Raw genomic sequence first — 62,106 nt, 5'->3', positions numbered from 1 at the left:
AGAAAGAATAAGATTTTGATCTGCCACGTAAGGAAAAAGAAATAAAAATAAAGAAATTTAAAAGAGGGAAGTCATAAATACATCTGTTTACATGCGCACGAGCATAGAGACAAGCGCTTTATTATTGCCGCTGTCAGTTCCGTATTCCCAAAGCGCTGTATTAATTACTCCAGGTGGCGTTTTGTCCTTTGCATCCAACGGTGGGTTGTTGATCTAACGGATAGGGTTCTTCTTCGAGATTTGGACGGGATGAATTACACCCTTTCATCTGTCCCCGTATATAAACCCCTAGAGGAGGTTATTTTTCTTTACTTTATGCATCCTCAGAATACCCAGAGAGCTCTTTCATTCAAAACCTTTCAAGCTTCCTCGGATTTCTGTGTTCTTTGCTTCCAGGATCCACCAAGAGTCCATTTTGAGTCCAGGGAATATACTCTAATCTTGTTTGTGTAAGTTTCGGCACCTCTTGATCCTTTATTTTCTTCTCGGCTAACATTTTCTACCCTCAAAACCCATTTCCTGTCCACTGCTTCAGTCGTTCTCTAAGAATGGGCAAATTCCAACATCTCGTCGATAGTCCGGCGTTGATAGAGGAATTTAAGCAAAATTACGGTATTCCGCGGGGGTAAATCTGAGATATTGCCCTTCGGAGCGGATACTAACGGCCCGAAGAGAGGGAGAGGTCGTAATCCCAATGATAGCCTTCATTGAAGGGGGAATGACCCTCCCAATGGGTTCCATTACTTTAAACTACCTTCGCAACCACAGGCTCTCTCCTAAGCAGTGCGCGCCCAACACCTTTAGGATACTAGGAGCCATTGATGCCTTGAACGAACAGTTAGGACTAGGGCTGACCTGGCATGACTTGGCATATATGTATGAATGTCATAGCCAAAAAAGGGCACGATACTACCTTAAATCCCGATCCGACATCGTTAGATTGTTCTCCTGCCTTCCCAAATCAAATAAAGGGATGAAAGACGACTATTTAATCGTCTCAGGCGCATGGCATGACGGTTTACACTGTCCGACCGAGCCAGGAGAGCCAGGTGTGACTTCTTAGACTTAGGATTTCTAACCATAGTCTTAGGATCTTCATTCTCCATAACCTGTTTTTTTATGTCATCATATTTCAATCTTCTGACCAGATCTGTTTATTTGTTTGTTTTACAGATAAGGCACATACTGCTCCTCGACTCAGCCTTATCAATGCCCTCGCCCTCAATTACCTACTACGCTCGGAGATATTCGTAAGTGAAGACGGACAGCTCCGGTCCATCCCACTCATACTCGGCTACACGCCCAAGAAAGCAGACATCCAGCCGGCTGGCAACGCCATTACACAGGGTGATCACCATCTGCGGCGAATAGACGTCGCTCGGCGACACTTCTTAGCGCCATACGACCTTGAGCCTGTTCCACACCCCAACCCCCAGGGCATTCCTTTGCTAATCCGACCAGTTCAACAAGTTCCTCTAGAAACCGGTGGCCGTAGGAGAAAGGGTCGGCTCTTCATCCACTTCGTTAGAGGAACAGATTGACAAATTTAAATTTGAAGGGGACGCTTTAGGGGCGGTACAGGTAATACCCTCTTCAAATTTCGAGGAGGAGGCCGACAGGCAATCCTGCGTCTGCCAACCACTTCTGCTGACTACAGCCCCTGAGGACTCTTCCGAAGAAGAAGAGATGTCTGATTTAAAGCTTCTTCTGAAGAAAATGGGTAATAAGGCTGAGTCCAAGGGGACGGGGACTTCTCGGCCAGTGGTGAACTTACCTCCACCCCCACCCCCACCTCAGGTCTCTGATCCGGCCCTAAAACTGATTCCGGATCTAAAGAAAAAGAGGCCTCTCGAGCCCGAGGAGCGGGAGGTGGTGGTACCACCAAAGACCACCAAGCAGCAGAAGGTGATAAAGGACCATCGCAACAAGAGGGCCTCTTCCGTGGAGAGTAAGGAGGAGCCTCCAGTGGCCATCGTGCGCCAAGGGCAACGCACGTGGTCTCCCAGGCTGGAATTGGATGGTGTTCCTTTTTCCTGGGAGACCTCTGTTAGGAATTATGACGGGGGCAGAGCTGGGCTGATAGCTAAAGCTTTGGAGCAACCACTGCTCCTCCCCCGAGATATAGAGTCATACAGGCACTTCAGCCAGTATAATCTTATCATGTCCTTGAAGAGGGACCTGGCCATAGTAAGCTGGCTTACTCGGATCTTCAGTTGGAATATTAATCTCCTATACTTTATGCTAACTCTATTACTTTATTTGTTCAGATTACACAGCAAGTCTTCGTGGCCGAGGAGTGGAGTCGAAAAGCCTACGTTGAAACCCAAGCGAAGGCCCACTCTAGGTCCGAGGCTGAAAAGGCACTGGGCAGCCTAAAGGAGGAGGGCTTTCAAATCTCGGATCAGCTAAAAGGGGTGACCTGGGAAAGGGATAGCCTCAATGCGGGTCTGAGAAATGCTGAGACCCAAGCCGAAGCCCAACGCAAGCTGCTGAATGAGACTCAGAACAATTTGGCATCTGAGAAATCACTTGTGAAGGAACTTCGCGCCGAACTCCAAAAGGCCAAGGAGGCTACCAAGTAGGCTCGGAAGGACGCTCAGCTGGCCAAGGAGGCGACCAAGGCCGAAAAGAAAGCGGCCTACCAACTGGGAGTGGAGACGACTAAAAAGGGTTTTACTGAGCAATTTGCTTAAGTCACTCGGGACTACTACGACATGACATGGGGCAAGGCGCTGGATGCTGCTGGAGTGTCTGCTGACTCGGAGCTGAGGCTACCTAAGAGCATTTATTATGACCCAGACATCTGAGAGCTTTCAGAGGTTGATCCCCCTCCTCCAACACAACTTCAGAGGTCTCAGAGCAGCCTTTGGTCGGTGAAGCTCCCCCAATCATCCTTGAGCCTCCCAAGGATTCCAGCCAGCCAAGTGATTAGAGCACCCCCGCTGAGCCACCTAAGGAAAATGGCGAGGTTTTGGAAGAAAAGAAAACATCCTCGGAGCCCAAGGACCAAGTCCCAGCAGAAACTTAGACTTTAGTTGTTGTTGTTGTTGTTGTTTTTTTTTTTTTTTTTTTTTTTTTTTTTACTCTTGTTCTCCCTTTATGAAGGGGATTGTAAACTATCTTATTTTGATCAATGAAGTAATTTCTCTTTTACTTTTGGTGTACTTATTGCATACCATATGGTTTTCCTTTGCTACCAGTAACTTCACTTTGTAATTATGGTAATGTAGGCAAACATAATTACTCTATCTTGCTAATAATATATGTAAGTAAAATTGATTCCGAAGAAGACAATACATAAAGGTTACTGTTAAGGGATGATCGTAACAAGTATTATAAGAGTTGGACAGATCCTTTTGCATGTATACCAGGAATGTTAGCATAGGTCAGAGTTGATATTAAACACAGTTAATAATGCCAGGCAGGATTTATTCTAAAAATAACCTTCAATATTAATAACAGCACAAAAGTATTAACTAACTAAAAATCACCTGGTCCGAGGATCATAAGCATGATTAGGTTTGAGTTTAAATACTTAGGGAGAATAACCAAGGGGTGTTAACTAATCCGAATCATCTGGTCTGAAGACTACAGGCATGATTGGATTTAAGCTTAAACACTTAGAGAACAAATAAGGAGTGTTAACTAACCCAAATCATCTGATCCGAGGACTACAAGCATGATTGGATTTAAGCTTAAACACTTAGAGAACAAATAAGGAGTGTTAACTAACCCAAATCATCTGGTCTGAGGACTACAGGCATGATTGGATTTAAGTTTAAACACTTAGAGAACATATAAGGAGTGTTAACTAACCCCAATCATCTGGTCCGAGGACTACAGACATGATTAGATTTAAGTTTAAACACTAAGAGAACAAATAAGGAGTGTTAACTAACCCAAATCATCTGGTCCGAGGACTACAGGCATGATTAAATATAAGTTTAAACACTTAGAGAACAAATAAAGAGTGTTAACTAACCCAAATCATCTGGTCCGAGGATTACAGGCATGATTGGATTTAAGTTTAAACACTTAGAGAACAAATAAAGAGTGTTAACTAACCCAAATCATCTGGTCCGAGGACTACAGGCATGATTGGATTTAAGTTTAAACACTTAGAGAACAAATAAGGAGTGTTAACTAACCCAAATCATCTGGTCCGAGGACTACAGGCATGATTGGATTTAAGTTTAAACACTTAGAGAACAAATAAAGAGTGTTAACTAACCCAAATCATCTGGTCCAAGGACTACAGGCATGATTGGATTTAAGTTTAAACACTTATAGAACAAATAAGGATGACAAGTTATCACAGTGAACAAAGAAATGATTCAATTAATAATAGTACCTTTTGAGGTTATTTACATTCCAAGGGCATGGTATTACATGACTATCCAAGTCCTCTAGGAAATATGCCCCAATGCCAGCCCTTGAAGTAATGCGATATGGTCCCTCTCAGTTTGGTCCTAATTTCCCCCAGGCTGGGTTTTTTACAATGCCAACGACTTTTCTGAGTACCAAATCACCAGGTTCTAAGGGTCTTAGCTTTACGTTGGCATCATAGCCCTGCCTAAGTTTCTGCTGGTAATGCGCCAGCCGAACCATTACATTTTCTCTTCTTTCTTCGATCAAATCTAGGCCTGATTCTAGGAGCTCATCATTGCTGGTCAGACTGAATGAGCTAGTTTTTAAAGTTGGGAACCCCGTTTCCAAAGGAATGACAGCTTCAGCTCCATAAGTCATCGAAAAAGGAGTTTCTCCAGTAGATCTGCGAGGCGTAGTTCTGTAAGCCCAAAGCACGTGTGGCAACTCTTCAACCCACATGCCCTTCGCATCATCCAATCTCTTCTTTAATCCATTAACTATGACTTTATTAACTGCCTCAGCTTGCCCATTCCCCTGAGGATAGGAAGGGGTAGAGTATCTATTCGTGATTCCCAGCTCGCTACAATAACTCCGAAATGCATTACTGTCGAACTGTAAGCCGTTGTCCGAGATGAGAGTATGAGGAACTCCAAAATGGGTAACAATATTCTTCCATACAAATCTTTGTACATTTACATCTCAGATATTGGCCTAAGGCTCAGCTTCGACCCATTTCGTGAAATAGTCCGTGCCGATCAAAAGGTACTTCCTGTTTCCTGCAGCCTTTGGGAATGGACCCACTATATCCAAACCCCACTATGCAAACGGCCACGGACAAGATAGTGGGTTGAGGACTCCACCTAGTTGGTGTATGTTTGGCGCGAATCGCTGACATTGATCGCACTTCTTTACATAGTTATGGGCTTCTTTTTGCATGTTCGGCCACCAATACCCTTGAGTAAGGGCTCTGTGGGCCAACGACCTACCTCCAGTGTGACTCCCACAAATTCCTTCATGCAACTCTTCTAGTAGCGACTCAGCCATCTCTAGATGAATGCATAATAGTTATGGTCCTGAGTAGGATCGTTTGTACAATTTTCGGTCTTCGAATAGCCAAAATCTGATAGCCTTCTTTCGAATTTTGTCAGCCTCTCCTCGCTCTTCCGGCAAAGTGTCATCTTTCAAGAATTTGATTATAGGGTCCATCCAGCAGAGACTATCTCAGATCTGGTGGACTCGGACTGCATCCCCTCCTGTCCCAATAGGCTCATGGAAATCCTCAACAAGGATAACTCTCGGCAAGTCTTGCTCCGAAAAGGTGGCTAATGTGGCCAAAGAATCTGCATGCGCATTACTGCTTCTAGGAACATGTAGCAAGCTGAAAAATTCGAATTCTGCCTGCAGACGTTTGACTCGATTCAAGTATCCTTGCATTCTTTCATCCTTCGCTTCAAACTCCCCCTGTACTTGGCCCACAACTAATCTTGAGTCCGAGAACAACTCCACGGCCTTTTCTCCCATTCTTCGAACCATAGACATTCCCATAAATAGGGCTTCATACTCTGCCTCATTATTGGTCGCACCGAAATCCAGCCTTAATAACTTTTCAATGACGATTCCTTTTGGAGATATCAAGACTAGCACTACTCCAGAACCTTTTTGGTTCGCAGCGCTGTCTACATACACTTCCCAACGGGCAGGATCTTGTTGAGAAATCATGCCAACCGATTTTCCATCCATGTCTCTCTTTGTCGTTACTTCTTCTAAGCTGGGCTTCGTGAACTCGGCCACTAAGTCCGCAAGGATCTGCCCTTTAACTGAAATGTGAGGCATATACTTGATATCAAAGGCTCCCAAAATAGTGCCCCACTTGGCTATCCTCCCCGTGTAGTCGGCACTTCAGAGTACTGTCTTAAGTGGGAGTTGCGTGAGCACAACGACAGTATGTGCTTGGAAGTAGTGGGGCAATTTTCGTATTCCAAAGACTACTGCCAAAATAGCTTTTTCCAATGGCAAGTATCTAATCTCGGCCTCATGTAGAGACTTACTTACACAGTAAACCGGCCTTTGTATACCTTAATCCACTCTTATCAACACTAAACTTACAGTATGGGGGACCACTGTGATATACGCAAATAAGACCTCATCTGGTTCAGGGCTAGACATAATTGGTGGCCGAGCCAAGTAGTCTTTAAGTTGTTGGAAAGCTGAGGCACAGTCTTCAGTCCATTCAAATCCCTTCCACTTGTTGATCAGCGAGAAGAAGGGTTTACACCTATCCGCGGACCTGGAGATGAATCGGTTCAAAGCAGCTGCCATCCCTGTTAACTTCTGAACCTCTTTCGAATTTCGATGAGGCTTCAGATTTTGAATAGCCTTAATCTGATCGGGATTGACCTCAATTCCCCTGTGCGTTACCATGTAACCCAAAAAATTTGCTGATCCCACACCAAATGAGCACTTTGAGGCGTTCAAGCGCAACTTATATCTCCTCAGGGTTTCAAAAACATTATCAAGGTCCTTCACATGCTCAGAAATAATCTTGCTTTTTACCACCATGTCGTCTATATAGACCTCAGTACTTTTGCCCAATTGTGATTCAAACACCTTGGTCATCATCCGCTGATAAGTAGAACTTGCGTTTTTCAGACCGAATGGCATCACTTTATAATGGTAATTACTAATGGGGGTAACAAAAGCGGTTTTCTCTTGGTCATCTGAGGCTAACGGTATCTGATGGTAACCTTGGAAAGCATCCAAGAAACTCATCCGAGGATGGCCGACAGTAGCATCTACTAATTGGTCAATCTTCGGCATAAGGAAAGGATCCTTAGGACAAGCCTTATTCAAGTCCGTAAAGTCACAAACTCGCCACTTTCTGCTCTTCTTCTTTACCACCACAGTATTTGCCAACCACTCAGGGTAAAAAACTTCTTTAATAGCCCCAGCTTGTTTGAGCTTCATCACCTCCTTTGACTACATCCGCATGCTCTTTGGATGGCCATCGAGGAGGCTGCTTCTTGGGTACACTCAGTGGGTTAACCCTCAAATGATGGCAAATGAACTCCAGGTCCACTCTTGGGGCTCCATAAGCACTCCAGGCGAATACGACAATATTTCTTTTAAGGAAATCAATTAGCTCTTCCTTCTCTGGTTGAGGTATCTGAGACCCGATCTGAAAGTACCTTTCAGGATTGGTCCCAATTAAAACCTGCACTAGGTCCTTGCATTTAGCACCTTTATCAAGACCTTCGACAAGTGATAACCGACCCCTTAACTGCTATAGGTCTCCCTCCGCCCTGGCTGAGGATTCAGTCTCAGGCTCGTGTCATATGGCAGCCACCAAACATTGCCTAGTCGAGGATTGATCTCCGCGGATTTCACAAACGCGCCCTTCAGATGGGTATTTGACTTTTTGATGTAGAGTGGAGGAAACAGCCTCTAGCGTGTGTAACCATGGTCTGGCTACAATTGTCATATAAGGGGAATAAACATCTACAACAATGAAGTTCACTTCAACTACTTCTGAGCCAGTCTGTACGGGCAGCTGTATCTGTCCTTTCGGGGTGACCGTCCTTCCCTCGAAACTGACCAGGGGAGAACAGTATGGAGTTAAGTCATCAAGTTTGAGGTTCAGCCCCTTGAAGAGGTCAGGATACATAATCTCCACCGCGCTACCCTGGTCCACCATTACCCTCTTCACATCATATCCCCCGATCCTGAGTGTGACTACCAAAGCATCGTCGTGAGGTTGAATGGTTCCAGCTTTATCTTCGTCCAAAAAGCCTAAAACGGGCGGTACAGCCTGTCTAGAGCTCCTCGGATCTCGGCCTATATCCCCTGATGGTATCTGAGCTACTGACATAACCTTGGACGGCCAGGACCCTGTTCTTCCTAGCGCTGCGAAAATGACGTTAATAGTACCTAATGGAGGTTTCGTAGAATCCCTCTTCTCGGACTCAAATTTTACTTGACCTCCTCGACCACTGGAATGGTGCAAAAGATGCCTCAACCTGCCTTCAAGGACCAACTGGTCCAAATGATTCCACAAACTTCTGTAGTCTTCAGTGGCATGCCCATGGTCTTGATGGTATTGATAATAGAGATTGTGATTGTGCCTCTCAGGGTTTCCTACCATTTTACTCGACCACCTAAAGAATGATTCATTCTTGATCTTTTCCAGGACTTGATGAACTAGCTCCTTGAACACTGTATTGACTGCTTGAGCATTTGCTGAGCCCGACTGCCCAGCGAAATCTCTCCTCGGCTTATTGTTGTTGTAACGATCTGACTTGAAGTCCTTCTTGTCTTGGGGGATAACCTTATCCTTACCCTTCCCTTGCTGCTGATCTTCTTCAACATTTTTATATTTTTCAATACGGTCCATAAGTTGACGCATGTTAGTGACAGGTTTGCCAGACAAGGATGTCCTTAAACCATGATCAGTGGGGAGACCCAGCTTAAACGTGTCTAGGGCCATTGCATCAAAGTTGCCCTCTATATCGTTAAACATCTTCCAATATCTATCCGAATACGCCTTAAGGGACTCACCTTCACGCATGTTCAAGGATAGCAGGGAAGACAAGGGCCTGGCCACCCTTCGGCACGTGACGAAACGTGAACCAAAAGCTTAAGTGAGCTCTTGGTAGGAATTGATGGAGTCTGCTTTCAGGTTGTCAAACCACCTCATGGCCACGGGTCCAAGACTAGAAAGGAATACCTTGCACATCAGAGCTTCATCTCTGGAATAGACAGCCATCCTTTGGTTAAAATGGCTCACATGTTCTACAGGGTCAGTTTTACCATTGTAAATAGTAAAGGTTGGCTGGTTAAAACGCCGAGGAAGTTTCGATCCTTCAATCCTACGCGTGAAAGGTGACCTGGAGATTTGATTCAAAGCCTTACTCATAGCATCATTTCCCACCCCTCCATGTGATGGCCTTTGAGGTTGCTTATTGCGAGGATGTTCATCCTCATATGAAAAAGATTCACTGATTGGAGTTCAAGACCTTTGTTCATAAGTGATGTCTTATTCGTCACCTGAGTCGTCATCAGAGTGCGAGGCATCACGTTTTCTTTTCGCATGGCGCAGCTCCCTTCTTAACCTTTCAATTTCTATCTGCATGCTATTTTTCTCTGCATGAGAAACATGACTTCCGCCACGAGATTGAGTTCGTTCAGTGTGTGTAGTATGCACGCTACCTTCACGGTCTTGTCTCCGCTCCAAATTGAGAAAAGGGTCTATATGTTGGGACGCCCCAGATTCTGCCGGTTGTTGCCCTGGTTCAGCCATGATCAACTGCTGCTGCTTCCCCCTACACTCAAGCTCTTCCCACAGACGACGCCAATTGTAGGGTTAGGATTTGTGGCCCAAGCCCAAAACAATGAATTTGTAGAGTATGGGTGAAAGAGTTAGGTTATGTATGGGATCAACAACAATGAATCACAACCTTCAAGCACAAGCCAATATGAATTTACACGTAAGGAATGGATATCCGAAGAGCTATATTATTGATTATCTGATGAACACAAATCTTAGGGTTACAGTCAAGTTCTTCCTCTCTCCCCATTTTTTCCTCCCCTTTACATTAGGAGCTTCTTCCCTTTATATAGCCTCCCTTCTCCTTATCTCCATCGTCCACTTGTACCTCATCCGTGAGCCTATTTGAGTATATGTCATGTCAAGCATCTCCTTTTGCTCTGTGTGAGTGGAGGTAGGTGAGGATACACTGTTCAGGGGTCTTCTCCACATAAATGTGGCCAGAAAAATTGCTACAGAGCATTAAATACGGTGGTAGCAGCTTTCCCTTTAGATATTTCTTCATCCTTATCGTCTCCCAATGTACTCAGAGCTTATCTTGATCAAGAGGAGTCCTCAGAAGATCATCTTGACCTTTTATATGTTTAATTGATCTGTACTATTTGCAGCAGAGGAATATAACCTCTTCGGACAGAAGATGACCTCTTCGGACTGTAATCACTCTTCCCTCTAAGGGTCCCACTTCCAAATGGGCCTTGCACTTACCATCTCCTTCTTCTCGATCGCACAGTAGCTCTCCTATGGGCTCTCGGCCCACTATGTTGGATTGGACCCTTTTCCCCCCACAACTATCTAAACAAATTTATATTATCAAAAAACGTTAATAAGTTATATAAAACATTATGAAAATTTTTGTATCTCTTATATCATATTTTATTTTATTTTATCTAAAACCAAGTCCAATAAAATTGACTGTTTGGATGGATTATGCAAACGTCACTCGCAAATGTAGTTGGAAATGAACCTCCAAAAACGTCTTTTTTACTGTTATTTGTCTTTCAAAATATCTTCTTGCGTCTAATTTCCAATGGCGTGGGGTTCGCTCGCAGATAGTCCTTATAAACTAATAAAAGAGGTCAGTCTCATAAGAAAATATTTTTCTCTTTTAATCTTTAGCTCCTATTCCATTCTTATCTTTAGCTACTATTCCACTCTTATCTGATAAATTCAATAGAATTTCAAACTATGGCAACTGCTCTATAATGGGTAAACACATCTTAAAAGGATTGTGGCAATGCTAAAGTCCATAATTTATCTATACCATGGAATAATGGCAAGAAATAGAGAATTTACAATTTACAATTAGAAGGTTAGGTCACTTGGTAACAGATTTTTCCAACCTACTTAAAGAATATTTTGTGTGATTGAGACAAGTAAATAAACAATAGGAATTTTCCATTAAAGCAAAAGACAATTTTACCAGAAAATTCTTGCCAATAACAAAAGAGAAACATGACTCACACTATATGTATTGAAACTTATCTATTGTATTCGTTCTTCTTTATAAAGTGAATTACATTTTTATACACCAAAAGAAAAATGAATGAAAACAAGCTAGTAAATAAAAACTAAAGAAAAAAATAATTAAGTTATACATAGGTGTCATGATCGAAGAAAAGATATAATGAAAGAAAAAAATAATAGCCATCCTCACATTTTATATAAAGTAACTTTTATTTTTTGTCATGTGACATAGACGGGCACATTGCTTTTAGCAAAGGTCTACGAAACTTCTCGCATGCCTTTCTTATCCGTCATTAAGATTGTAAGGATGAAAATACGTTAGCTCCAAATCAGATTCTCATTCAAAGAGCCGTGCCGTATTCACCAGAATCTAAATACCACTTGGAGAGCGATAATACACAAATACAACAAAACCCATGCCAAAAGATTGGTTCCAATGTCAAGAAAGAATATCTCCTACCACACATCACCATTATGAGACGTGTAGTCTATATGCCTCCAAACAAGTCTATAAGGGAAACATATGGTAAACATATGGGGTTGTATGCCAACTGCAAATGGCACTTCACCTATGAGCATTTGTCACCCTTTTATGTAAATGATAGACTAACCCATTTTGCAATGAGACTTATAGTAAGAAAGCTACAATTTAAATAGTAGAAACCAACAATATCCTTCAATCATTAACATAATTATACACCACCTCCATTGGAATGGGACTAAAACCCTTCTTTTAAGAGAATCACCAATAGTGGGAACTCAACCTTGGATTGATTTAATCTAAAGAGGTTTAAAGGGTAACAACAAGTTATTGATACGTGGTTAGTAAGAGCACTAATTTTGTGTCTCATTCAAGATGGATTAGTGCAGATTGTTACGATGTAATTGAGGATGAGTGTTACACTCTTAATGAAGTTCATAAAGAATAAATGTCTGTGTAACAAGGACATAAGAAGGAACTTCACCTTTGTGTACATAGGAGTGGTGCCGCTTCTAGCAAGAGTAAAAGGGTTTTCTCTTGTAAATGTTCACTAAACCGGAAAGAGCACAAGGCCATAATAGTGCTAACAACAGTGGATTTCTAAATGTGTTGTGGATGTTCTCATATGTGTGTTGTTTCCGATTTTAATACATAAGAGTTTTGGTTTAAGCACCAAGCCACCATTAACTCTGTTGATTTCTTGAGCAATTACACTAAAAGGAGGTTTAAGTTGAAAGACACCTTCCATTATGCATGATAGGATATCAATCAAGTGAGAAATATATTATTTCAACCTAGTGGGAGATTGTTATATATATATATATATGTGTGTATATACAAGGATAGGTTCTAATAATGATAGTTGAGTTTAGAGAATATGGTTTCATAAAATGAAAATTCAAGTTCTAGAATTTTCTAAGTAAAAAATTTGAAATCTGAATTTTCTGGAATTTTCTAGAATTTTCTAGTGACTATTGAGAAAGATTGAAGAGGTTTCAATCTCTGTTAATTGTTTTATGAAAAAGTAACTAACTCTCCACATGTGACTTTTCATAAAACATAACGAGGTTTCATGAAATAACTAACTCTTCATGTGACTTTTCATGAAACATAATGAGGTTTCATGAAATAACTAACTCTCCATATGTGTCTTTTCATGAAACATAGTCCTATGGGTATAAATAGAGGTTTATGTTCTCTTGAAAAACTGACTTCACAAAATCAAAAGTTGGAGAGAAACACAAGAAATTCTGTGGTCATTCTCCAGAATTGCTATCTATAGAATCCAACATCTTGGTTGTATCATAGAGACAAATTTGAAATAACCCTTTAGCAACAAAAGTGTGGGGGGCAAATATTGTCTAAGGAAAACAATATAGTGCCTCCAAGTTATCTATTTTCTTTTTGTCTTTTTTGTTTATCTTGTTCTTCCATTATTACTTTGTGTAATATTCCCAACAGCAATGCCACAAAAACAACCTTGAAAAACAATATAATATATTTCATAATTTTTTTTAAGCTAAAATACAAAACTCATCTTCTAAGTTTTACTTTTTTTATTTCAACCCTCTAAATTTGAGTTTTGTCATTTCAATTTTCTAAATTTCATTTATTTCCAATTAAGTCATCTGTTAGTATTCCGTTAGTTGCTGCCGCCCATTTACCAAAATGACATCGTTTTGAATTTTTATTTTTTTATTTCTTAATTTCAAAAAAGCTTTAAAACGTTTAATAAAAAAAAAAAAAAACTAAATTACTCAAGGGAACGACGTCGTTCCATAGCCACTAAATAACAAAAATAATCCCCACCCCCATTGACAGAAACAAAACTACTCAGGAGAAGAGACGCAAGTGTCAAATACAACTTTTTAGGAGGGAGAAACCGAGATCAGCACTGCTGGGCATGTTTCACGGCCAGGTTACAAGGCTCAAATTCAAATCACTCCTTTTCTGTAATTTTCCCATGTCTGCAGGTCCAAATTGCACTTTGGAATGTTATTGATTTTTAGATTACCTTTTAAATCTTTTATATGCAAAGTTTAGAATTTCCTTGGAAAACCTTTTAAGATTTGAAATAGAATTGCTGTTTAATGGGACAAGGAAATCGTTGCTCAACTGTACCGAGTTTGATGTCTCAACTCTGTTGCTCTATATCTATGTTTGTTTATTTGTTTTTATGGGACAAGGAAATCGTTGAGAGATTCTTCATGCGTGATTAATGGGAACATTTTGGTTTTGGCCGTACGCGTCTGTTTTAGAATCCAAAGAAGCAAAACTGTTCAAAACCCATAGAATTTCTCAGATATCGGTGGGGTGGGGATTATTTTTGTTATTCAGTGGGTTAGGGACCGACGTTGTTCCCTTGAGTAATTTAAATAGTTTCTGTTTTTTTGTTTTTTTATTAACGTTTTTCAGTTTTTTTGAAATTAAGAAATAATAATTAAAAAATTCAAAACGATGCTGTTTTGGTAAAATGGACTGCAGCGAATAATAGAAAACTAACGAAAGACTTAATTGGGAATGAATGAAACTTATAGGACTGAAATGACAAAACCTAAACTTAAAGGACTGAAATGAAAAAGAGTGAAACTTAGAAGGTAAGTTTTGCATTTTAAACTTTTTTTTATTATTATTTACAAAAATAATAACTTGTGATTGGTTGGAACACAGCCTATCTATACTGTCATTTTCACTCCACTTATCATAATTTGTCAACTTGGTAAGGTATGAAAATATATATAAAATAAGTTGTGTACTAACATTTATTATTATTTTTTTTAAAGTGTTATTCTCTAAAAGAGCCTAAATCTAGAAATGACAAAGTTTAGCTACAAAATTGGTTGTAGTTTAGGGCTATAAATTCAGTCAATAAAATAAATATTACAATATATTTTGAAAATCTAACCGTTGAATTGTATGTTCTTTACGTCCTTAATACACATGTTAAATTTTGTGTTAATCAGATATCATTTACTATATGATCTATAAGCTTATATTTTGCGCATAATTTTAAATTACAAAAACTTGCAATTTAAAAAATTTATTGATGACATAGCTATTGATTTTTAATTTTCTTGAAATTTTGCAAGCATGGAGGATATAAGAAGAAGATGTAATCCAACAGTAGATTTGTTAAAATTCACCTCCAATAAAAAGATATTAAATAAGTTTGTAACCTAAGATTACAACTAATTTTGTAGCTAAACTTTGTCCATCTAGAAATCTTGTAAATATTTGGAACAAAGAGGTTGCATTCTTTTGTCATGAAAAATAATTTTAAGGAAAAAGGGAAAAAGAAATCGAAAGTAGATTCTAACATGAGGGTAAAGTGGTAGCTACAAACATGGGGCATAAGGAGTATCCGAGTAAGCCTACAGCTCAATCCAATGAATTTCTTAAGCTCAACCATGTTTATTTTCAAGCCTAGCAAATAAAGCCATTATTTGCCTAACAATTCAAAAGATATTTGAAGTCATTTTCTCCAAGAAATCAAAGAGTGTTTAATGTTGGTTTCCTAGGAAACATTCATCCATTATGTTTTATTTCTCTTGACATCGGAGTGTCCCAAGTTCCAATCAGAGTATCCCAAGATCTAGCAAGCTCAATCTGATGTCAGTATGGCCCAAAAAGCTTTCCTTGAAGATCAAAATAACAACCCATTATTTTGAATTTTTTTTTTTATTATTAATAAAGTCAAATAATCTTTATTTAGTATCTCCTAGAATGAATCAAACTTTATATTTTATTTTTCCTAGGCAGACAAATACTTTATTGTGATTCTAAGTTCCTAAGAGTTATATCTAACTTTGGTCAAGTTAAGTGAATATATGTATTATTATTTTCATTTTCCTTATGCTTGGGGGGCTATTCCAAGCTCTATTTAAGCCTTTGACTGAATCAAATAAAATCTAGTGTGTATTTTCAAAATTAAAAACCTTGTGTTTTTCAATAGATGAATTTCTTCTAAATTATCTCTTATCCCCTAGGTGGATTCCTTTGGGTAGCAAGTATCAGTTTTCGTATCTCTTGGGTGGTGTTAATCTGCATCTCATAAAGTGGTGAGCCCAAAATAGTTTTCTATCCTTAGCTAAATTCCTTTGGGTGGTGTTATTTGTATCCTTTTGGGTTTACTTTGATGGTAAGCTCATCTATCATTTAAATTATTGAGTGTTTTCTTATCCCATAAAACCAAAAAATATAAAATATATTCATCTAGGCTATTTCCATTTATCATATCAGTGAAGTTTGGGTTGTCCCTTACAAATTCGGTAGTAGATTCTTTGGATGAATCCAAAGTGACAGAGGTTATTGTGAGCAGTGCATAATAAAAACTGTATTGATAATAATTCCATGTAAAAATGATAGTATCACAGTCACAAATGACTACCTAAACAAATTTATATTGTCAAAAAACCTTAATAAGTTACATAAAACATTATGAAAATTTTTGTATCTCCTATATCACTTTATTTTATTTTATTTAATCTAAAGCCAAGTCCAATATGAAACTAAAATTGACTGTTTGGATGGATCATGCATATGTCACTTGCAAAGGTAGTTAATTGGAAATGAACCTACGAAAATGTCTTTTTCACTGTTGTCTTTCAAAATATCTTCTTGCCTCTAATTTCCAGTGGCGTGGCCGCGTGGGATTCACTCACAGATAGTCCTTTTAAACTAATAAAAGAGGTCAATCTCATAAGAGAATATTTTTCTCTTCTGATCTTTAGCTACTAACCCGTTCTTATTCGGATAGATTTAATAGAATTTCAATATATGGCAACTACTCATAATTACTTTTTATTACTAAATCAAAATATTAATTAATTTTTTGTGTAGGCGAAGTTCAAATCACAAATTTCCTATTTAACAATAAAATGCCAATTTTTTTTTCTTTTGGAGGTCAAGGCAACTAAGTTTTTTTTTTTTTAATTTTATTTTAATTCTACTAGTATAACATTGATGGCGAGGTTCGTTGATTTATCTAAAAGGATTGTGACAATGCCAAAGTCCATAATTTATCTATTCCATGAAATAATGGCAAGAAATAGAGAATTTACAATTTACAATTAGAAGGTTAGGTCACTTAGTAACAGATTTTTCCAATCTACTTAAAGAATATTTTGTGTGATTGAAACAAGTAAATAAACAATAGGAATTTTCCATTAAAGCAAAAGACAATTTAACCAGAAAATTCTTGCCAATAACAAAAGAGAAAGATGACTCACACTATATGGATTGAAACTTATCTATTGTATTCGTTATTCTTTAGAAAGAGATTTACATTTTTAATTTTTTATATAGCAAAAGAAAAATGAACGAAAACAAGCTAGTAAATAAAAAATAAAGAAAAAAATAATCAAGTTATACATAGGTGTCATGATCGAAGATTGAAATAAGGGGAAAAAAAAAATAATAGCCATCCTCGCATTTTATATAAAGTAACTTTTATTTTTTGTCACGTGACATAGACGGGCACATTGCTTTTAGCAAAGGTCTACGAAACTTCTCGCATGCCTTTCTTATCCCTCATTAAGATTGTAAGGATGAAAATACGTTAGCTCCAAATCAGATTCTCATTCAAAGAGCCGTGCCGTATTCACCAAAATCTAAATACCACTTGGAGAGCGATAATACACAAATACAACAAAACCCATGCCAAAAGATTGGTTCCAATGTCAAGAAAGAATATCTCCTACCACACATCACCATTATGAGACGTGTAGTCTATATGCCTCCAAACAAGTCTATAAGGGAAACATATGGTAAACATATGGGGTAGTATGCCAACTGCAAATGGCACTTCACCTATGAGCATTTGTCACCCTTGTATGTAAATGATAAGACTAACCCATTTTGCAATGAGACTTATAGTAAGAAAGCTACAATTTAAATAGTAGAAAACAACAATATCCTTCAACCATTAACATAATTATACACCTCCTCCTCAATGATATGTTATCAAAGAGGACAAATTTAAAACATAAGCATTATAAAAGGTCTTGCTATAAGTAGCAGTAAAATACAAATCTAGCAAAACACACATCAAGTTAATCCATCAAACTTATATTGGTGTACTCTTCGTAGGTAAAAAATCACAAGCCAAGCTTATATTTTTTGATATGGAGTTCGTAGGTAAAATCCCAAGCCAAGCTTATATTTGTCTTCAACTCTTGAGAGACTGAGCTTGAAGAAGACCCTCTCGGATCTGTGAAGCAACATCTCTGACTGCTCCTGGGCCATGTGGGATGAACACAGACGAGGACTTTGAGGATGCCCCGATCTCCTTCATTGTGTCAAAGTACTGGGTAACCAGCACCATGTCCATGACATCCTTGGCAGTTGTTCCAGGCACATTCTCAGAGAAGGCAAGTACACTGTCCCTCAGCCCATCAACAATGGCCTGGCGCTGGCGAGCTATTCCAAGCCCTGACAAGTACTTTGATTCTGCTTCTCCCTCAGCTTTCTTGATCTGCAAGATTTTGTCTGCCTCTGCCTTGTCATTTGCTGCCACCCTCATTCTAGCAGCTGTTGTAACAATAGTAAAATGCATTACACAAGGATTAAGCCACTACCATAATTAAACACGAGGATCTATAACCAAAAAAAAAAAAAAAGAGAGAGAATTCCAAATTATTTGGAATCCAAGAGTATTTTATCATGGGTAACACTTAATTATAATTCCTTGAGTATTGTACTTTAGGTTTCGCAATTTAACACTTTTCTTTGGAGAAAGATGACAACTTTGTGCTGCATTAGTCAATACATTCACATAGTTGTATTTAATTGGGAAATTTAAGGTACAATACCTAAGGAACTCAATCTAAGTTTTCTCCTTTTATCATTAAAAAGCAACTTAACAATTTTTCAAAATACTATACATGATCAAATTATAAAGCAAACTACCTTAAGTCAAGGGTGTTTTCAGTGATAAAAACAAGCTTCAAAGGTGATATAAAGTAATAATGGAAAGAAAAAAAAAATGCAAGCAAACGTGCCAGTGCGAAAATGCACCTGTCATACATATCCAGGCTTGTAATCGTGGAAAACAAAAAAGTCCAAGAAAGGACATGTATAGAAATACAATAATTTTTATCCTTTATAGTGGTGCAACTAATTGAAACATATGTTACCTGCATTTATCTCGTTCATTGCTCTTTTCACATGGGGATCAGGCTCAATATCCACAATTAGTGTTTGGACGATTTCATACCCATAAGTGGACATGGCCTGTAAAGTATAAAAGAAAGCTGTTGTGAGTTCTGAAAACATCTTAGCCACAACAATCCAATCCCTCTTTTTTAAGAATAGAAGATTAACTTACCTTTTCCAGCTCGTCTTCCACAGATTTTGCTATGTCATTCTTCTGCTCAAAGACAGCATCCAAGTTCAATTTCGGCACACTTGCCCTGATAACTGAAGAAATGAAACATATTAGCTGTGCAAGTGAAAATGAAAGTACTGAAGCACTAGAGAGAGTCTTACAGACCATCAAACACATAGGATTGGATCTGCTCCCTGGTATTGGTGAGCCTATAGAAAGCATCAGATGCTTTGTCAGCCACAGCACGATATTGAACAGATGCAACCACAGTGACAAAGACATTGTCCTGAAAAGTAAACATTATTGGCCAACTGATCACAATGAACTAGATTAAATTACTCAAAATTAAAATAATTTACATATTATATGTCCCCTTTTCTAGAAGTCACAAACTTTTTTTGAAAATGAAGAATAAGATGAGAGAGAGACATCAACTAAATTCAAATCTAAATTGTAAAGACAAAATAGTTCCGAATTTGGACAAAACTATTACTTCCCATTTTGTATTTTTCAATTTCACAGTCCCTTATAGAAGATGAAACTTAGATTTGATCAAAGGCTATAAAGAACAAAATATACAACTGACAATGGGATTCAAATCGAATCATTTAGGAAATTGAAAGTAAAGATGATGAACACCTTCGTTTTTGTTTCACATCGAACATCAAGTTGTTGCACACGCAATGAGAGTCCACCAGCCACCTGGTATCCAAGACACCAAGGCAGGCAGTGACACCCTGGCTCCAGCACATCATCAAACTTTCCAAAATGTTCCCTGATAATCACATTTGACTGGTCCACCTGAAGACAACCGAATGCTTGACCCATACTTAAATTCTGCAAGTAAGATTAATGAAAAAAGTTAAAATTCATAAATAAAAAGAGCACTAATCCAATCTCACACTCTTTGACCATAGAAGTGATCAACAAAACTTTTCTAACTTTCTGAGATGTCGAAAACCTAATCTTATCTCAAATTTACTTAAGTCTTAGCTTCAGATGAAATTTTTAGTTATACTCTTTCTTCAAATTAGATAAGGAATGCATAGTCTGTTGGCTATCAAAACAATGGGTACAAAGAAACTAATCTAATTCCAACAACTAGATGATAACTTTAACAATGGGTACAAAGAAATTTTTATTTATACTTTTCCTCTTTTTTTCTTTTTTTTAAAGCACCCTTCAAGCTTTAGCCTCTGATTGATTGAAGGAAAGAGAAAAGGAAGCAACCAAAACGTGAAACATAAGCAACCGATATCTAATTGGCTTTACAAAGTTTACTATTCTCAATAATTGAATACAAAACAACAACGCATATTATTAAAGTCAAAATTTTCTTTTCTTATCTTATCTTTTCTATTCCACCGTTTTCTGAGCAACCAAACAGTGAGTGTACTAACATTTACAAAATAAAATCATAACTTTATTTCTTAAAAAGCAAAGAAAAACTTCACTCACTCTCAGTATCTTAACACAACAATAACTCTAAAGAGACTTTTAAAATTTTCATTCTCTGAAAACAAATAGCAAAAGTTCACATAAGACCTTGGTTCAGCTGTCATTTCTTTTCCTCTGCTTTCTCAGCAACCAAATAACAGATTCACCCCAAAAAAATAAAAAATAAAAAATAAATTGAACTACTTCAGTTTAGTTTCTGGTTAAATACACCTATTTCCTCGCATTTTAAACCAAAAATTTCATTATTCAAACCCTAAAACTTTGTTTGGTTCAGAAGAAAGTGTAGGAAAATAATAATAAATAAACAAATCAAAGCCTATCAAAACCTCAAGCATACATAATAATAACAACTTCCTATTCAAAAAATACAAAACACAAACAACAAAAGAGGAAACTCCTACTCAATTTCCTTTATTTTTCTCTTCCTCTTCTTTTCTCACTAAACCAAACAGAAACCAATACCGCATACTCATAATAGCAAAATAATAATAATAGAAGCGAAATTTAAGAACAGGTGCAAAAAATGAAGTGACTATTCTGAGTTTTCTCTAAGATTATCCTATAATTTTCTCAGCAACCAAACACGAAAATGAAACTAAATTGAAGAGAAGTCAAGTGTCAACGAAAAACACGAAAACGAAAAAGGAAAATCACAGAGAGAGATAACCAAAATAAATTTAAAAAGTAACAGAGTAATGAAATTTGAAAACAAAAATTTCCCAAATATTTTCTCAGCAACCAAACGCGAAAATGAAATAGAATTGAAGAGAGAGACATATATATACCTTGCAGAGAATACAGGAAAGCAGCGAAAATAGGAAAGGAAAATGAAGATGACACAGAGATATAGATATTCACAAGAGCTGTGAATTTTGATGTGTCACGCTTAATTTATTACGATTCCCAATTCTGGATATATAAATAGGAGCAGAGCTCACACACAGAGACAGAGACAGAGAGAGAATTAACGGTTCTCTGTTTTCTTCTCTCGTTTTCGTTCGTTTAATCACTCGGGGGGTCACACTATTTTGGGTTAATATTTGTTTCCGTAGGGACCACCACTTTGAAGTGGTAATTTCTTTTGTTAATTTGTTTTGTTTTTGGTTTTTCACTACTGGTAATAGACTATTAGTTACACGCCGTGTGTACGGGATACAAGCATCGTGAAACACGATTTCATTACATTATTATTATAACTGAAATCGTGTTTTTACTTTTGTAACTTATAATTTCAAGTAAACTTAAGTCAGTATGTAACAATAATTAGCTTGTTTTCTTTTTATTTTTGGGTTCTTATGGCTATTGTTTACGCGTAAATTAATTTTAGTGATTCTTAGTTAAAGTTCTTACATTCCTGAAAATAGCTTGGAATTTTTTTTTTTTTTTTTTGGGTTGTATAGCTTGGTAAAGAAAACTAAATGAATTTTTTTTGTTTTCTTAGGTGAAAATCAAAATAACAATGTTTTTAATTTGACATATTAGCCTTCTAAATTATGGTTCCTTTACAATACTTTGTAAGTTATGGTATGACATACGGTTATGATGATGTTCTTCATAAAAATTTTATGCTATAAAGTACTATTACTTTTTTTTAATCGTATATGTATTGAGTTTTCTCTAAATTAATTTGAATTTTTTTTCGTGAACTGATTTAAAGGAATATTCTTCAACTTATTATATCAAATCATTTTTTAGGTGTATTTTAAATTATTAACTATTTCATCTTTTAATTAAAAGAAATGTTACGTCCACAACATTTTCACAATAAATTCTAGATAATAAGTTGTGCTATTATTTGTGGGCAAGAAAGTAATTTAAATAGTGGATTCAAATTAAAAAACTTGTAACAACCTACCACCTAAGATTTGTTTTGAATATGTTGTGAAAATATTATGAACATAACACTTTTCTTTAATTTATGTAAATTACCATATATAAGGTCATTAAAAGCACGAATATGAACAATAATTTGAATTACTATATAATGGATTAAAAGGGTTTTTTTTTTTTTTCTTTTTTCAAATCAGTTTTCTAAAAATTATGTGATTAAGATATTTGGGTTTTTTCCTCTTTTAAGGAAAATATTTGGATAAGTGGAGGATGCATATATTTGATACATTATATAATCATTACTTTTGAAGATGCTTATTTGTGTTTGTGTTTGTGAGTGTCCATGTTAACAAGTGTGTTCAAACTTCATTGAGCATTTGATTATTATCTTGGTTGTACATAGTCTCCTATCCTAATTCCCAAGGCTTGGCTAAATTTGGTACTACTTGGTGGTATCCTAACTATAATGATAAAAAATAAGGGTTGCTTCTGGACCAAGAAAAATGAATGATTTTTTTAAAGAATGAGCTGTGCACATTTTCAACTTTAAATAATGACAATAATTTTGATTGAATATATGAAATTTATACCATAATCTCTATAACTTTTCTTTGTAATTTGTATCCTTATGGCTGTTTGCACATCAATCAAACTTAACAGAAGATGCAATACTGTGGTTAATGATAGATGTTATTGTTGGGAAGTGCTCATCGCTGCTTATGGGTTGTGATGGTTTGTTGAAAGATATATTTATGTATGGGTATATTTGTGGATCCAACCTTCACAAATTCATTTCAAATAGTGCCCGATCCATCATCCATCCAATCCAGTTTGGGGGGAGCGTTGAAGATATATTTATGGATGGTTTATTATATATGTAGGGTCCAGTTAATAGGTGTCCTTAGGGCAATTGTTAATAGACTAATATAGAAAAATTTTAATACCGCTTTTATAAGAAATATAAAAAACTGTCAAAAAGTCAAATTCATTTTTTTTTCCCATAAAAAATTTTTTTTAAAACATTCTTTAAACTAATATTCTTATGACATTGGTTAACTTTTTCCTTATAATATACTCTATTGGGATTCTTTGTATCATGCTTGATCATATAGTAAAGACATATAGCTTCCAAGGACTCCATCTATGAACATAGGTTATTAAGTCAAATCATGTAATTCTTTTTTTTGGTTAGAAGGCTAGATATATTAACAACAAAAGAACTTACAAACTGGCCACAAAAGCCAAAGTAGTGGCTACCTGCCTATAACAGTATAGCCCATTCACATCAAATATAAGAAGTCTATCTAATTCAATGGAGGGGGAAACTTCAAAAATAACAAAATCCTCCCTCATACAGCAACCTTTCTTGGCCAAAAGATCAACACACCTGTTCACTTCTCTATACACATGAGCTACCCGAACCTATGTGAATCTTGCTATACTTCCAAACATCCAATACCCAATTGAATAGCAAGGTTTAAACCATCTCTCAGTGCCCATAATTCGCCATCGCACTTGTCATGTGCCTAATAGACCTTGAATACCCCCTAATCCATCTCCCTTCACTGTCTCGAATCAACCCTCCACCGCCTGCCTTACCTGGGTTCCCCAATAAAGCTCCATCAGTGTTGAGCTTGAGCCAACCCAAAAGAGGGTTGGACCATTTAATAGGAATAGCAATCTTGGGAGTTACTTGCTTAACCTTGTTGACTCAAAAATGAAATTTCTTATCTTGACTTAAGCACACCTTATCAAGTGTTGGATTTGGAACAGAATTTTCAAACACAATAAAGTTTCTATTTTTCCACAAGGACCAAACAGTATAAAGGAATAACGTGCACCTAGGAATGAATCCTTTATGCAACACTACACTCAAACAGTTGGTCTTTAACCAAGCCTTAAGACCATTAGTAAAGGAAGCAACGTGCGTTGGAGGAACCTCCAATTTTCACCACAAATCATGAGCATAAACACAATCACGAAGTATATGAATAATGGACTCATTCTATTCTCTACATATTGGGTAGAACTTATCACAATTGATACCCCTACCCGCTAACACTTCCTTAACTGGGATGCTACCATGTAAACACAGCCAAAGAAAATTTATAATTTTTGGTAGAATGTCCAATTTCCAAATCCACTGCCCATTGAACTGTGTGACATTTCTTCACTTTGATTTGCAAGTTTGTAAGCTGAATTTGTAGTGAATTCTCCATTCTTGAAGAATTTCCACATCATCATGTCTCTCCCACTCCCATGCATTTGGATTGGAATTGCCTTAATTTTTTCTTTGATGGCCTGTGGTAAGTCGAAAGAAATAAGATCCCACTTCCACTTATGACAACAACACAAGTCCGAGACCCTCAAATTTAGCTCCTCCTGCCTAATAGGACATTCAATCATACCATGTAATGAATCACCATTAATCCAATTGTCCATCCATACACTCACCCTGGATCCATTACCAATCCCCCAAGCAATCCCTTTTCTAAAGGTAGGGAAACCCAAACTGATGGCTTTCCAATTAGGGGAAGAGGAAAGTTTTTCAGGATCTCTTGACCTTACGTTTGAGTTAGCACAATATTTTTTTAGTATAACCTTTTTCCACAAAGCATCCTGTTCATGATACATCCTCCAATTCAGCTTAGATAACAAAGCTATATTTTTAGCCTTCATCTTTGGACTTGACTATTTTATTCCAACCTATCATGTGCATCTTCCTTCTCATGTACTTTTTTCCTTCTTGCTTCCAACTTTTTCTTAGTCTTTACAATTCTTTGTTTATTTTCTTCTTTAATTATTTCAACCGTATGAATGGCATTTGGTTAGAGGAATCACCCTCTTACTACTGCTTTAGCAGCTAATCTACACTAACTTTGACTATCTGAATAAATTTTCTAAATTTTTCTTTAAAAAATACATATAAATATTTATAGAAAATTTTTAGAAGAGCTTGTTTAACTTTTATGTTACTAGAATGAGTAATGCTAGAGATACAAACCTTTTTACAAAATATTTTATAAATTGCTGATGTAGTGAGTGATTATTGGTAAATGAAAAAAGTGATGTTAATAGTGGGTCTAGATGAAAACTAATAAGAAGTTGGTCATATCAATGGTTTGTAAAAATGTTGTAAAATAGTTTGTAATTGAAGCATTACTCTACAAAAATATAACAGGTACTCAGACCATGGATGGCAATTTTGTCTTGCGCCGCTTGACCCGCCCCTCCCCGCTTCGCCTTGCATGGGTTTTTCCCACCCCGTAAAGGTGGTGGGGTGGGGATGGAAATGGGTTTATACTTTTTAGCTCCACCCCACCCCGTATTGATAAAAGTTATAATTGTAAATTTTTCATACCCTAAAATCCTATTATTTAAATAAACATATCAATATTAGCTTATTTTATTCTACCCAACATGACTCTCTACCTCTATTTTGCTATGTGTAATACTATGAGATTTTTGTTTTTGTTGTAATATTATCTTGTTAAACACTTGGATAATATTATTCAATTTTTTGATTTAATGGGATATATTTAGATGCAATTTCAAGTATATTTTTATTAATGAAACAAGTTTTAGTGGATCAAAGTCTTAAATGATATGACATAGTATACATTTTTATATCAATGAAAGCTACATCTTAAACATAGAATGATCCATGTGTAAAATGAAACAAAAATATCTTAGAAGTGGAGGGTGATGATGACAAGAATTCATAGTAAAGTCCTTCCACCATTTTCACTTTGAGTAGAAAGATGGACAATCACCATTAATTGGAACCCACATATAATGTGTCCAATGAACAAGTATGTACTACATGTTGTGACATTGGCTGGAGGGTGATTCAAAATTATGTCAGAAATATTTGTGTTCTCAATATCATGTGAGAAAAATATATTTGTTATGAAAGAGGAGAATCTGGCACTCTTATCTTTTGTAAAGATCAAGGGTCAAGACACCAAAATTAAATAGCTGTGATTAGGGGAGTTCACGGTGCGGTGCGGTGCGGTTTTAGGCCATTTTTAGCACCGCATTTTGCGGTGCGGTTTAACTAAAACCATAACTGCACCGCATCTTATTTTTGCGGTTACTTGTGTGGTGCAGTGTGGTGCGGTGCGGTGCGGTTTAAAGTTTAGCTAAAATCATAACCGTACCACACCTCTTTTTTGCGGTTACATATGCGGTGCGGTGTATAAGATGCGGTTTGAATGATGAAGTTTGTATATTTTTCAAATTTTAGGCTTTTTCTACCCAGCCCAAAACTAATTTTTCCCTTTGTTTTGGTCCAAGTTTTAAACTATTGAGCTAGTTTTTCTTTATTTTGGGCAGGCTTTTCTAATCAACACTTGCTAGGATTATCAAACTATTTTTTTTTTTTTTTAACTAGGGTTGTTAAACTATTAATAATATATTTAATATTAAAAATATTTAATATTCAACACTTGCTAGGATTATCAAACTATTTTTTTTTTTTTTAACTAGGGTTGTTAAACTATTAATAATATATTTAATATTAAAAATATTTAATATTAAAAATAATTAAATATACTAATATATAGAGAATGTGCGGTGCGGTGCGGTTTGTGCGGTTTTCTTATTATAAAACCGCAAACTGCACTACACCATGCGGTGTGGTGCGGTGCGGTTATGTTATTTTGCGGGCAATTTTGGTGCGGTTTTTACGGTTTGTGCGGTTTATGCGGTTTGGTTAAACACCCCTAGCTGTGATGGATACATATCAATGCCCATCTCCTGTTCATCAAAAAAAAAAATCCATCTCCTGCTGAAGTGTCAATAAATATGAGCCATACATGCCATAGTTTTATCTTTTAAGATTGGCATGATGCAGGAGAAAGAAATTATTTAGTATCCGTCTTACATAATCTATTTATAAACTAATAGGTAAAATTTAGAGAAAATTCAATTAGATTTTACAATTGAAGTCTAATTTTGCGTTATGTGTTCTAAATTATTTATTTTTAAAGAGAGTTTTATTTCTTAATTTTAGAGTCAAATGTGGGACAACATCATAAATATTCATCCAAGTGTGTTATTGCATACAAAAACCAAAAAATATAAAATTAATAAACATAAAAATAAATAAAATGGACAATTTACATTTTCTACCTAATAATATTCTTACAAAACTTTTTAAAGAGTTAAAAAAAAAATGATGAATATCAATAATATTTAAATTATATATATATATATAAGAATTATACTATGCATCTTAATGTATATCTTTTAAATATATCTATGCATATGCATGGGGTTACAAGCTAGTTGTTACATAATTGTGGGTGATGGCTTGATGCATTTGAGAGTCTAAAGCGAAAGCTGAATTGAGAATTAAAGCATTTTATATATTTAAATATAACTTTTTTTAAAAAAATTTAATTTCACTTAAACTATATTATCTTGTTTCAAATGTAAAATTAATAATTAAGTAATTAACATGAACCACAGTAGAATATCTTTTGAGAAAGTCTATAGACTTTAAAAAAATTTGACAAAACTTTTCACACCTATTGATGTGACAGATTAATAGTGGTAAGTAAAAAAATGATGTTAGTGGTGGACCTAAATAAGAACTAGTAAAAGTTTGCCAACTAAACTGTTGTGAAAAATATTGTGAAATTTTTTGTGTTGTATTTTTTTGTTTTTTTTGGGAGTGCTATATTCACAACATTTGCAAAACAAATCTGAGATGTTAAGTTGTTACTAATTCTAATTTGAACCCAATACTTAAATTACTTTTTTGACAACCAATAACAATTTGTAACAACCTACCATTTAGGATTTATGATAAAAAAAAATTGTGAAAGATATTGTAGATATAACATTTTTTTTATAATATATATATATATATATATATATATATATTATATGGCTAATATTTGAGCTTCATTAATACTATTACAATGAAAGAAATAACTCTATTGATTAAAATTAGAAAGCTGTTTTTTACTTGGAGTCTTAAACCCTATGTGGGTTTTAATAATTAAATTTATGATAACACCTATCATTCAAGCGAGATAAGGTGTTCTAGGAATATTGAATAAATTTCTCGGCGTGAGTGACGGACTGACGGTGACTTATAGTGACTAAAGTCACTAAACTCAAGCTAACACACTACGGAAAAGTCCCTTAAGTCCTATGCAAACTAAGCTAGTCTTCTGGATTTTTCATGCTTCGCAGCCCCAATGCTTCCTAAATATTATCTCAAACTAAGTTTGTAGACTATTTGACACCATATAAGTTCCACTTCAAACACCATCATTAGAATTGAGATTAGAAAGACATGGAAAATAACTAGTGCAGGCCATGGCATAACATATCCCCCACTATGTCACTGTGAAATGTTGATTTCCAAAAGAGTTACTATGTGGGGATAAACCCATCAGAAAGAAAAAGTCTTTTGTTGGTCAGTGCTTAAATCATGGTGATTGTGATACAAAACAAACTACCTCAAAATGGATAGAGTGGGTAGCCTGCTGGTGCGCCATTATTGTTGTGATGCTACTAAAATATTCACAAATGATTTTGGCATTTATATTTAGATATAATTGAAAGTCACGCACCAAGAAATTTCCTAGAACGTGACCTCCCAACAACAAAATAGTGAAAATACAAGACAAAAATGGAAATTTTGCTTTTCATATTTCTTGCATTGCACTCTGAAGGTATCATAACCAAAGAGGATTCTTCAAAACTAGTTTTCCCTTTAAAACATACATACAAAGCCTGTTTTGACAAAGGATTCGTTTATCATCTTGGGCTTCATATGGTATTGCAAGTTGAAGTCCACATTGAAGCAGCCCAATTGAGAGTCTTTAGATTTTTACAGACAATCAGGATCATCATGGAATTGTTTACAATCAGGAAAAAAAAATATTGGGAAAATTACATTTTTAAAAATATAGGAGTTTAAACCTTATAATTGTAAAGGTAACATTAAACCTGAGGTTGCGAATGAAAAGGTTACAAATTGAACTCTCTACCAATATTAAACTCATGACACCAGTTCGGCTTAAATGGAATGAAATTTAATTTGTCACTTTAAACCACATTGTTTAATTTGTTACACCCCTAAACTATTGGATCAAAATGTAATTTTCCCAAAATTATTTGGCAACTAATTATGCATTGTCAATCCCAATTTGAAACCATTTTTCTATCATTTCTCTTGCTCATTTTGATTGCAGTAGGCTTATAGAAAGAATATGGTTCCATGCTTGACTAAATTACAAATCCAACATATACAAGATACAACAGACGTGCCCAAAAAAAAAAAAAAAAAAAAAAAAAACCTCTTTCAATGATATATAACATACAAAAGACAGACTAATTCTATGATTCTCTTCCATTTGGTTTTGGAGACTGGAGAGAATGAGGGTTTGGAGAAGCACGAGGACCATTTATAATTGATAAGTTCCTCATTGGTTGTCCATTCCTTGGTCTAGATGCTGCCTGCAATCCATTTCCATGTACAGCATTTGACTTTGACCGGGCACGATCAGCTTGCATGGTCTGGAAGAAAGATGAAGAGCTGGCCATATCCTTGAGGTTTGGCAGAGGCTTTAGGGCTTCGACAACCTCACCCATCTTAGGTCTGGCTTTAGGGTCTCGCCCAAGGCACCGGACAGTAAGCTGGGCAGCTTTCTCTGCACCTTTGATCGAGAAGTGACCTTCAAGGCGAGGATCTATTAGCTGATACAACTTCTTCTTGTCTACAAGAAGCGGTCTTGCCCATCCAACAAGGCTTTGCTCCCCATTTGGTCTTTTTTTGTCCATGGATCTTCTGCCAGTCAATAATTCAAGTAGGACAACTCCAAAACTGTACACATCGCTCTTTGATGACAGATGTCCTAAACCAATAATCATGTCAGATTTAAGCATCATCAGGTCATATTTTTAAGGAGAATCTACGACTCATACAAGGTTTAAGATAGGTATTAAAGTTGAAAGGCAATAAAAGTTATATTTACTAAAGTAAATTAACCCTTGCTTAGCAAAAGATAAAAAGTAAAGCAACCCTAAAAAATTGAACTGCTTCTATAGGTAATTCCTTCAAAAACTGCACCCCTCGCCATATATTATAAATCAACAGACCTTTTGTGAAAGAGAACAATTCTTTTGAGTGTTGTACCAGTGTAATGAACTCTTGACATAAGAAAAAAATATGTTAGTTTAATGAAGAAGAATACATAAACAGAAATTCTGCTTGCTTCAAAAGATTTGTGCCATCCCAGCCACCATGCCACCTCCTCCACTAGTATTTGCTTGTGCTTATTACTGTAACTACCAAAGTTCACGGAAGTTTCACCCACCTCTTCTATCCTCATTAACAAAACCCCTTTTCCCATTTTTTTGTTCCCAAGCTAATCCTGCTTTCTACATTTATATATAACATAATCTCACATGCTTCATACTATCATTCGGAGCCAAAGATCCCCCTGAAATGAAACACTCACTGGTACACAAGTCTGAGAACCCACAGCTACTTATACTACAATATTTCCATATACAATACTTTTAAGTGTTTGCAGCCCTATACCTATGACAACCAGACCTTAGTCCTAAAACTTCAGGGTTGGCTATGACTCCTCAACAGGCTTCTTGATCGGCCACATGTATTCTTTCCATCATTTTATCCTATCCAAAATCATTCTCTTTGTCACCTCCTTAATTGATGCATCATTTTTTACTACTACTCATTTTATTTTAGGTCTTCCCCTACATTGTTTAGTTCCCTTGACATGAAACAACTTGCTCTCTTCACTAATGCATTAATCAATCTTCTCTACGCATGACCAAACTATTTCAAGTGACGCTCCTTCATCTTTCCATCAACAGGGATCACCCCCATCATGAAGAGAATAATTTCCTTATTTTGAATCCCATATTTTATTGTATTTCCATTTATGCATCTCAACATTCTCATTTTGACACTAATTTTATGAACATGTTACTTCTTAATAGTCCAACATTCAATACCATAGAACATTGCTAGTTTTATAATAGTCTTATAGGATTTTTCCCTTAAATTGAATATGTTCATACAATATTCATAACGTGCTTCTTCACTTCATCCACCCTACTCTTATCCTATGATTCACATCCTCTTCAATCCTTCATCCTTATGAATTATTTATCCAAGATAGCAAGACTTACAACCCCTTCATCTTTCTTTTTTACTTTTACTAAACGTACATTCCATGTACACTGTCTCTGTTTATTCCTACATAGCCAAAAGGCTTTTGATTCCAAAGCATCCCTTCAAATTATTAACTTGACATTATCATCACATCCAGTTTCATCCATTAAAACTATATCAACAAACAACGTGTACCAAGGACCTTCATCTTGAATTGATTTAGTGATGCCCGCCCTCGTCTTTCTTTCTCTTCCCTCCCTTTTTCTTGCAATTGGATCAAGTCCTTGTATTATAAAAAAATTGTCAAATAGAATAGCTTGACAAAACATTTACTTATTATGATTTTTCTGAAAGACCGGAAAAAAGAAATATAAAACAAAAAAAATCTCATATATATCTATTGACCTTCATATTAGAGACACGCATTGCACACACTGAACAACATCAACTGGTAGTTGCAGTATAGGAAATAATAGCACCAACAATTATCATGCCACTAACTTTAATCACACTCACCAGTCAAGACATATTCTGGAGCTGCATAGCCATATGTTCCCATAACTCGTGTTGATACATGAGTTTTGTCTCCCTCTGGACCATCTTTGGCAAGCCCAAAATCTGAGAGCTTGGCATTGTAATCCTAAATATAAATTTTTTATATTTTAGAATAAAATAGCAATAGGGAGTAAAATGATATTTCATAATTTTAGTCAAATACCGTATCTAATAAAATATTAGAAGTTTTGAAATCACGGTATATGATTGGTCTTTGAGCCTCTTCATGAAGAAAGGTAAGGCCTTTTGCAGCACCAAGTGCAATTTTCATCCTGATAGACCAAGGAAGAGGCAGGGACCCTGCAGAATTTAACATGGTTGTTGCAGGATTACATTAAACATCAGGAATACAAATAAAAATTCCCAAGAGCAAATATATATCACAAGATGAATGCAATGCATCAGCATGTACAAGATCTCAATGGCAGCACAAACAAATTCAATAACAATTGCCAGTGTCACTCTAGCCATAACCGAGAGTGTCCATGTTAACAAAGTGAGAAAATTCTAGATAGCCAATTCATTGCCCTCCTTTAGTAATTGTTTATGCAAATAATAAAGATTTTGGGCTAACATAAGATCAAAACAAAAGAAAACCTATAATAAATCTCAGTACAGGATCTTTTCAACACGGTCAGAGTAGTAAGTGGACATGTTGGACCTTCAACTGGTTTTTCTTTTTAATCTAAGGATGACTGTTCCATACATATAATTGTTGTAAGAGATATATATTTCTACCAATATTACTTCTTTTTTACTAGGATAGTCACAAAACCTTCAAACTAAGCATTTCTTTCATTTGATCACACATTTTACATGTATTTAATATGCAAGTGGAGGTTCTTAACTTGGTTTGTCTCAGACAAGTATTATACTTTAATGTATGATCACCCAAAATTTAATCACACACTTGTGTTTGTAATTAAATCTAAACTACATCACAAAGTGCTGCCACTGAAGACTAAATTTAACTACAACACAAGGTATTTCTCCAAGCAAACTTCCAATTGAATTCATATGTCCGATTCATTGCTCATGTCAACTACTTCTAGATTTTTTTCTATTTTCACAATGGATTAGTTTAAGATCAACCAAAGATATCCAAGATGCAGAAAGACTTCTTAAAGAAAATAAAGTATTTGTCCCATACTTCTGAAAAGATGGTTCTCCAAACTTCCCCGGGGCATAAACTCATAAACCAGCAACCTTTGATCATCTTCAATGGAGAAACCAATCAATTTAACCAAATTAGGATGGATGAGGTCACCCAGCAAATCAATTTCAGCCTGCAACACAAAAAAAATTAAAGTTATAATGGAGATGAAAGAAATAATATTCTTGTATGTGGTCTACCATCTACCATTTAGCAAAACAAATATGTAAATAGTGAGAGAAACAAATAATGGATGTGAGAGGGTTTATACAAGCCATTCTTTATGACCCTGATGTCCATCATGGTTGAGAGTCTTGACTGCAACCGTAAGTCCAGTACCAGGTTTTGCAGGACCAGTGCCATTCTCCTCAATCCAACCTTTGAAGACGCAACCAAACCCACCTTCACCCAGAATACTATCAGGTCTGAAGTTCCTTGTGGCCAACTTTAGCTCATTGAATGTGAACTTCCGCAGTTGAGAAGAAACCTTAAGTTCCTCACTGAATTTTAATGTTGAAGAAATACTTAATTTCGACGTTGATGTAGAACTGAATTTGGAAATAGAAAAAGTGCCATCTGTATTGCTAGTTGTTGTAGAGGACTCTACTGAAGCAACTGGATGGTCTCTGCTTTTCTCATTCACAAAATTGCTCCCCACTGATTTAGAAAAGGACAAATGCACTTCAATGAATGATCAGGATTTAGAATTTGCAGCACCAATTTCTGGGAAACTCATAATGTATGCTATGTGATATAATACCAGCATAGGACTGACATCATGCAAGTTAATTGCTTCATCAATTTGGAACAGGTAGATCAACCAATTACAATCAAGCAACCAAATCAAAGAAAGTTAAATATGCGCCTAACTAGTTGTTGATCACAATATAATGCAGTTGCTTGACCAAACAAATGTAATTGTCAAAAGGAAAAACAAAAAGAAAAACATAAAAATGAATAATTTTTACATGATATGGCCTGATTGTTTCAAATACCATTGCCGATGAAACAATATACTTATATTAAAATTGTACACTTTTCAATCACATAGAAATAAGCAAATCTTGCCAAGACCTTGTAGCTCAACTGGCACCTCCCGTGTTTCCTTTGGAAACATCCAGATTCGAACCCCCCCACACCCAAATATTAATGAATAAAAAAACAGAAATATGCAAATCATGGACAAGTTGAAAAATACATGTTTTTAGGAGCTTTAGTTTTTTATTAATAAATCTTTAGATCCAAAGAGCTCTGAAGAGCCAATATTTCCACAACATCCAGAAGAACTTATCATGCATCTTAACTTGATCTATCAAAATAAGCAAAGCAAATAAAAAAATTTAAAAAAAAAAAAATTATTTTCAACCCTGAAGCAACATTCATCAAAGAGAAATTTTGTGTGTATATATATACCAACTAAAAAAAATTAAGGAGACATGGGATTACCAGAATGAGCAGTAGGGCCACACAAGGAGCTATCAACTTTTGATTTTGAAGACAATAAGCTGCCAAAGAACTTGAAAGTGCTACACCAACATCCAGACTCAGCTACCTCTCCCCCATCTTTCTTATTCCTTCCCTTTGACTTGCCCACATCCAAAGCCACCTCCTCTTTAATTTCACTAGGCTGCAAAGCCATCTTCAAAAAAATACTTATATAATCAAACTCTCATACCGCAACACCAAAAAAAGATTTCAAATATCAAATCCACATGCAAAACCCATTTCAAACAACCTCATTTCTAATCACTCAACCCCACCAAAAATGCCTACATAAGCCAATGGAACACTCACAAAACAATGTGACATATATCAGATACAGGTTATAACTGAAATAACCAACCTAGACCCAGTTGAAAAATTTAGTCAAAACTCAAAAAAGGGTCTTCACAGAAGAGAGAGAAAAGAAGGGATGGAAACTGGTAAAGGAGGGTGCTTGAGATAGAGGGAAAGAGTTCCAACACCGGTCAGTTTGGGCAGTTTGGAACATGGAAAACGGGCAGTTTGGGCAAGAGAGAGACAGAGAGAGAAAGAGAGATGTCACTGTCTTTGACAACAGTAAGCTTTGGCATATTCCCAAGTCATCAAATCCAAAGTAGTACTTCAATAAATTGTTTCTTTTAATATAGGGTATGATATTTTACACCTTGTACAGATTTTCTTTTTTTTGAAGGTCACCTTGTACAGATTTGGATTCCTATTAAACCAGTGATTATATGCCACTTCATCACTTTAACGTACTTAAACTTCATTTTTTTTATTAAAAAAAAGAAGAAGAAGATAATTATTAGATAGAGATAGAGTTGTATTATTTATATTTTTAGGAAGCTCCAATAGTAAGAGGACAAAAGCCAAGTTTTAAGTTTTAACTTTGCTGCATGAACCGTGCTTTGTGTTTGTTCTTATATATTCAATTAACAAATTAACAAGAGGGGTAGATGATCCTAAATAAAGTGTTAAGTAAAAGAACTGAAAGTGAAATGTTTTTGTTTTTTGCAGGCACTTTTTGTTTTGTTTTGTTTTTTTTTGTTTTTTTTTTTTTTTTCTAAAACCTTTGGTCCTTATATCTAAATAATTTCAATTGATACTCCCATCAAGTATTGTGAAGTGCTATATGAAGTAGTTAGTATTTAGAGGAGGTGAAAAGGTTTTTTTTTCCCCCTAACATGCCTACATAAAAAATAAAAAATAAAAAATAAAAAAAATAAAAAACTAATTAATCCTTTCAAGAAATAATGTTTTTAGTGGTCTTTGAAACTTATTTCAAACGTCACTTTCGAAGGTTTTTTTTTTTTTTTAAATAAAAGCATTTCTTTTTCAAATATATTTAAAATAAAATTAAAGCATTGCTTTTATTTTTTCTTTTTTCTTTTCTTTTTTTAATGTAGATGACAAAACACTTTCGAAGTTAAGAGTATTTTCCTGTTTCACTTAGTTTATTATTTGGTTTATTTGACTAATATATAAAAATCTCAAAAACACAACTAGTTTTAACGTTTAATTTTATGCTCTTATGGTGTTTTTTTTAAGCCCTAACTTTTTATGTGCTAATTCTAATAATTAATGTGAATTGCGAAGAAACCATGACAACTGCAATAATATGAGAAACCGTTTAGAAATAGCACTGGTTTAGGATTAGGATGCATTTGACAAATACATTAGCCATTTTTTAAAAATATTTAATAGGTTGGAATATGTAATTTTGTTAAGAATCTAATAGCAACTCCTCCTTTTCTACTGTTGTAATTATCAACTTATAAAAAAAATTAAAAAATAAAATAAAATAAAGGTTCTAAGTATTTTCTTTGGGAATTTCCTAAGACTTTGAAAAGTACCATATTGTTATTTGTTAGAGATGGTCTTTGCATTAAAGTCTTTTTGAGGGGCAAGTCATACTCGAGAAAAGATTGATTAGTTTAAGTCATAGATTTTGATTATGTCGTTCCTATTCTAGAATATTAAACCTCCAAAAAATTTCAAATTTCTTCCTCGTGGAAGAGGAAAAGCGAGTAACTTCTCAGTACAAAAATGAGGGACAAGGGGACATGTTCACGTATCACAAGAGAGAAAAATAAAACTAATTTTATTAAAGTTAATAATACTCTAAAAATATTAGTTTAGAAAATACCTATCAAAACTTTTTATGAAGAAAGAAAAAAGTAATTAACTTTTATGCGCTAAGGGCAACGAGACCCTTATTTAATTTATATATATATATATATATACATTAACAATAACAATCGAGTTTGTATTATCTTTTATCTTCTAAAAAAATGTATGTATTCTCTTTTGAGGCTAACAAATTAATAGGGTCAATCATGTGAATTCTTTTACACCATTCTATTATATCCAAAATCATATTTTCTTTTGGTTTCAAATCTTTTGTCTCACCCGCTATAGGCTATATACCATTTTATTCTCTATAAATCACAACTTCCCATATGTACTCCTACTTTCTTTTTTTAGAAGATATGTACACTTACTTGAGGTGCATTATTATTTTTTGCAATTATATTATGAGATAGAAGTATATTTTTTAGTTAAGTAACCATATGACTAAATCTTAAAATGAAAACTTAAGGAATAGTACAAAAGGTATTGTACCTAAGTTTTGTCCTTATATTATATCTTTTTATATCTATTTTTGTTCCATTGACTTGAATAAACTCATTATTTCTTACCTATTGGTGTATTAATGGCTCTCCTATACACATAACCAAACCATTTAAAAAAATTCTCTCATCTTTCCTCAGTAGCTAGGTCCACGGTCCACCCCCTCTCTTTAAGGGGATTCTTCTTTTCCAGTCTTATCTATGTTTTTTTTTTTAAATATAATTTGTAAGTAATTAGGGAGTATATAAGTTTACTTTTAGTGCCTATTTGGAATTGTTGAAGGAAGTAAAACTTTAACAATTGAGCTTTAGTACATGGTAGAGCACTAGAGCTTTTGCGATATAGAACTCTTAGAAAGTTTTTCCAACATTTTAAATGTTTGGCAAATTACAATAAACGGTGTTTTAAAGTTTTGAATTTATAACACATTATTAGTGAATTGTAAAGCCTTTTTAAAAAAACTTCAAATGTTAGCTTTAGCCATAGTGGAACTGCTAAATGTTTGGCAATTTCTACTTTAAAAAAACTTTAAGAAGGCTCTTAAAGCACTTTACTAGTATTGCGCCTTTAGAAGTAGAATTTTTGCAATATATATCTCTTTAGCATTTTAATTGATTGAAAATTATAGAGAATGGTATTTTAGAATCCTAGGAACCGTTTGGTAATGTTGTTTGTATTTTTTGAAAATACGTGTGGGTGAAAAAATGTGTAAAAATATATGAAATATTGTTTAAAAACTGAAAAGTGTTACTTAAATTATCATACCAAATGGCCCATAGATTTTTAAATGAACAATAAATTGTAGAATTTCTTTCTTAAAAACTCCAAATTTCAAATTTTGCCTCAAAAGCATGAATAGAAATTGTCTTTAAAAGTAAAGATTAAAACACTTTTTTTTGGGGTGGTGTGGTACTACTAGACACTAATGTGATCCTTCATCGTTTCAAGATTATCCTTCCCTTCCTAAATGATCATTTTTCCAAACCATATACAAAAAAAAATAAACATACTTTTATATTAAGAAATATATCCTATACTTGTATGAAAGTCATTTGACTATAGTTTAATTTCGAAATTTTTGGTCATTTTCATTTTGGCAATGTCCTAGATTCTCATCTCATATAAAATCCTTACCACTAGAGTCAGATGAATTACTATGATATAACACTCATGTTATAAAAAATTGAAAAGAAAATCTGATAGAAAAGAAAAATGCTCTATAGAAATGAGACTCCTAAGCATGGTACAACAAAGAAGTCAAGAACCCAGTAGAGAACGTTATGCCAAACTAGTTACCAAATTAAAATGCCACTAGATTCTCAAAAATAAATAATTAAATTGTTAAAATTAAAATTCCACTTGGATTTTGGCTCAAGAATGATCATGATCATGATCATAAATTAGGGTATTTCTCAACGAAAAAAAAAAAAAGGGTATGAACAATGGTTGAACTTGAAGTGATAGTAAGTCAATATCAAATAAAACATGACGTGGACTTATTTCAAGGTATCAAATTAATATAGTTAGTTCTGACCAATAAAAAATTTTTAATAGTTCGATAACAGCCGCCCAAATTGATGTGTCTTTGACATTTATACCTTTCAAAAGGCTGCCCTTATTTGCGGCTGATATAACGTTTCAACAGATGAAAGCCACCCCAGATATGTACCATTAGATAACCATTATTTTCTCAGCAATAAAAAAAAATTAAAAAAACTATTAATTTAATTTCCAACTCTTTTTTTTAGTCACATATGAATTCATATACATTGCATTTGCATGCCATAAGAGATGGAATCAAATTTATAATATGATTATTGAAACTTGAAAATAAAAAATAAATAACATTGACCTAATATATACATAACTGCATCAAATAATAACATTAACAAGTCAATTCAATAATGAATGAAGAAAAACGATTCCTCAAGTTTATATATAAATGACTAAGTCTAGAAAAAAGTATATACAATGCCCAATACACTTTCATGGGCAAATTCATTATAGTGTACATGTGTGTTAATTTGACCTTTTTTTAATTCACTATTGGTAAATTCTCAGCTTCATTGAGGCAAGGTACATCTGGAATTATATCACCATTTCTAAGTCCTCTAACATTCTGGCATATAGATGAAGTCTGGGTTCCATCTTCAGTCGAGTGTAAACTAATGTTCCTCATTATAATGTTGTCGCATGGAACTGACTTGCTACATGAAAATTCTACTGCTATTTCTTTATCTGATGTCCCATATATTTGATCGTACACAATATTACTAACACGAACCGCCGATTCCTGAAAAAAGAAAAGAAAAACCATATGTTACTTTTCTCACTATGAGATTTACATTTTGATTTGAACTTTAATTTCTCCTTCAATCTTTTGTAAAAGCCTAATTCTAAGTATCTCCAAAATTGTATACTAAAGAAAAGTAAGAAGGTTACTTGATTTCCACAGTGCTTGTGAACCTTGTGGTCACAGTAATATTGATCAATGATGATAGGACGAGCTGAACCAATAGATGTGATATGCTCAAAAGTTATATTTCTTGCATATCCTTTCCCTCCCTGAGCATAAAAGCGCAACAAATATGGAAACTATAATATTGATTATTATAACAAATAAATAAACATTATTTTTGTTACAATAAATCCAAAAATGTTTATTTATTTATTTTTTACAATTTGTTCACAAATATTAATATAGCATATTATGATTGATGGTAATAAAAAGTTGTGTTAATTGTAGATTCATATTAAAAAAAAATTTTAAAAAAATTACTCTAATTATGACTTATACCACATCAAACAATAGTACAAAATTATGAAATTTTTTAAATGTTTTTAACATTAATCTTTTTATTATAACTTAAATAATCATAAGTCCAAATTTTTATTTTTTTACAATTTGTTCATAATTATTAATATGGAATGATTAATGGTAATAAAAAGTTGAGTTCATTGTAAGGTATTATAAAAATGATTATTTACTCTAATTATAACTTACCACATCAAACAATAGTAAAAAATATTTTTAACATTAATATTTTTTTTATGACTTAAATAATACTTCTATCTGTAATGATCATGTATTACCTGCCATGTCTTTATTCTAGCTCCATTTGTGGTTCCCGTGAAAGAGACATCCTTGACATGAACAAACTCTACTGTTTCATGCTTTCCATCCTTACCCAGACTTCCAATGCTGAAGAAAGGAATAAAGAAAAAATATAAAAATTAAATAAGTATATAAAAATAAAAATATATAGTGTTCGTTTGGATACTATTTATTTTGTTAAAAATAATAAAAATAATAATAAAAAAATAACTGTTTACACGCAAATTACTGTTTACTGTTTATATTTCATAAACAGTAAAAAAGGCGTTGAAAAAAAAAATGCAAAACATGCCAACGCAAGAGAAATTATTTCTATCCAAACGTATATATAATGAAAAAACAAATAAATTAAATAAAAGCACAAGAATTTTTTAACCTTATTCCATGACCTGGCCCACAATCAATATTGTTGATGTTGATGTGTGACGAACCATCACCAATCGAAATACAGTCATCACCTGCATTGATTATTAGTTATACTAGTCATGAAACCTTATCACCAAAAAAGATACAAACTAAATTACACATATATAGGTTTATTTGAATATCACTTATTTTGCTGAAAATTGAAAACTTATTATTAAAAATGCAGTAGCAAAATAATTTTTAAATCTGAAAACATTATGTATAACACTTGTTACGTTTTTCCTTGAACTACTGTTTCATGAATAGTGCATGAGACCTAGGCTCCAAAACGCCAAACACAACATTTACTCTACAAACGCCTAATCCAAACGCACCCATAAACTAAATTAAATATACACATGTTTATAAAGATGGACGGAACTACTTGTTAACTAATTTTTCTTTAAAAATGATACATACATACATATATATATATATATAATTATTGAAGGTTAGGCCTAAAAAATAGGAGACCCCAAATAAAAAGCCCAATGACCATCTTAAAAGTGTAACTGAGTAATTGAATTAGAGTTTATATTAGAGGTTATAGAGACAGATTACTTCTTTTCTTTTTCTTTTTCTTTTTCTTTTTTTAATAAAATTTGCTCTAAAATTTGGTTCAGTTGTGTAAATTTCATTGGATTTATTGTAATTGTTTTATTCATTTTAGTAGATAGTTTGGTAATTTATATTGAAAATGAAACTTGTAAGAATATTAAAAATAATAAGTTCTAAAATTTTAGTATATATATATATACACACATCAAAGTTATAATATATTTATAATTATGACATACTTTTAGCATATTAGAGAAAAATATATATATATATATATATGTGTGTGTGTGTGTGTGTGTGTGTGTGTGTGTAACTAGGCCCCCTAAACAAAAAGTACTCCTAACCCGTCCTCAATATAAACGTAGATATAATCATTATCCAACAAAAGATAGATGTAAAATGTAAAAATGAAGATCAGTATTCATGCATTTAAATTAAAAAAGGACAATGATAGTACATGTGAAAAAGAAAGATTCCATGAAGCTTCATACCGGTCCCAATGCTAGTGTTGTGTATGATGATGTTTTTGGAATGTTGGATATGAATTCCATCGGTGTTAGGGCTATGCTTAGGGGCTTGGATGGTGAGAGAAGTAGCTTTCACCCATTCCGACCTTTCAAAAGCAATGTGCATTTGTGGACTGTCCTCAAAGGTTAGGCCATCAATGTGTACATTGTTGGAGCCTCCTATTACAAAACCCTGCAAATTAAGTGTATCATGCATGAAAATGGGTTGGAGTTAATTAAGAAGGAAAATTAAATAATTTTTTATTTAAAAAAAGAAAGAAAGAAGGAAAGATGTCCATGTTTTTACATCTTCCCAAGGGCTATAAAATATGAAATTCTGAAATTCAATAAAAAGAGAACCCATTTGTTTTAAGTTTTAACGGTTTCAAATCCTACTAATTTTTAGGTACCATTTTCAAACAATTTATTGTGAAAAATAATATTTTTTTTTTCACAGATTGCCAACCTAATGGGATCCTAATTTAACTAAAAAATCTTGAAAATAAACTTAAAATCGGAGAAATGAATTCCTAAATCCTATAATTTTAAAAACTACATAAAGATATTAAAAAAATAAAAATGAACCCTACAGCAATTGAAAGAAAGATCAAACATAATTAGCAACGGAAAGGACAACTTAACGCATTAAAAGAAATTATGTGGAAAAGACAGGTCTTCCATTGGGTAATCATAATAGAAACTGATAAACTAACATTTAATGTCAAAATTTTTTTAAGAATATTTTGAAAATAAAGAAATTAATTAATTAAATCATTTAACCATTATTCTAGCATATCACATATTATATAAGAAATATTGAATACTAAAAGTTGTGATTTTCCAGAATTATTGAATCTATTGATGATGAATTATAAAAATAAAAATTTAAGAAATTTTAAATTTTATCACCAAAAGTACCAATAGTAAAACTTTACATAAAAGTTAAAACTCTATTATTTAAGTTTTATGAAATTTAAAATTCTAAATCAACTAAAACTTTCAATCCTTTCTTAAAAAAAAAAAAAAAATAAAGACTGAATATATGTTTTCTCAAAAAAAAAAAAAAAAAGACTCAATATATGTATGTATTGTTTTATACATTGTCAAATTTATAAAAATAAAAAAATAAAAAAATAAAAAATAAAAAAAATTCATGTGAGTCATCATAATTGTTAATGTAAGCTATATAATTAAAATTTTATTAAAGTTATTTCAAGCATCCCACTAATTATTAATATAGTTTTTATTTGTTTATATATAATTTCGATTAAGTATATATATAATACTAGTATATTATTATTAGAGGATACTTACAGTTGGTTTCCTGCCACAAATCTGCAATCAGAAAAGTTTAATTGAAGTTAGGAAAGACGTAAAACTTCATATATATTTAGAGGTTCAATTTATGATTATCTTGAAAAGGTAGAATTTTATTTTTCTTCATATTTCCAAATATTCCATATTCTCAATATCCTTACTCTTTTATTTTCTTTGCATTTCAGATCCCACCACTTTTTTCCCTGTCCATTGATAGTACCAGATCCACGGATAAGGAGACCCTTGAAGTCATGGAATTCTATCCATATAAGGCATTTGTCATCAGGGCATTTCCATGCAGAAGGATCACTTGGTGCAATTATAGTGCCATCAATCTGCATAAATTAAGGTTTAAAAAATTCTCAATAAGTAATTTTTTTTTTTTTGAAAGCAATAAGTAATATTTTTAAATCGTTGAATAATGGGCATTTTATCAATGAAAAGAATAATTGTCAACACTCATTATATAGTAAAAAAAATTATAATAATCTGTTTGACTTACTTATTCATCAAAATATTTTATATATATACTTGTGTTATAAAATACTATGAACTTTGTGATTCTAGACGATATCAATGTTTAATTGTAGAATGTATTCGTCTAGACTCTATTCCGATTTCCCTCCCACGTTTCAATAACATGTAAAATAAATAAATATATGTATATATTTATTTATTTATGAATAATGTAAAATATTTTACATTATAGAAGACATTCCATGCCTTCTTGATTTCCTTGCCACGTTTTTCGGGGTTTAGTTGAAACTTGTAAGAGATTCGAAAGACCTTTTCAATTTTTCTTCCCTGGGTTTGCCTACCCGGTTACAATCTGAAAATTCTCACCCTTATTCTTTATTATTATATATTCATCTTCTAATTGTCAAATTTGAGAAAGCACTTCCAAAAAAAAAAAAAATAGTTTGAGAACTATTAGGTAAACAACAGTAAAGTAGAACAATCTAAGTCCGAGTTTAGGTTAGTTATTTTGCTGAAAGACTTATTTAATTATATGTTTAAAGTTGAGAAAAGTACAATAATGTTTAGAAAAAGTGGTTCCTCAAAAAAAAAAAAAAAAAAAAGGTTTAGAAAAAGTGAGACTTTAAAAGTTATACATAAAGAAACATGCACCTAAAAAAGAAGGGTTGTACATGTACTTGTATATGTACCTGGACAGTGATATTATTGGATTTGCAATTGCCATTGAAGGTCAAGGGCTGAAGCAAAAAAGTCATCCCTTGAGGAACATGCATGGTGGGAGAAGACATTGAAGATTTGCATGTAGCTTTCCAAGCATCCATAAAGGCCTTCAAGAAGCAAAAAAGAACATGAATAAGCACATGAGAATGTCACAAAAATATATACAATACAATACAATGCAACATAATTATCCATATCATAAACCTCATAAGCAAAGTCCATTAGTCTAACCTTGGTATCATCAACAAGTCCATCTCCTACAGCTCCATAATCAACCACGTTATAAACCTTTCTTGAATCAATGAAGATGGGACGGGATTGTGTTGATACAAAACATAAAGCAAAAACAAGAACACATAGTAGAAACTTGGCCATGATTATGCTATTAGCTAGAGGAAAAATAACGTAAAAAAAAAGTGGAGGGTTTAGTTAATAAAATACGTGGGAATTGAAAGTACGTACTTTAAATATTTAAAGTGTTTGTAGTATATTATTACTACTATGACTCTGACAGGGTAATTTGTATTTGAAACGGATTATACTAAACGCGGTTTATCTTCGTGTAAGGTGTATTTGGATACCGTTTATTTTATTGAAAAATGAAAATATTGTAGTAAAATAATTTTTAAATATGTAAATAATATCGTGGGACCCATTTTTAGTGAAAAAAGAAGTTTGTGAGTCTCGTAAACAGTGTACAAAACCCACTAAAAAAAAAGAAACGTGCTTTAAAAAAATAAAAATCAAAACATAGACACTCAACATTATCATCAGTATCCAAACGCATACATAATTTAAATGACGTAACTTGTATTTGAAAAGGATTACACTTCTTTTTGGATTCGCTAAAAGATAAAGAGGTGAAGCGGTTGTTTTGTACGTAGTACTAAATGCAGCTCTACTTTTCTTAATCTTTACGTTTTTTCTTGACAGGTAATCTAAGGGTCAATGGAATATAACACTACCATCTAAATTGTTAATTACAAAATTTTTTTTATAGAATAATACAAGCTATTAAGGTAATTTATGTTTATATATATATATATGTGTGTGTGTTTACATGACAAAATAGCACTATGCTATATAATGCAGTGATTTTTTTTTTTTGAAAAAGAAAATTATATATGACACATATTTAAGAATATATATTAATAAAATAAAATAAATTAATAAGAGCATTTGTAAAAAAAAAAATTATTGAATTTGTTTTGTATGTTCTCAAAAAAAAAAAAAAAGGTTATAATATTTGATTGCTTTATTCCAATAAAAGAACATTTCTATTTTTTTTTTTTTTTTTGAGAACAACAGTTCTAATTAGTTTCAAATAGCTGTAACAATTAAAATATTAATATGATAATGTGGCCCAAGAAGTCTTAAATATACAAAACTCTTCTATTTTACTATTACACTATTGATCGAATTAGAACTGTAACAATTAAAATGTTAATACAATAATGTGACCGACAGAATAATTATTATTAAAAATATTTCGTTAAGGAATCTAATTATTATTGTTACATTATACAAAAGAGAAATAGAGAGGTCAAGTAGAGTTAGATAGGCTTGCGTGGGAACTGGGAAGGAATATCCATGCCATCTGTTTTAGTCCAATTAAACAATCATTTGACTCTGCTTTTTTTTTTTTTTTTTTTTTTTTTTTTTCTTTTGAGTTTGGCAATTGACTGTGCTTTTAAGTTTCAAGTTAAAAGGATAAAGAAAGCTATAGAGAGCATCTAAGGCCAGCTAATTGGTGGGGACGTTTTAAACCTTTGATTGAATGATTGTCAGTGAAAGTTGAAGGCTCAGAGGCCTTAGGGCAGGGAAGAACCATCCCTACCCTATTTTTTGTGCCTACAATTTTATAAAAAAACACAAAAGGGAAAAGAACAAACCATCATTGGTAGGAAGTAGGAACTTTGAACTCAGTTGTGAATCTTGTGATTGATTTGGATGGATGAATTTAAAGAGAATGGTTTGGAACTTGGTTTTTCGTGACTTGAAAAGTGTATGGACCCCAATTTTTGTTTTTTGTTTTTGTTTTTTTTTTTCCTCTCCTATGAATGAAATTTAAAGAATGATTTGAACTCTAAGTGAAAATATCTAAATATATCATTTTAATCTATTTGATAATGTTGTTTAAGTATTGTGAAAATACGTGTAAGTGAAAAAATGTTGTGAAAATACGTATTGTGTTGTTTAAACAACAAACACTATTGCTCAAACAATGTTACCAAACAGACCCAAATATCATAAACAGTTCTTAAAAATAAAAAATTCCAAAACGCAAATTATATTTTGTTTTAAATCAGTATCAAACGATTTCTACTAATAATTATTCTTTAAATCCCATCAAATCCAAGCATGACATTGAAATAATCCTACATTAGTGTGAAGGAACAGAAATTTTGTGAAAATGATTCAAACTGGATAAAACTATTATCCTCAAGCTGCCAATTGAGTTTAAAGCAATAATAATTAGCACTTGTGATTGCTCTTCCTTTTCTAAGGCCTTTCTCCTTGGCACTACACATTTGTATCAGGTTATCAGGTTTCAGAGAATTAGTTTAACCACAAGAACTGGAACAGTTTATACAACACATAGCCCGGGTGCAAGTGAATCTTACTCGAGAATATTGGAATACCAAAACACTAGAAAATATTAAATTTGAATCAAACTTCATGAATAAAGAGTTGCTGTACCCAGAGAGAGTGAGAGAGGAAAGAAAAATGTAGGAAGCACATGGTGTACGCTTTATATCAAACTTAATGGGTAAAGAGTTTCTATTAATCTATGCGTTTGTTACCAAAAAAGAGAGTTGTTACAATAAGAGAGTACATTACTAGACTAGAAGAAGCTCTCAGGAGATAATACTAAATGTGAAGTAAAAAGGTATTTGGACCCTTTGTTTACCTTGCAATTGATCAGTAAAGCAAAAGTAACATACTAATAATACAAACCCCCCCCCCCCACCCCCCCCCCCCCCACCACCAAAAAAAAAAAAAAAAACCTACGTCTACTAGCTGTAAATCAGTCAGGTTTCAAGCCATGTCAGGTTTCCCACTATCAAATATTTGCTTGGAAGATCTCCTGCAGATGGTGCAAGGTATATAATTTTCTTCCTGCAATGTATAGATAAGAGTTAGGACCATTCAAAACCATCACCTCCACAAACATACTTTTAAATCAACCATCACAACTGAAATTTCAAACCTTTGCATGTCAATGTCTGTGATATAGATAAAGCCAGCAACATTACTGCAACAACAAAAAAAGCAGTCAGCGGTGTGTGTGAGGGACAGTGATTATCCTAAGACCTGAATTGTCAAAGGTAATTATGTCCCTAGATCAGACACCAAATAATGTATATACCACACATTTGGCAGGTCCTTACTCATGCAGTTTCAAATATATAACAATACCACAATCAGAAAGCTAAGAGTATTAGCTTAAATTCATTATCAATAATTGGGAATCTATGGTAAATTGATGGAAAGCAAGGTCCTAGGGATAGCTTTCTGCTACAAATGCAGAATGTCTGGGGTAATAGTAATACCAGGTCAGATTGCAACTTCAATATGTAACAGCCAGATTAAATCTTACTTGAGCATCTTTCCCTGGTATCCGATTTAGTGGATTCTAAGAGTTTGAGATATTTGACAATCCTAAGTTTACTAAGTTACCTTGAAATTATTTCATCAGGTTCTTTGGCAAACGAGACAGCAAGAACTACATGGAGCAAATCCGGGTTGATACTGACAGGTACTAATCTTGTCGGGTCTGCAGCTGGCTCAGCCCCAATTGGCAGTGCTGAACGTGGGGCCTGTGGCCCACCTCCAATTCGATAGACAAAAAAGTCACTAAAACTTGCAGTATTAGAATGTGGAGAGAGATCATTGGTAAGGCCGTAAAAGTATTCCTGGTACAAAAATAGACTAGCTTTGTCATTATGAGGAAAAAATTAACACAATGTTTAAATGACAGCATATTACTGTAACTAGGCACTGATCATGTGCCTTTATAGACGATAAGATGTATTTTCAAGCGGCAGAAAATGAATAGACTAACTTAATGGAGGAGAAAGGGTTAACAAGCACATACACAAGGGCCAAAGCTTTCTTTCTTTTCTACTCTCTTTTTTTTACACAAAATAAGAACAAGTATCAACATTTAAATTGCAGTTTAACAAAAGCCCCTTTTTTTGGTCTAAGGAAATTAACTTGCATATCACCACTCTTGTTAGGTTTCCAAGTAATTATAAAGAACTGTGCTTCTTTTATTCATCCATTTTATCTACCTTCATTTATTTTATTTTCCTCAGTTTACTTATAAATTTTTACTCATATCTGCTTCCCTATAAAATCAGTTGAATAAACCAGGGATTTCCTTAAAAGATGTACTGTATCCAAAAATAAATGGAATAGACTGGGAAAATATATGCAGTTACATTAAGTTCAAATCACATTCAGACCTCCTTTAGTTAGACAAAAATAAGGGTAAGAGAACACACGCACACACACACTCTTCATTTATTTTATTTTCCTCAGTTTACATATAAATTTTACTCATATTTGCTTCCCTATAAAATCAGTTGACTAAACCAGGGATTTCCTTAAAAGATGTACTGTATCCAAAAATAAATGGAATAGCCTGGGAAAATATATACAGTTACATTAAGTTCAAATCACATTCAGACCTCCTTTAGTTAGACAAAATAAGGGTAAGAGAACACACACATATATAATATACTAAAAGTAGTGCACTACTAAGTAACCATAAAAGTTGCTGCTTACCCTTATCCTATAACTCCTGGCCTTCTGACGAAACTTGGCATTCCTGTTAACGACACCACCTGACTTTTGAAGTTTCACAACATCAACATTAGGCTTGTTGTTCTTCATGACGTCTCTAAGCATGCTCCAAAGTTTTTCCTGCATGGGACAATGTCTGAGGTCAACTGTAAAATAAAATAAAATAAACTCCATTTATTATTTTATTTTTTTGGTGGGGGGAGGGACCACCATTTACTTATTTCAAGAAATGGCTTTGGAGCAAAGATAACAATAACAACAACAGCAACAACAATAAAGCTTCAGCCCAAACCTATGGGGTCTGGTCAATTATAGGAAATAAAAATAAACAAATTTCGTACTTAAGGACTCAGTTAAGCAGTCAAAATTAGATTAAACTAAGTGATGTTTGTAAAGAAAAAGTTTCTGGCTTTGAGAAGTATTGACATTAAAAGCAGACAAGAAGAACATATATCATCCAACAAGCACATGGGAATTGTTTGTAAATTATGCTCTCCATTCAATTTTTTTTTTTGATAAGTAATAAGAATATATTAAAAAGAAGAGGGGTGTCACCTGAGTATATAGGAAGTATACATCAAGGACAAAAACAAATCAAGTGCATAAAGTACAAAAGTCCATGAAACCATGGACTGAAGAAAAAGAACGAAAGCCAAACACTGTAACCCAATCCAAAAGAGTTTTAAGGAAGAAGAGTTTAAGATCTGCAACTGATCTCTCTAAGTCCTCAAAATGCCGGTTATTCCTCTCCCTCCAAATGCACCTCATCAAACAATGTGGCACAGCCATCCAAATAGCCGAATTCCGATGCCTCCCCAACTTTCCTTGCCAACAAGCCAACAGATCCACCACTGTTTTCGGCATAAACCAATGAATGCCAAATAGAGTAAACACCATAGACCATAAATCAAAAGCAATAGAGCAATGGATGAGGAGGTGGTCAACAGATTCCCCATTTCTCTTACACATACAACACCAATCCAAAATCAAAACCTACTGTTTCCTAAGATTATCAATAGTCAAGATATTCCCTAAAGCTACAGTCCACACAAAAAAAGCAACTCTAGAGGGGACCTTAGACTTCCAAACAGTCTTCCAAGGGAAAGACTGATCGAAACTATTAGTCAGCACCTGGTAATAGGAACGAACAGTAAAACCTTTACCCCTAGCAGGTTTCCAATACATCTTATCGAACCCAACTCCTTTCAAAGAAGCTCCACAAATCCTAGACATTAAACTGTAGAAGGATTCCAAATCCCAATTTCGCTGTACCTTCTAAAAGTTAGATCCCAAAAAAGAACACCATTTGGGAACTTCATCAACTCAGCCACAAAGGCCTCCTTATTTTGACTTAACAAAAAAAGTCTTGGGTAGAGCACACACAAAGAAGCGTCCCCACACCAAATATCCTGCCAAAATCTAACAGTAAAACCAGCCCCAACCTCAAATTGGATGTGAAGAACAAAAGATGGCCAACCACGACTAATAGACTTCCACAAGCTTACACCATGAGGGCCAATAACGGGAAGAGAGTACCAACCTCCCCCTTCACAACCATATTTTGCCCCAATCACTCTCCTCCACAAGGCCTAACGCTCATTCCCAAATCTCCATAACCACTTACCAAACAAGGCTTTATTAAAAGTTCTCAGACTTCTAATAGCTAAACCTCCAGAATGAAGAGGAGTGCAAACCGTGGCCCATTTCACTAGGTGAGTTTTTTTAACATCCCCCATATCACTCCAGAGAAAATTTCGTTGAAGTTGCTCAATACGGTTCGCAACCTCCACTACGATAGGAAACAGAGAGAGAAAATAAGTTCGAAGATTGGACAGCGTACTCTTAATAAGAGTAACTTTACCTCCTTTTGAGAGATACAGACGTTTCCAACCTGCTAACCTCCTCTCCGCCTTCTCAATAATTGGATTCCAAAGAGATCTATCTCTGACACTCGCACCCAAAGGAAGACCTAGATACTGCATTGGAAAGGAGCCTTGCTTGCACCCTAGCACATCCACCATATCTACTATATTAGGAACCACACCCACGGGGACCAATTCAGACTTGCCCATATTAATATTCAGCCCAGAAACTACTTCAAACCAAAACAGCACCAGCTAGAGAAACAGAATCTGACCAAGATCAGCATCACATAAGACCAGGGTATCATTGGCGAAGAGAAGATGGGACACCTGCAAAGAGTTCCCTATAGGACCCACCCTAAAACCAGACATGAGCCCATCCCTCCAGCCTTATCCAACATTTTACTAAAAGCATTCGTAACAATGACAAACAATAATGGAGACAATGGATCACCTTGCCTTATACCTCTAGAGCTATCAAAAAAACCACATGGCGCTCCATTAATGAGAATGGAGAATTTAACAATAGAGATGCAGAAGAAAACCCATCTTCTCCATTTTTCATGAAAGCCACAACGATCAAACATATAAATGAGAAAGTCTCAATTCACATGATCACAAGCCTTCTCTACATCTAGCTTACACAACACCCCAGGAACTCCTGACTTAAGCCTACTATCTAAGCATTCATTGGCAATAAGAACAGAATCTAAAATTTGTCTTCCTTTGACAAAAGCATTTTGAGATTCGTGAACAATATCCCGAAGCACCATTTTCAACCTGTTAGCTAAAACTTTAGCAATAATTTTGTACACCCCTCCAATTAAACTAATAGGCCGAAAATCCCTTACCTCCACTGCATCAGCTTTTTTAGGAATTAAAGAGATGAAAGTAGCATTCAAGCTTTTCTCAAACTGAGCATTATCAAAAAAATACTGAAAAACCTCCAACAGATCAGTTTTGATAATGGCCCAACAAGCCTGAAAAAACGCCATAGGGAATCCATCAGGTCCGGGAGCTTTATCACCATCAAAATCCAGGACAACTCCAAAAATCTCAGCTTTCTCAAAAGGTCTTTCCAACCAACCAGCCTTATCCTTAGAAATCTTCGAAAATTTCAGCACATCTGGATGAGGACAAATGTGCTTATCTTCCGAGTAAAGACTTTTATAGAACCGAACAATACCCTCTTCAATAACTTCCTAATCTGATGTCAACACTCCACCAAAGGTTAAACTGCCAATACTGTTACTCCTATTAGAATTAGCTATCTGGTGAAAGAATTTCGTATTGCTGTCTCCCTCCCTTAACCATAGCACCCTCGATTTTTGTCTCTAACTAATCTCCTCCAACAATGCTGTCCTCTCAATCTCCAAGCGAATTCTCTCTTTATCGCACTTCTCATCATCAAAAAGAGTCACCCTCTCCTCTTTAGCATCCAGGGCATTTAGATCATTCCATAGATTAATTCTCTTAACGGTGACATTGCCAATTATATCAACATACTTAGTGATGAAGCTAGAAGAAAGCTTGAGGAAAAACAAAATTAAATACCAAGAATTCAAAAAATGTGATCTAGTTTTTGTGTGGGGCCTTTATGAGACTTTTTTATTTTATATATATAAAAATATTTATGAAACCTTTCATAGGCTATTTTTGTGAGTACTAGTATTAACTATTAAGTTTCTTTGGGTTAGAAGTTTCTGGATTAGTTTTATTTAATTTTGACTAGAATAAGAGTAGTGTGGTAATTTCCATTTTTTTCAAATGACTGAATATTCTGTACAAGAGGCCCATGAGTCCTATTTTATGTATTGATTCTTTACATTTTTTTCATTTTTTTTTTCATTTACATGTTCTTAAATATTTTGAAAAGGAACTAAAAAGTGGATTGCCAATCACCGGGACTATTGTTTATAGAAGAAAAAATTGAAGGCAAAACTACATTTAGGCAAAAAAAAATCCTGGGAAAAAGATAAAAAAGAAAGGAAAAAGATTCATGGTCTATGGATTAGTTTTAATGTTGGGATATCTCTATTGGACTTGTGGAAGAAACTCAGAGGCAAGGTGTTTAACTCAAGGAGTTGTGAACTATCACAAACAATTACAAATTTGCAGGTTAACATAGAGAAATACTCTGAAAAACTAAGAGAATGTGTATATTCTTTAGCAAGATGCTAGCAATTGACACTTGGACCATTAGAGCAAACGCATCAAAAACTTAAAAGATAGGCACCTACCTGACCCAAGACCAAGACAACATTGGCATTGAATGTATCAATTGCATGTAGAAGCAACTGCATCAAAATAAAAACCATGGAAGATGATTAAACAACAGGTTCCAAGCATATTTGATAATACCAAAAGCTTCACAAGATTTAAGTGGTCTAAACTCCTTACTATAGAAACTTTTGAACTAGCATACCTCATAGCCTAATCCTTCTATCCATCCCATGGTATTGATCACCATTCCTGCAGCTCGAGATTCAGCATTGCCGGCAAATTGTCTCTCCAGTATTTTAGCAAGCTCCTTCACAAGAACTTTGTACAAATCTACATTGTTACTGTAAAGAAACAAATTTCATAGATCTCATAAAACTGGCGAGCATCAAATTTAGACAGTCCCTTCAAAGGTTAGCCATGCAAGATTTCTTATTATGTGGAAATCAATAAAGTTCCAAATCAACAGGTGAAGCCATAAGCATGAAATTGAGAAAAAAACAAAGAATACATTACCTAGGAGTTGTCTGCCCAAAGAAGTAGACAAGGGGCATATCAAGAGGAATTCCTTCCACTGGATCAATTGGCATTTCAATTGGGGTGGCTCCTATGCATCCAGGAATTGTAATAGATCCTTGCCCAATATCCAAGTCCACATAAGTAGGTTTCCAACCCTGTTTAGCTGCCCAACTAAGAAGCATCTTTGATAAGGAACTCTTGCCAGAATCTGTAGGTCCCACAACAATCACCCTAGGACCCTGGATCACAAAAAAGGATAACATTGACATATTAACATATTCGTGTGTGAAGTAGAAGTGGATTGAAATGTACTAGAAAAGGAGAAACAATTCTTAACAACTGAACTAATATCATGTGGTCAAAGGACACCCTCATAATTTGTTCTATGGGGTTAACTAGTTATCTGTAATATCTCGTTTTTCATGTTCTTCATTCTTTGTTAAATAAGCCTTTGGTGCGCTAGTGATGACAAAGAAAATATACCTGAGATGAATCAGGGTCATTAGATGGTGATGCTTTTGCACGATTTCTTCGCCCTTCCAGAATAGCATGAACATTTACATAACTAACCATGGGTGTCTAGAAATCATTGATGGCAACACTATCATCAGTAATTCAAGTTCAAGAAATTTTATCGATATTACTTATTAAAAAAAAAAAAATTACCAATATTAACTTTATTTGTAAAGAAAATAACATAGCCAAATTACAATCAGAATACCAAAATAAAACAAAACAAGCAGAGCACAAGCACACACCTCATCTGCAGTATAAACAAGTTCTGTAGTACCATCCATTTCAATCGTGGCTCCATACCAAGTAAAAACCTGACACATAAACTCGAATTTGGCTCAACAACATACAAGAAAGCATGCATGTTAACTAACAGAAGAAAGAATCCTTCATTTTATGAAATTCATTCTATGGGAACAAACAGCAACTCTATAACTTAGCTCAAGCATGCACTCCATTGCATTTGAGTGAATCATATTCACTACAAAAGAAATGATAGCCTTTGTAAGCCATCTGGTATTTCTCCAACTTTGAAAGGGGAAAAGATTCAAGCAAAGGGAGGGTTATCTCCATCACGTATACTACTAAATTACTAATTAACAAAGATACACAGACGCACAATCACCAATAAAAGAAAAATGTATTCAAAAGCCAAGATTTCGCGCAATATATAAACTCATAAGCATTCTGTGTCATGTAAAAAAGCTAAATTAGAATGTAGGCTCCAACAAATTAAAAATTTTGAAAAAGTCTGTGCTCCTATTCTTGTTGTATACTAATCAATGACTCTTTACATTGCATTAGATTCTAAGGTTTACAATCAAGAGCCTAATTTGAGTAATTTCTACTAACTTAGAACAAAGTTGATAGCTTATAGAGACTTGAACAAAGAATTTACAAGAAAACCCTAACGATGACCAATTAGCAATCAGAAGCAATGGTTTTTGAGTGAGAGAGTGCAAAGTAGAAATTGAATGAAGGAAGCTTACGCCGAATTTGAGTCTGGGAGGGAAGGTGAGCCAGATTTCCGGTGGGAGCTCGGAGCCGAAAATCTCAGCGGTGCCGTTGAGGAGGCGAAGACGGAGAGGCGAGGCGTCACTGACTTCGATTCTCAGTTCGCACTCTTTGTCCAATTTGAATTGCCTCACCGTCGACGACGATGCCGGACCAGCCGCCATTGGCGCACCCATGGCTCCGCCACTGTAAGCCATAACTTCTGCTTCTTCTTCTACTTCTAAATACTGCTACTCTGCTAGTGTGTTTGAAATTTTTTTTTTTTTTGGTTGGGAAGGGAAAGCGCGAAAATGAGTGGAGGTTTTTTGGGGTTTTAAATTGAGGTTTTTTGGGTTTTTTTTTTGGGATAAAGTGAAGAAGACGAAACACTCGAGTGCAATTAAAGTGTGTTTTATAACTGACTGGGAACTGGAGTCGTGGGATGAGTTCACGGTTTTTGACGGTTTACACTTTAACGACGCTTCATAGGAATGTGATACCCTTTATTAGTCACAGGCCTAGCATTTTCAAGACATGGGCTTGTTTGGTTAATGTATTTAAACACATGTTTTTAGTTTTTAAATAATATTATACGTATTTTTATATATTTTTTTATTTATATATATTTTTAAAAAAATTAAAAACTGTTGTTTAAATACACGTACCAAACGGTTTCTCAAATTCAAATCTTTCTTCTTACCTTGGGCCTTTGTCATGATGGAAATAAATGAGGAAAAAAATATGAGATATTTTGGGATGGAATGAGTGTTTGTTGGAGAGATTTTGAAAGAGAGAAATTGTAAGGTGGGGGAGAAATTATATAACCCTTTTTTTATAAATATTTTATTGAAGAAATAAAGTATTATTGGAATAAATAAATAAAACAACCCAAACCTTTAAAATAAAGGAGGAAAAAAAAAAACTACTTTTATAGAAAGAGAAAGGTTAATGGATGTCTTAAGGACATTTGTTAAAGCATTTTAGAAAAGTTTTTATGGGAAAATGAAAAAAAAAATTATACACAATAGAAATTCTACTATAGTATAATCTAAATCTATATGTATGAAACTTCTCCCACAAGCACTTATATTTGTGGGGGAAAAAATTATTGTTTTGACAACTGTGGGGCCAGCTATATAAGGTGGTATCGGTAAGTTTGTAGGGAATGGGCCTGCGGCCTAATGGCCCAATCCGAGGACAGCAATCCGTCCGAGGATGATTTAATAAAAATATGATACGACTAATATAAGAAGAAGAGCCGAGGATTGCACATGAGAATCCAAAATGTGTCCGAGGATAAGATTTACCTCAGAACGATAGTCCGAGGTGGATGTAACTATCTGATTACCCTAGGTAGTTCATAAGGTTGGATAATAATGGAGAAACGGATATGGGATAGTGGAGGCAACAAATATCTTCTGACGTTACTACCTCCACATTAAATGCTTCCCAGCTAACTCTCTGGCCACATTAATGTGGAGGTGATGTCTGAACAGTGATCAAGCAGCCTTATAATGGCTGGTTGAGGATTCTAGAGAGGGGAGAATGGGACAGAAAGGAGTTCCCAGGATAGAACCTACACGTGTACGGCGAAAACAAGGGGAGAAACGTAGTATATAACATGAAAAGAAACAACATTGTGAGGAGGCAAAAAAAACGATAGGAAGGAACCAGAGAAGGAGAGGCTTTTCCTATCACTTAGAGCTAGTTCTTGCACCTACTCTCTAAAAATTTATTATTTGGGCTTGTTGGACCGTTTTTCCTTTTCATTTTATGAGGCTTTTCCAAATTGAGTCTCTACAATTGGCGCTGTCTGTGGGGAGAACTTGATCTATTTTTAGGGAAAGGTCAGTGCGCAGTTAAAATGGAAGAGGGAGCACCGCAACAACCAGTAGTGAACCCACAACAAACAGATGTTAACTCCTACCAGGCAAAGTCTAAGGTGTCCCAGCATGACAATCCGTTGTTAGTCCATGAACAAAGGGGGGATCGTGAGGGAAGTGTGCGGACAACCCATACTGAGAGAAGTCATTCTCGGGGCAGAAGCCATATTTCCCATATAAAGAACAATAAGGACATGCAACATGAGATAAACAAACTGAAAAGGGAATTGCGACACGAGCGACGAAAGCGTAGGTCTCACCACTCCAGGCAATCTTCTGAAGAGTCCGATGACACCAGTTATAGGCGAAGGTCGAGAACTCCGCCTAGTGAATCTTTTTCCTACGATGAGGAGCACCACCGCGGGCAGGGGGACAAGAGTCCACCTTGCCGAGGGTTGGGGAATGACGCTTTGAACAAAGCTTTGAGTCAGGTTTCAAAATTACCCTACACACGACATATCGAGGATGCAGATCTTCCTCGGCGATTCCATCAACCCATGTTCACCATTTATAATGGTAGGACAGATCCAGTGGAGCATGTCAGCCATTACAGTCAAAAAATGGCTGTTCATGCTAAGGACGAGGCCTTGATGTGTAAGGTTTTCCCATCTAGTCTGGGCCCGGTGGCGATGAGATGGTTTAACAATCTGAGAGCAAATTCCATTGGCTCCTTTGAGAAGCTTACCCAGGCTTTTGGGGCCCGCTTTATCACCTGCAGGAGAGTCTCACAGCCCTTAGGTTCATTACTGTCCATGTCTATGCGCAAGGGGGAGACTCTGAAGGCCTATTCTGATAGATACTGGGAAATGTTTAACGAAGTAGATAGGGCCTACGACGACGTGGCCATTAATACTTTGACGGCTGGCCTGCCAACCGAGCATGATCTAAGGAAATCCTTGACTGGCAAACCTGTTACCAGTGTGCGCCAGCTTATGGATCGAATTGATAAGTATAGAAGGGTAGAAGAGGATTAAATGCAGGGTAGAGGCAAATCCAAGGTAATCCCTCAAGAAATGAGGGATTTCAGGTCGGACGGGTATAACAATAATTGGCCTTGGAAAGATTTTGGGGGGCAATCAGGATCAACTAATTCTCAGGTGGTTAACGCGGTGTTCCGAGAACCGGTGCAACGGGTTCTGGAGAAGATAAAAGACGAGCCATTCTTCAGATGGCCCAATAGAATGGCAGGGGATCCTGTGAAATGTAATCAAAACCTCTACTACCAGTATCACCAGGATTATGGGCACACTACCGAGGATTGCAGAAATTTGTGGGATCATTTGGATCAGCTGTTCTGAGAAGGAAAGTTAACCCAACTTCTGCACCATTCCAGTGGCCGAGGAAGTCAGGCAGGTTCGACATTTCAGGGAGATGCTTCTTCAGGACCCCCCTAGGTACGATACACGTTATATTCACTGCCCCGGGTAGAACCGGATCTTACCCTTCCAGGGTAATGTCTGTGTCTCATTGTTTGGATAAGGGATCCAGTTCAGTATCGAAGAGAGCCAGATCAGAGACATCGCTGGTGTTGGCCTTTTCAGAGGAGGATAAGAAAGGAACCATACAATCACATGATAACGCTTTGGTGGTTACACTAAGGATAGGGGGTATGACATCAGGAGGGTGATGACTGACGAGGGTAGCGCAGCCGAAGTGATGTATCCCGACCTGTATAAGGGGTTAAATTTAAGACCCCAAGACTTGACAGCTTATAGTTCCCCATTAGTGAGTTTTAAGGGCAGGTCAGTCATTCTGATGGGCATGATTAGATTGCTTGTGCAAACTGGCTTAGATGTGGTGGAGGTAGATTTTATTGTAGTAGATGTTTTTTATCCGTACACTGCCATTTTGGGTAGGCCTTGGCTGCATACGTTGGGGGCTGTCTCTTCTACACTTCATCAGAAGGTGAGATATCCATCGGAAGGCCAGGTGTTAGAGATATTGGGGAATCAAACCATGGCTAGGCAATGCTTGGTAACGACTATTCAACATCGGCCAGAGGCAGACATTTCAACCACGGTCGAGAATGATTTATAGCAATCAATGTCTCCGACGACCCTTTCCTGCACGTCCGCTGGGGGAGTGGAGTGTGAAAGTTTGGAAATGGTGAGTATTGAGGATGACCCAGATAAGTTCTTTCAGGTCGGAGCGCAGTTGCCTATGGCGGAGAAGGAACAATTAGTTGAAGTCCTTAGGAAAAACATTGATGTGTTTGCATGGAATGCTTATGAGGCACTAGGGGTGGATCCAGATTTCATTTGTCAACATCTGAATGTTAACCGCTCCGTGATTCCAAAAAAACAACCACATTGGCGTCCATCCAAAGCACACGCCGAGGCAATCAAGGACGAGGTGACCAAGCTCAAACAGGCAAGGGCTATCAAGGAGGTATTTTACCCTCAATGGTTGGCTAACACGGTCGTGGTAAAAAAGAAAAATGGAAAGTGGCACGTGTGTGTAGATTTTATGGACCTTAATAAGGCCTGCCCAAAAGATCCTTTCCCTATGCCCCGTATAGATCAACTGGTGGATGCAACGGTCGGCCACCCTCGGATGAGTTTCCTGGACGCCTTCCAGGGCTATCATCAGATCCCACTGGCAGTGGACGATCAGGAAAAAATCGCTTTTCTCACTCCCACTGGAAATTACCACTATAAAGTAATGCCCTTTGGCCTGAAGAATGCAAGGCCTACTTACCAACGAATGATGATAAAGATGTTTGAGCCATAGTTGGGCAGAAGCATCAAAGTCTATATTGATGATATGGTTGTGAAGAGCAGAGCTGTGACTGAGCATGTGGCAGACCTTATCAATACTTTTGAGATTTTAAGGAAACACAAGTTGAGGCTAAACGCATCCAAGTGTGCATTTGGAGTGGGCTCGGGGATATTTTTGGGTTACATGGTGACTCATCGAGGAATTGAGGTAAACCCTGATCAAATCAAGGCCATAAGTAGCTTGCAAGCACCTCGAAATCCCAAGGAAGTCTAAAGGTTGACTGGGATGACCGCTGTTCTGAATAGATTCATTTCCAGGTCGGCAGATAAGTGCAGGCCTTTTTTCCTTTTACTCTACAAGTGGAAGGGATTCAAGTGGACCGAGGAGTGTGCTCAAGCATTTCAGCAGCTTAAGGAATATCTATCTCGGCCACCAGTTATGTCTAGCCCCGAGGTGGATGAGGTCCTTTTTTCCTACCTCGCGATAGCCACTTATGCGATTAGTTTCGTTCTGATACGGGTGGATAATGGCGTGCAATGGTCAGTCTATTATGTGAGAAAGTCGCTTCATGAGGCTGAGGTGCGTTATCTACCGTTGAAAAATGCCATTTTGGCAGTGGTACATGCTACGAGGAAACTTCCCCATTATTTTCAAGCACACACTGTGGTCGTCTTCACCCAATATCCGCTCAAGGCAGTACTTCGGAATGCAGATTACATAAGTAGGGTTGCCAAGTGGGGCACAATTTTGGGGGCCTTTGACATTAAATACATGTCTCGCACCTCTGTAAAAGGCCAGATTCTCGCCGATCTGGTAGCCGAGTTTGCTGAAGGCCCTGAAGAAATAGAAACAAGTCCACCGAACATGGATGAAAAATCGGTTGGCTTATATCCGTGCAGCATGCCTCGCCCTGGAAAGTGTATGTGGACGGAGTAGCAAACCAGCGGGGGTTAGGAGTGGGGCTAGTTCTGATGTCTCCTGAAAAGGTTGTTATCGAGAAGTCTTTAAGGTTGGGATTTTCAGCTACTAATAACGAAGCAGAGTATGAAGCTTTATTGAATGGGATGGCAATAGTTAGGAAACTAGGTGGAAGAGCAGTGGAGATTTTCTCGGATTCGAGGCTGGTCGTGGGTCAAGTTAGAGGTGAGTTGGAGGCTCGAGACACCAGAATGCAGGAGTACTTGGGCCAGGTTAGACGTATGCAAGCAAACTTTGAATGTTTTGAAGTAACCCATGTTTCTAGGAGCAAAAATGCTCATGCAAACTCTTTGGCTACCCTTGCTACCTCCTTGGCGAAAGATTTACCCCGAGTGATAACAGTCGAAGATTTAAACACACCCACCCCAATAACGGGAGACTCGCTCTAAGTGAATCAAGTAAATTCGGCGTGCAGTTGGATGGATCCTCTGTTGCTATTCCTTGAGAAGGATGTACTGCCTAAAGACAAGTCAAAAGCTGAAAAGATACGAAGGAAAGCTCCTCGATTTTGGCTGTCCGAGGACAAAAAGCTATATAAACGCTCTTTCTCTGGGCCATATTTGCTTTGTGTACATCCCGAAGCATCAGAGGCGTTATTGGAAGAGCTATATGAAGAAATTTGTGGTAGTCACACTGGAGGGAGGTCTTTATCTCATCGGGCAATTATCCAAGGGTATTGGTGGCTAGGTATGCAAAAAGAAGCGCAGGAATTTGTTAGGAAGTGTGACCAATGTCAAAAATTTGCACCGAATATCCATCAGCCAGGGGGAGTTCTTAATCCGTTTTCTAGTCCTAGGCCTTTTGCTCAATGGGGCTTAGACATCGTGGATCCTTTCCCTAAAGCGATTGGAAATAGGAAATATCTGTTAGTTGGCACAGACTATTTTACGAAGTGGATCGAAGCTGAGCCTCTGGCCAATATCAGAGACGTGGACGTCAAGAAGTTTGTCTGGAAAAATATCATTACTCGATTCGGGATTCCTCAATCTCTCGTCTCAGATAATGGTCTTCAATTTGACAGCAAGGCTTTCAGAAAGTATTGTTCCAATCTAGGGATAAAGAACAGATATTCCACTCTGGCCTATCCGCAGGGGAATGGGCAAGCTGAGGCTGTCAACAAGGTTATAGTTGGTGGGCTAAAAAAAAGATTAGATGATGCAAAGAGAAGATGGGTGGAAGAGCTACCGCATGTCCTCTGGACATATCGAACGACACCTAGACGGTCGACAGGAGAAACTCCATTCTCAATGACTTATGGGGCTGAGGCTGTGATTCCTCTTGAAG

At 35.4% G+C, this 62,106-nt stretch overlaps 5 protein-coding genes across 6 annotated transcripts; all 5 read right to left on the bottom strand.

The window, feature by feature from the left end:
* Positions 1–7,696: 7,696 nt before the first annotated feature.
* Positions 7,697–8,929, bottom strand: LOC136064581 (uncharacterized). Its single transcript, XM_065766495.1, has one exon. It carries the CDS (start codon positions 8,927–8,929, stop codon positions 7,697–7,699), a length of 1,233 nt encoding a protein of 410 aa, XP_065622567.1.
* An 8,598-nt stretch (positions 8,930–17,527) lies between these two features.
* On the bottom strand, positions 17,528–21,316 carry LOC112023360 (hypersensitive-induced response protein 1). Its single transcript, XM_024055971.2, has 6 exons — positions 21,201–21,316; positions 19,597–19,794; positions 19,123–19,243; positions 18,958–19,049; positions 18,767–18,863; positions 17,528–18,161 (listed from the first exon to the last, which is right to left on the bottom strand). Exons 2-6 carry the CDS (start codon positions 19,783–19,785, stop codon positions 17,800–17,802), a joined length of 861 nt encoding a protein of 286 aa, XP_023911739.1. The 5' UTR covers positions 19,786–19,794; positions 21,201–21,316; the 3' UTR covers positions 17,528–17,799.
* Positions 21,317–29,410: 8,094 nt separating this feature from the next.
* LOC112023357 (serine/threonine-protein kinase PBL36) lies at positions 29,411–35,049 on the bottom strand. Of its 2 annotated transcripts, none has more exons than XM_065766494.1 (6): positions 34,563–35,049; positions 33,388–33,797; positions 33,114–33,249; positions 32,127–32,263; positions 31,925–32,048; positions 29,411–30,119 (listed from the first exon to the last, which is right to left on the bottom strand). In XM_065766494.1, the coding sequence occupies exons 1-6, from the start codon at positions 34,753–34,755 to the stop codon at positions 29,602–29,604; spliced, it is 1,518 nt and encodes a 505-aa protein (XP_065622566.1). In that variant the 5' UTR covers positions 34,756–35,049; the 3' UTR covers positions 29,411–29,601. The 2 variants fall into 2 exon arrangements, with proteins under 2 accessions (XP_065622566.1, XP_023911736.1); XM_024055968.2 differs by having other exon boundaries at positions 33,388–33,773; positions 34,563–35,048.
* A 4,215-nt stretch (positions 35,050–39,264) lies between these two features.
* On the bottom strand, positions 39,265–44,702 carry LOC112023364 (probable polygalacturonase At3g15720). Its single transcript, XM_024055973.1, has 9 exons — positions 44,559–44,702; positions 44,297–44,434; positions 43,292–43,465; positions 43,128–43,148; positions 41,799–42,006; positions 40,721–40,802; positions 40,323–40,431; positions 39,672–39,794; positions 39,265–39,522 (listed from the first exon to the last, which is right to left on the bottom strand). Exons 1-9 carry the CDS (start codon positions 44,700–44,702, stop codon positions 39,265–39,267), a joined length of 1,257 nt encoding a protein of 418 aa, XP_023911741.1.
* A 2,353-nt stretch (positions 44,703–47,055) lies between these two features.
* LOC112023368 (protein CLP1 homolog) lies at positions 47,056–55,649 on the bottom strand. Its single transcript, XM_024055979.2, has 10 exons — positions 55,240–55,649; positions 54,496–54,564; positions 54,221–54,316; positions 53,735–53,976; positions 53,424–53,562; positions 53,239–53,295; positions 49,119–49,256; positions 48,009–48,244; positions 47,539–47,583; positions 47,056–47,447 (listed from the first exon to the last, which is right to left on the bottom strand). Exons 1-10 carry the CDS (start codon positions 55,459–55,461, stop codon positions 47,360–47,362), a joined length of 1,332 nt encoding a protein of 443 aa, XP_023911747.1. The 5' UTR covers positions 55,462–55,649; the 3' UTR covers positions 47,056–47,359.
* Between the last annotated feature and the right edge of the window lie 6,457 nt (positions 55,650–62,106).

This window comes from Quercus suber, unplaced genomic scaffold (assembly GCF_002906115.3).
Source record: "Quercus suber isolate HL8 unplaced genomic scaffold, Cork oak 2.0 scaffold_711, whole genome shotgun sequence".
NCBI lineage: Eukaryota > Viridiplantae > Streptophyta > Magnoliopsida > Fagales > Fagaceae > Quercus > Quercus suber.
This window is presented reverse-complemented; position numbering and strand designations above follow the sequence as displayed.

Excerpts from the sequence above, each read along its gene's own strand:
- LOC136064581 (XM_065766495.1), bottom strand. The coding sequence starts at position 8,929 with ATGCGTGAAGGTGAGTCCCTTAAGGCGTATTCGGATAGATATTGGAAG.
- LOC112023360 (XM_024055971.2), bottom strand. The coding sequence starts at position 19,785 with ATGGGTCAAGCATTCGGTTGTCTTCAGGTGGACCAGTCAAATGTGATT. Across the intron at positions 19,244-19,596 it reads GATGTGAAACAAAAACGAAG|GACAATGTCTTTGTCACTGT; the intron begins GTGTTCATCATC and ends TTTACTTTTCAG. Across the intron at positions 18,162-18,766 it reads AATGAACGAGATAAATGCAG|CTGCTAGAATGAGGGTGGCA; the intron begins GTAACATATGTT and ends TTGTTACAACAG.
- LOC112023357 (XM_065766494.1), bottom strand. The coding sequence starts at position 34,755 with ATGGCTTTGCAGCCTAGTGAAATTAAAGAGGAGGTGGCTTTGGATGTG. Across the intron at positions 33,250-33,387 it reads AGGGTCATAAAGAATGGCTT|GCTGAAATTGATTTGCTGGG; the intron begins GTATAAACCCTC and ends TTTGTGTTGCAG. Across the intron at positions 32,264-33,113 it reads GGAGAACCATCTTTTCAGAA|GGTCCCTGCCTCTTCCTTGG; the intron begins GTATGGGACAAA and ends TAAATTCTGCAG.
- LOC112023364 (XM_024055973.1), bottom strand. The coding sequence starts at position 44,702 with ATGGCCAAGTTTCTACTATGTGTTCTTGTTTTTGCTTTATGTTTTGTA. Across the intron at positions 43,466-44,296 it reads CCAATAATATCACTGTCCAG|ATTGATGGCACTATAATTGC; the intron begins GTACATATACAA and ends TAATTTATGCAG. Across the intron at positions 40,432-40,720 it reads GGGCCAGGTCATGGAATAAG|CATTGGAAGTCTGGGTAAGG; the intron begins GTTAAAAAATTC and ends TCCTTTCTTCAG.
- LOC112023368 (XM_024055979.2), bottom strand. The coding sequence starts at position 55,461 with ATGGCTTACAGTGGCGGAGCCATGGGTGCGCCAATGGCGGCTGGTCCG. Across the intron at positions 54,565-55,239 it reads CTCCCAGACTCAAATTCGGC|GTTTTTACTTGGTATGGAGC; the intron begins GTAAGCTTCCTT and ends TTTATGTGTCAG. Across the intron at positions 47,448-47,538 it reads ACAGACATTGACATGCAAAG|GAAGAAAATTATATACCTTG; the intron begins GTTTGAAATTTC and ends TATACATTGCAG.